Source organism: Thermobia domestica, chromosome 6, assembly GCF_964235325.1.
Source record: "Thermobia domestica chromosome 6, izTheDome1.hap1.1, whole genome shotgun sequence".
In the NCBI taxonomy this organism is placed as follows: Eukaryota; Metazoa; Arthropoda; class Insecta; order Zygentoma; family Lepismatidae; genus Thermobia; species Thermobia domestica.
The window spans coordinates 277,335,996-277,408,084 of NC_137459.1; positions in this window are offsets into that span (position 1 = coordinate 277,335,996).

Below are 72,089 nucleotides of genomic sequence, written 5' to 3' on the forward strand. Positions count from 1 at the left end.
TCATTGTGAAATTTGGGTATTCAATTTCCCCGCAGAAATTTCAGAAAACGTAAATGCGAGGGGCAATTTGAATAACGAGTGGGGTAATATGAATAACCAACAAAATAAGCAAGTCTTAAATAAGGAAAATATATATACCTAGAAACAACTATATATTTAATAGTTAGATTGCAAATTCTACGGTAATTGGAATATGTTAATTTTAAATAAAAAGAAGTACATAAATTGTAAATATGGTTCACCTATAGTTATCTTTTTGAATGCACACTAAAAATATTGTTAGGAACACTGTCTCAGACAAAGAGCTGTAATAGGTTAATTCATTTTCCATCGTTCGTATTTAACGACAACGACCACAAATAAACTGTTTTCGACCCTTCTGCACCTACACAGACCTCGTGGAACCATGTCTTACAACGCTGACAACGAATCCATTCTCCCAGTATAGGAGAACGTTCCGAATAGTAATTAAGAAGGCAAAAACCGCAATTCCATGTTTGGTCTTCATTGCCTGCAGCCATCTTTACACTTAGGTCTATTTCTTCGTCACTGGAAGAGGTGAATCAGTTTCTTTCGAGCTTTCGTTTGTTTTTTCTTGACAAGTTCCGTATTAGCACTCTTCTTCCTTAAAGTGTTCTTGGATTTTGTTGCATTCGATGCTTGCGTCTTTCCTTGGAGTTGTTTTACTCTCATTGCCTGAATATTTTCAGGAGAAGTCGAGTGGCATGATTTTCCTGTGACACGACGTCTCTTATGCACACAAAGTTTTTCAGGGCTAGGAAGCACTTGTTGTATGGGTTCAGCTTCAGGCTTCGTTGGGACGTTTTGAGACCAATGATCGGAAGAAGAAGGGGCGTTGTTAAGATCATCTTCCCGTGAAGACTGCTCCTCAGGATTTGTAACAAGGCCATACGTTTCCGAAGGGGCAAATCGAAACTCTTCAATAGCTTGTGGTCTAAAGGGGTATATACCGGTACAGGAAAACCCATTAACTACTAGTCCAACAGAAGCTGTCCGCTTCCAGGCTTCAGTGAACAAAATACAGAACTGAGATTTACTAATCCCTGAGTTCGGGTTTTGGTAAATCCAGGTAGTTGCCTCTCGGTGGTAATTGGCTTTAAGAGACTTAAAAACAGAGCGATCGAGTGGTTGTAATACATGTGTTGTGTGTGGAGGTAAGCAAAGCATTTCGATGTTATGACTTTGGCAGAATTCTAAGGACGAAAGTTGTGAGTGAGATTTATGCCCGTCCAAAATCAACAGAACCCGACCCGGAACTCTATGTTCGTTGAAGTGCTTGATAAACTTTAAAAAAATGTCTTCTTTAATGTATCCACTATCACTCATGCAGACAAGTGATCCATGCGGGAGATGGGTTTTAAAGTGCGGATTTTGGTGTACACCTTTGAATATTACTACAGGAGGTATAAAAGACCTTCCGGCATTGCAGTATACTATCACCTTTACATTTTCTCCGCGCTCTACAGATGTTAAACTGGTCACCTCTTTTTTACCCTTTTCTGCAAGAATTTTAGGGGTCTGTTATTTAGAGGAAGTCCACTTTCGTCCATATTGTAAATACGTCTAGGATGGTTATGGAGATCATACTCGTTCATTAATTCACCCAGTAATTCAAAATAAGAATTCACAGTTTCCTTGTTAACACCAGAAACTCTCGCTTTTAACAAACCTTCAGGTTTTCTCAAACTAAGATTATTTCTCTTACAAAACGTTTGACACCAGTCCTTCCCTGCCATTTTAGTTTCATTCCAGGATTGAGGAATGTCAAGTTCACATTTAGACGCATATAAATACGCCGCTCACGCACTTCTTTCGGAGTAACTCCAAACCCCCTGGATTCTAAATGTTTTACTCTATCCGCAAGTTTTTTTCTCTAGATCTCTGGAAAACACGCTTGGCCTTCCAATATCACCGAACGATATTTTAGACGTATTGCCTACAGCAGGATCATCAATTAATGCCCTCTCTTGATACTTAACTCTTCTGTATAAGCTTGTGAAAGTGACATTAAATAGCTCTGATGCTCCCAGTATCGACAGGTCACCATTAAGAACTGATTTGACTGCTTGTTCCATAGACTCTTTATTCCATTTTAATCGTTTATCTTTCTTCTTATAATTTCTGACCATCTGAAACGATAAAACATTACGAATGCTTCATCAGAACCGAGGCATAAACAAATATAAAATAGTAGGATTATATTTCTAATTGCACTGGTATTCAAATTGCCCCGTTATGAATTATCCAAATTGTCCCGCAGTCGACGAATATTCCATTCAGAACGTGGTATGAAAACTGCTCACTAGTTCGCGCAAGCGTACAGTATATCAACGCAACACATGATACTGATACGATTATCATCCAGAGTGATTTCATTTTATCCAGTTAATAATAAGGAAAGCTTAAGGAAACAACAGTGAAAATTATAACGACTTAAAAAAATAGGTATACTCCTACTTACCTTGCAGCAAGCAAAAAATCGTGTAGGCCTTCAGAACCGTAGGAATGGTTTGTATTTCTGAGAGCGACTTCTGCAAACAATCACCTACAAATCCACTGCAGGTTCACTAACATGGCGAGGCGCGTTTCCACTCCAGCTTGCAAAATGCTTAACATTATTCAAATTCCCCTCCTATTCGAATTACCCCGCTGTACCCTACTCACAATTTTACTTACAGCAAGACTTGAATCAGTGCTACCAACTGCTGATAGTGCCGAGAAAGGTTGCATGTAAGTTGGGTTGCATCTATCTAGGCGTTCTCATAACTTCAAATGACCTTTATTCCAAGTAAATGAATTAGAGCACTTAGGAGACAGATACGTTTGTGAGTGGCTGTACAAGCAATCTGGAGAGTGGTGAATTGGAGGTCAGAATGGTAAATTTGGGTGTGGAAGGTGCATTTGGGATGGAAATGATATAATAGAAAGATGATAAATTTGGGGGATATAAATGTAAATTTCATGTTGTTGTGTCCAATACCCTGGAGGAATTTGCGACTTGCAGAAAAGTGACACTAAACTTTGAAAACAAATAAATGAGATATTTGCCATGTCTTTATATAAATATCTATACGATGAATATTCAAATTTTAACCAGAATTTCGTCTTTTTTTCTGTTTCATAGATATACCAACAAACGAATCAGTTACTGTTCTTTTTCAAGTTATTCCTCATGTACATGCACACACTTGTTCCATCGATGTAGGTAGTATCCGTATCCCTGCGGAATATAATTCTTTAGGGCGATCTTTCAGCCATTTCAGCACACATGTTTTGACTTCGCCCTATCTGTGGAATGTTTGTCCTCCCAAATTTTATGTGAGTGTACCAATAGATGGAAGCCACAAAGCGACAGGTCAGGTCTATATGTGGAATGATCTAGGATTCCCAACCGTATTTATTGATAGTTTTTTTTTCACCGCTCTCGTGGCCGTATGAGGACGAGCTTTGTCATGCAGGTTGATGACTTTGGTCCGAAAGAGGCTACTGTAGTACGCCACATTGATTATGACCCTACGTATCAGCAAATCAGAGCATATCACCCCGTCTTTCTCCCAGAATTCCGTCAGTAACACATTGGCAGCTGACGCTTTTGTCTTGCATTGTTATCGGTGGCTGCGAGTCTGAATGCTTCCACTCCATACTGGAGCGCTTTGACTTCGGGGTGTAATAATGTACCTAGCTCTCATCGCAGGGGTTTATCTTTGCAAGGAAGCTCTCGCCTTCTCTCTGAAATCGCTGTAGATGCTAAGACGGGATGTTTTCCCAACACTGCTTCTGGTCGAACACTACCATTTTTGGGATCCAAAATAAGCTCCTCCACCCGACAAATATTAGTTTCATTGACTGCAATAGCTCGGTGTGGAGTACGAACCACATTGAGAACGGATTATCTCTCTGCCTTGGATTTTGTACACAACTCGTACACTTGCGACTGAGAGAGAATTTATTCACCATATTGCGCACTTACACAAAGAAAAATGTCACTGTTGTTCATTTCCAGATGGACTTGTTAAATGCATGGCGATAGCAACTGAACATATTTCGTTAAATGTATTTAGCTCGTTGCGTGTTACTTGCCACGGTGTTACTTGCCACTATTGGAATTTCGTGTTACTTGCCACGGTTACCTTATCGCATATTTATCTATCTATGACAGCGTGTCGGTTGCCACGCATCTGCATCTAGATTTGACCTTGAGGCGGTTTGGCTGGAAGGCTCATTCTAGTTTCTTATAACAGCGAAACACACTTCTTTCCACAATTTCTTCTTTATATATATATTTCTTTTTTAATGCTGGGCGTTTCTCTATTTCCTCAATTAATTTTTCATAGTCTTTATCACTAATTAAAGACATACTAGTCACTAATCAAAGAATGTATTAGTTTCCATTGCGAACACTTCTTTTCACGCGCTACATACGGAACGAACTGTTACGTGAAAAAAACTTGTAGAAAACATTTATTTTTTACCTTTCTACTTGGAGGTATCTCGGCAACTTTTCTGTTGCCGTCGCCTCAGTGAGCGGACTCCCATAAGATTCAATGCATTTTTAGATGTTGCGCAACTGTTCCGTAGCCGAGCTGTTGCCCTGCTGTTACCCTGCTTAGCAACACCTCGGAAACTTTTCTGTCGCCGTCGTCTCAGTGAGCGGACTCCCATAAGACTCAATGCATTTAGCCAGAGCAACAAGATAGTTGCCCGACAAAATGTTGCCAGTGAGCGGTAGGCCTAAGGCAACAACTTGGCGACGAAACAGTTGGGCGGCATCTAAAAATGCATTAAGTCTTATGGGAGTCCGCTCACTGCGGCGACGGCGACAGAAAGTTGCCGAGGTACATCCAAGCAGAGATAAAAAAAAATAGATGTTTTCTACAAGTTTTTTCACATAACAGCTTCCTCCGTGTGTAGAGTATGAAAAGAAGTGTTCGCAAAGGAAGCTAATACATGTATGTCTTTAATAAGTGGTAAAGACAATGAAAAATTGAGGAAATAGAGAAACACCCAGCGTTATATAAAAAGAAAAGTTTCCAAGAATATTCAGATATAAATTGAGAGAAGAAATTGTGGGAGAAAGTGTCTTTCGCTATTGTAAGAAACTGGAATGAGCTTCCCAGCCAAGAAAAAAAATAACACAGGTATTTACAGAGGAGTATATTACATTTTGAAATGAAAATGAAATGAAACCTTGGAGTTTTGTTCCACGGTTATGCCGGGTAGGCTAAAGGAGACGGCGATGATGAGAATGAATGAAATGGCAAGATGAAGAAAGTGGGAGGAAATGGGAAAACCCATCTACATGGTGTTTGTCCACCACAAACCCCACTTATAATCATTATGACGTGCGACGCGCAAGTGGCAAGGTTCCTATTGGAACCACCTAGGAGTATGGATCGAATGTGATGTAATATATAAATCATTGCGTTTGTTCCATGCTTTCTGGCGGCAAAATGAGTGTTCGAATTACTGAAGAACTTCAATTATTTGTGTAGATTTGCAAGAATACTCCTTTCATCAGAATCTTGTTTTGTTTCTTGTATTTCGTGCGAGTTTTGTGACACGCATAAATGTAACAAGGCAGGGGCGTCATTTGCCCCCCCCCCCTGAGTTTGAGATTTATATAGATTTTATCAACAGAATAGTAGCAAATCAGTGAAAAACGCGAAATTTTACTTATTTCAAGGAATCTAACCCCCCCAAGCAAAATTTGAAATGACGCTTCTGTAACAAGGTTCCTATTTCTTAAATCAGAAATTTGCTTTGTTTCTTGCGTTTCAGGTGATTGTCTTGCTTTGAAAATTGCTTGGGAAATTACTCCCACCCCCTCACGGTCAAATCTAGATGCAGGTGCGTGGCAACGGACACGCTGTTATAGACAGATAAATATGCGATAAGGTAACCGTGGCAAGTAACACGAAATTCCAATAGTGGCAAGTAACACCGTGGCAAGTAACACGCAAACATTTAGCTAAACTTATCCAGTGTCTGAGTGACTGATTAGTAAGCACATTCCTGCCATACTGTTGGACTACATGCGTCCAGTGACATAGGTAATACAACGCTTGATACATTGCTTATTGAACACTTCACGACAGGCATTTTACTAAATATGTTCAGTTGCCACAGCCATGGGTTTGGCAGGTTCACTGAAAAAAATCAACTTTTATACACACTAGGACACTGTACACATTACTGACACTCCTTGACTACTTCAAGGTGGCACATATTCACTCCTTGTAGATATTGTTTTGTCCAAGCATGTCCAAGATGTATGTACAAAATGTACAAAATGTATGTCATCACTTTGTTTTGGAATTGTTTGCCGAAGAAGTGTTTTAAATATGCCATACTGAATACTGTTTTCGGAAAATGAGTGCTTTTGAGCACGCGAAGAACATTTTATAAACACACACTTGATATGTTTTCCCTTCAACATTTGTATTAAACGTGTTTAATTGCTGTTTCAGTTTTTACAGTGTTCATTTGGAACTCAGCAGCAGTAACTTTTTTATCTGTATAATCTTCTGAAGATTTCAGCAGGTTTCACGATTTCATACATGAGGAACTTGATGGTCCAACGCTGCTCTACTGGAGTGCCCAGCTCCACACTACCAGATATATTGCTATCGTCAATCACCGCTCTCTGAGACTCTGTGTCCTCAACTGCCCTCGTTATGGCTGAAAAGTGACAGGACTACCCCATCGCAGGATGGGACACGGATGCCAAGATGCGCATAGCAACACATGGTAAAAAATAACTTCCAGTTATAAATTGAACGTTCTTTATACACACACACACACACACACACACAATATATATATATATATATATATATATATATATATATATATATATATATAGGGTGTGGAAAAAGTCCCGGAAGGGTCCAATATCTGGCGAAGTATAAAGATCAGCAAAACACGCATAACACGTGTTAAATAGTTTTGAAAAAGCTATCCAATGATACTAAACACAACCCCCTATCCACACCTCCTTCGGGGGTACGGGGGTAACTTTATCATTTTAAATAGAAACCCCATTTTTTTATGGCACATTTTGATTCCCCAGAAAAAGTGACAGTGATTTGACCCACAATTGAAAACAGTGCCTTCATGGATCCCACTTCAATCGACACACACACACACACACAAAAGGACCGCAAAACGTTATGAAAATGTGGTATCTCGGTATCGTACTCTGTGGCCATGCGGTTAGCGTACTGGACTATGGAATCAGAGATTCTGAGTTAGATTCCCGCGCTTTGGGGAATCCTTTGCGCTCGTCTTGTACACATCTAATCTTAGTATCTTTGGAGAGTCCATCTTGAGAGTCTGTGTGGGCCGCCTAACACCGCCCTTCTATCTATTGTCGTTTTGCCAGAATTAGCCTTCAAATTTCATTTTCCCACCCTTTTGGACGTCCGTAATTCGGTTAAGAGGTCGAAATGGACATTGTATTACACATATATTTTTACTTGTTTTCATCTGTAGAATCCTCTCCCAAGCGTTGTAAACAACCTTTCTCTACACCCAATATATATATATATATATATATATATATATATATATATATATATATATATATATATATATATATATATATATAGGCGTTATTCCTATGTTTAAAAGAATTTCTGATATCATTGCGAGGATAAACATAGGAGTATTTAAAATGAGCTAGCTCATGTGTGAAATAAAGAAAACATAATGCCACATCAGATGTAAGTGCAATTGAAAACTCATAGTAACCAATGATCAACTAAGAAGACAACGAAATAATGCAGGTACCACCTTTTCTCATATTTATGACAACTGTTTGGCAAAATAATTTTACACTACACAGTAAAACTAGTTAGTTTGTTTTATGGTAGAACGAATTTGAGCATAACATCGAAATGCATACCTTAGCTTCACACATATGCAATCATTCGCATGTAATGCATTCGCAAATTTGTCTAGTGAGAAATATTCAATTGCGTGCATAGGAAATGACTAAATAATAATAAAGATACTGACATAATTGGAATTTACGTTTCCTTGTGATTGGTTGATAGAAGTTTAATGGGAATGCCAACAACGAGGCTATTTATTCCCGTCACGACCATTTACTTGTGATATCAAACATTGTGAATGATCTGTACTCTTTTAGTATGTATCATACCCACTAAAAGACTAGCTTCTTTTCGTGCTCATGAAAATAAAACTAACAGTTTCAGTTGCATCTCTTTTCATTTATTTTAAAGGAACAGTGACATTTATTCAGCTTTTATTAAACAAACGATCGCAAACAACATCTTTTGAACATGTATCTGATATTAAAGAATACTTTGGGATGTCGAAACACACCCATTGTTTGCTGTGACGACCATACTATTCACGATAATATTTGAAAATGGAAGTACGTACCTGGTAAATCAATAATTCGCTGTAATTCACTAAACTGAATTGCTTGCTTGCAGGGATATGCTATATGATTTCATTAGTTCGGGAACGCTTCTGAAATTGCTCAACAGCTAGCGATAATTTTATTTGCACTTCGTGGTGACGGATTTGATCTTCAATCCACACAATATGAACTATTTATGTAATATTTACTATGGTATGACGTCTCGAACGTAAAGTAGGCTACTAACAATGCAATATAATATACTTACTTGCTTATAATAATTTGCTGAATATAATTTGAAATAACAACTTTTTTTTAATGCTGTTATATATTGTCTGCGTCTGTAGCGCCACTTTGATTTTTCTGCATTTGTAAAAATATTCTAAATTGTAAAGTTAAATGTTCAAATGTCAATTAGGCCAGTGCACCAGGAACAAGGAAAAAAATTTAAAATATAAACAATACGAAGGCATTATACTCTAAGAGAATCGAAATACAGACTCTTAAATGCTGTAACGCTGAATTGCTAGAAAACACTGACTTTGTAATTTCCTTTGTGTTTTCAAGGAACGCTTGGCAGAATCATGAGTTGTCAAAAATTGTTCTTACGTGCACATATTGAGCAAGCTATGATGTGGCAAATATCTGGTGTTAAAATAATAAAGAAAGAACCCAATTCAAGAAGAAGATGAACAATGAGAACAAGGAAGTGTGAGTTCATATAAAACATTATGATTAGGACAATTCGTGCTTCTTAAAATTATCTTCGCTAGGGGTCTTTTCGCCGATGGTCTTTCATCGTGGACATTCTGATTTGGTCTTTAGGTTGTTTGTCGCCAACCAGACAGTACAAGACTCACTTCTGTTACCTTGAAAGTTGATTCGCGGACAGAGACAAAATGTTAGTCGACGTTCACAATTGCATTTGGAGACCAACAGATCGGATCGATACACCATAGAGAGGAAGAGAGAGAGCACAACCTCCGTCTAGTTCATCGCCGCAGATCAACATGAATCACTAGGTCCATCTCTCCGGAGACAAGGGAGAAGGCGGAGGCGTTCCAGTACCAGTTGGAATTAAAAGATTATTCTTGTTCGGATATGTGATGTTACATTTCACGGCAAATCGAGTATTCTACTAACGAGGGAGCCTATCCAAGTGTAACTCTGACTTCGAGACGAGACTATGGCCGTTGGATACCTTGTACCGAAAGAACATAACGCGAAAAGGGATACATCCTCGATCTCAACCGTTGCGGAGATACAAGCGTGAAAAGTTAGAAACTGAGCTCCATACTATGCATTACAAAGTCAGATTCCGGGTCAGATTTTTTCGGAAACGGTCGGGTAAAAAAACTCAGTTAATACATATCAAATTAGTGTGGGGAGCGCAGCACCTTTTGAATTATTTTTTTTTGTCCCCGGGGCACCCGCAGGGTCCCAGGCGGGGTCCTACTCAAAATTCCATAGAATGGCCATTACCATAGAATGACCATGACCATTGAATTGCGTGTCCTAGAAGAGAAAGGAGACATTGTCAATCTCAACCGTCGTGGAGGATGAGAAGTTCAAAACGCAACGGGTCTGTTTTCTTTGAATTTTACGATATTTGTTTTTATTTTGTCTAGCGCAATACACGTTTTCTTTATTGAAGTAATATTCTGTAAATACACCAACACGTATATGCGAAGTTGTATATCAATTTTCTTTGGATATAGTTTTGTTTACTTATATTCATCCACATATTCTTCCAATAAATTGCATATTTCTGCAAATCAATATTGTATTGTCACAGGATGTTTTGTGTGCCAATATTTTATGAAATACTACCTTCTGGTACGTTCAGTATGTTTTGGCTTCTCTCCCAGCCCACTTTGTTATTGTTTTATTTCCCGAGTTTACAATTATCAAACTGGTTTCCAACTTTATATTTTAACGAAATATTACGCTTGACAATTCCCTATAGCCCTAGAAAAGCACCCTCTGATATATTTTATTTCTGCACCATTATTGAAGTTTTCTCCAACCCCACTCCTCTCCAAGTTGCCTCACAGTTTATTGGTGTCACTCCTTTTCGTCTTTACCATCATTTTTTTTTTTTTTTTTTTTTTTTTGTTCAGCAAATCCTCCAGTATAAATTTCACGGTGCAATCTGCGAATTTGAGGTCCCGATTCGCGAAGTATATACCGTTGCCTTTTGACTTTTTTACCCTCCACGACGGTTGCGATTGACAATGTATCCTTTTTCTTCTAGGACACAAAACCCAATGGTCATGGTCAATGTATGGTCCATTGGTCATTCGAAGTCACACTTATACTTGGATAAGGTATGTTGGGCGATTCTGTGAGATACTCTGCAGCAATTTGCTTTACTTCAATACCTTGTACTTTTAAACGTGTTTTTATGTTTAGTTATTGTCGCAACTTAACGGATTTAGAAGCGTGGCCATAGATTTTCTGATGTAGGTTGTATTGACATTTTGACCAGTTTCCCGTTTGCACAGGGTTATCGTAGAGAGTTGAGATTTGTTCTATCCTCTTTTATTGAATAATAGCACCTTCCTAAATAACTGAAATGACATCAAACTCATTCAACCAATTGCATTTATTTTTTTCATTTGTACACTAAACAGCAAATTAAATGGGATTAGTCTGGTTTGGAGTTACTACTCAATATAGAGTGTGAGTGGATATCGCTCACTCTCATTGATATTGGAAATAACCAGTTTTCTTGCCCCTAAACCATACCAAACAGGGGAGGAAGCGAAATGGTGGAGGCGTCCGGAATTTGATTCTAAGCAAAGTGGCATTAGGTTTAGAGTAATTGTAATACAATTTCGAAGTAACGAAATGATGAAAGCACCGAACCTCGAATTCGGTTAAAAGTAATGTCAATGTCAAAAACAAAACTATGTGCTTTTTATGATTATGTGTGGTTGTGGTTTTATCTGGGGTTGCATGACTAGATGGGATTGTATTTAAAATTGTATTTGTTGTCCTGTGTAAAAAAACAAAAATAAAGAAATCTTTATTTGGAAACATAGTTAAATATCTTTCTTTGTGAAAGTGCATACGTTTTTTCACGATTTGTGAATAAATAGTGGCAGACGAAGGAAGAAAACCACATCTACTAGAAGAGGACACGGAAAATCTCGAATGACTCCGATGACCACGCCACAGGCTCTCTCTCCAAAGGATGGATACAAAAACGCACGTCAATACCAATAAGTAGGGATTTGAAATTTTCGTTTTATTTTATCCGTAAAATCGGTGTTATTTTTGAGCAAAATCGGTGTTATTTTTCGCGATTTAATACAAGGAAATAGGTATTATTTTGTAATGGTTTTGAAAAACAAGTGTATTGTAAACATAGAAAAAGTGGTCTGTGAAAGCTAATTAAAGTAAAATATAATTTTAAAATTAAACGAATAGTTTTAAATTTGTACATCTGAAAATTTAAAGAATAAATTATACTTTTGGATTTACCATCTGAGAAAACATGGGCCGATATCCCTCTCAAACTTTGATTTATTTAATGTATAATTTAAGTACATATATCGACTAAAAAACACTCTACAATGTTTCTTAATATTTTCTTCACTTCAAAAATCTCAATTCGCAATATACTTATTTAAAACGCAATTCATATCACTATCAACACACATTATCACTTAAGGGTTCATTTATAGTTTCTTCAATGTTTCTTATTTTTCAAAGGACAAAATTGTCAATATTTCGACATTTTCTTCTGTAAGGTTTTGCCTCCTCACCGTAACCACGGAGATGCATTGTGAAAAATATCTTTCAGAATCAACGTTGGAAAGTGGCAAAGATATTGCTTCAAGAGCACAGGCAGCAAAATCTCATTGGCAAACTTTCACTAACCATCTGGTCTTATTTTATTAGTAGTACCGACCAACATAGCGATTTCGCGAATACATATATCGCTTTATGCAGTGTATTTCGGTGTCATTTTTTTAAAAAAAATACCAAATTCGCGTTATTTCGCGATTTAGAAACACCAAAAGCAGTCCTCTATTATATATTTAGGTATATCTATATATTTTACTTTGCCTTCTTCAGGTTTTCGATGTTAACGTTAAAACGAAAACTTCACGTCCCTACCAATAAGTCATCAGTGGTTTGTACTGATCATAACCTACAGTAGCTACTCTCGAGACCGCTTTCGGCTAGATCACCCAGATGCAATATAATATACCGAGATGTTTTTTTTTTCATATTGAAAACATATTTTAAAATAATTACAAATTTAGAGAAAAAAATAATTGAAATTTTCTATAATAATTGTTTGCATTTGCAATAAATGATAGACTAAATACCGTGTACTCCATTAACTCTACCTACGAAACATTACATGGTGGAGGCGCCGGACATTCTTGTGCAAATATAGTTACACAAAAGCTAGCAAAATGATTAATCCAACTGATGTAATATCGAGTTTCGTTAAGTAAAACAATATTAACAACCGGCTTTCTAAAAGTCGTGTATTCTTAACCTACACATATATACAATTTGATAAGACACGCTATGTTTATTATTATTATTATTATTATTATTATTATTATTATTATTATTATTATTATTATTATTATTATTAGTAGTAGTAGTAGTAGTAGTAGTAGTAGTAGTAGTAGTAGTAGTAGTAGTAGTAGTAGTAGTAGTAGTATTATATCAGTTATCACAGTCTATATCATCTTAATAAGAATGAACTAGAGTTTTGGGTGGTAATACAGTCCATTCATGCATTGTTTCTCAATAAAATTTCCATGAACTTGTATATAACAGAAGCCACCTCAAAATATGTTTTTTTTTTAATAATAAATAATGATTAGTTGTTATGTTGTGCTTATTCTATAATATGGCAAACTTAATTACGCCTAGGGTGCGGAATCATACTAACCAAAATGGGGGAGGACATAAGTAATAAATAAATAAACCACTCTTCGCACTGGAATATTTCGACAGAGATAATTTGCATATTCGAACACCTCTAATCAGTAAATTGTGTTAAATTGGGGACACTGGAATCCCGAATCACTGTCTACTCATTAATTACTTTGAAAATACATGTTAACTGCGTATGAATTGCATTAAATAATTTGCAAAATTCTGATAATAGTGTAATGCATTTCGCCCTTCACCAAGTTATTAATGGTGGAAATTTTCTCCAAAATTCAAGAAGTTCGCATTATGATTATACCTCACTGTTGTAACTGAGCATGTCAACATTTTTGTCATAAAAATAGTACTATTTGAACGTTGCAGAGGTAAAGGTGTGGGCTTGAGTTGAAATGAATATTGTTAGTTTATATATATATATATATATATATTATAGGTATATATTTACAGGGGATGGAATGTACTATTTTTGGAGCACATGAATTCGGGCTGAGTTTTGTGAAAATGTCAATTCTAAACCATTCTTTAGACAGAAAGAATATTCGTATATGTAAGCTAGCTAGGTTTGTATCTTTTGCGATGGCGCCAGTCTAAAATGGAAAAGTGTTTCCGTTAGTGGGTGTAAGAAGACGACTCACAAAAGCTTTATTGATAATCGAAAATTCCCCAGGATATTGCTATGACTGATGGTTTCCTCTCTTCCAACCGCGAAGATGCACGGAAAGCACCAGATATCTTTCACAATTTCCCCTCTTTGCCATTTCTTGATCTCACATAAAGCATAGATGTGGCAAGTAACGTTGCTTCCAGCCATTCCTATAGCTGAAAAGTTAGAAGCCAGATAATAACATAGATATTTGAACGACTTCCATGCGACATAAGCTCAAGGAAAACTCTGGATTATAATTTTCTTGCTTTCTTAGGTCGTCGTCTTTATGAAGAAGCTGTTAGAAATACCAATAAAGATCATCAAGTTTTTAGTGTCAGGCTTTTCAGTAGTCAAAATGCAATACTTGAGTGCGTATATGTAGATACACAGTATCAACTTTTAAAATGCCAAGTGCTGAGTTACGCAAAATCGTATTCTCTTTCCACAATTGAAGTTCTTACTCTTGATATCTACATACTAGTAAAGTGCTATTTATTAAAAGCGTTAAAACAAGTCCCTAATTTTGTTAGAACGTACGGCATATTTTATTTTAATTTGTTTAAATGCTTTTAGTTACTATTCATATATAACCGGCTAACTTTAGATTCACAGAAAGAAGAAAGCCATCTAAAACATAATGTTAATATTCATCTCCAAAGTTCCTATTACCGTGTGAAAGATTATCCGAAAGGCAACATTTCATTTATTAAAAAAATAAAAAAAAAAAAAAAACATACGTCTTTAACATTTACATATCTTTGATGTTACGCCAGTTACCAATGTGCATTCTTTTTTAAAGATAATTCCACTGAAACGTGCATTATTATGAAATTGAATTATGCTATTTACTTTAAGGGAGAACTAACGTGAGTACCTGCAAGCAGCCCAAATGAAATTTCAACGTTGCATATCCCTCGTCACCGTATACAGCTGCAAAATTTTTAAACACTATTTTCCCAAACTTTTTTCCTATTATGATCCCGGTATACGATTATAGGTGACCGCATTGACGAAAGGGTGAGGCTGAATCTCTGTGTTGAGATTGTCTGTTATACACCATTTTAGGTTTCGTTTAAGGGTATGCATATGCATTTTCCTCTTTTGATTGTAAATAATGATTGTATTATTCCACTTCAATTGTTTAACCCTCTCGAGACGAGTGTTGCCTAAAAGCACATAAACTCTTAAGTTGTCCTCAAAAGGTTAAGGTTGTGTTCAGCATAGAACTTTCTTATGAAATAACATTCAGTGTTTGTTTCGAAAGAGTTATGAAGAAAATAGTTGGTTTATACATTTCGAAATTCGACCAGATGTTTCATGTTATTAATACTTTGCGTTCGACTTTACCTTCTCTCACTAGAGTAATGTTAGAACACATCATTTAATCCAGTTGAGAATGCTTAAAGGGTATTGCCAGAACGAACTTAAAAAAGAATGCAGAGATGGAGCGGGAAGGATAAATGTGATTATCCATACATGTAAAAGTAAATCTTTTTATCCACAGCTTCTTCTGTTTCTCGCAAAAATTAGAAAATATCATATCTCTATGACTTACAGTTCCCGAGATAAGGCTCCTCAAATCTCCCGCAATTTGAAATTTTTGGCCAATATCTGGGGAACGGTGTCCAGTTTGCAACTAGTCAGTTGTCCAGTGGCCACCGGTTACTATTTGGCATCAAAATGTTCACCATCCTCTTAGATACTGGTCAACACCAATATGATCTATCTATGACTTATGGTTGTAGACATATGGATCCTTAAATCCCGGAAATCGGACATTTTTTGGCCAATATCTCGGGAATGATAGGAGTGACGCGAACAATTCCATCACTTTCTCAGATAGGTTTTGGTGCTCTGTCGAATGGAGGGCTCAAAATTAAAAAAAAAATGCAAATATTAGACAGAAGGACAGACAGACAAACAGACATAGATAATTCAGAATCGAACTTTTTAAGTTCATTGAAAATAATTTATTTCCATTTAAACGCTGCTTAAAACATTACATTGCATATGGTAACATTGCATTGCATTTTATTTGTATATTCTATTTGTAAGTTCATATCTGAATTCTCTATGTCTGTTTGTCTGTCTGTTCGTCTGTCTGTTATGTTTTTTCCAAATGTTAAGCCCTCCATGCGACAGAGCATCAAAAACTATCTGAACAAGTGATGGGATTGTTCGCGTCACGCTTACCGTTTCCGAGATATTGACCAAAAAATGTCCGGTTTCCGGAGATTAGAGGATCCATATCTCTGGAACCATAAGTCATAAAGATATGATGTTGCTGTTGATCAATATATGAAAGGATAGTAAACATTTGGTATCAAATAGTAACCGGTGGCCAGTCCAAGTGGCCACTAGTTTGGCCAGTGGCCAGTTGGTCAGTGGCCATCAGTGAATATTGGTACCAAAATGTTTACCATGCTCTTACGTATTGATCAACACAATCATCTCTCTATGACTTACCGTTTCCGACATATTGGCCAAAAAATAGTTCCGATTTCGGGAGATTTAAAGATCCATACCTCGGGAACAGTAAGTCATACATAAATCATATTGGTGTTGGATATTACCTAAGAGAATGGTGAACATTTTGGTACCAAATAGTAACCGGGGGCCACTGGACAACTGACTAGTTGCAAACTGGGCACCGTTCCCCAGATATTGGTAAAAAAAAAAATCAATTGCGGGAGATTTGAGGAGCCTTATCTCGGGAACTGTAAGTCATAGAGAGATGATATTTTGCTAATTTTTGCGAGAAATAGAAGGAGCTGTGGATAAAAAAGATTTACTTTTACATGTAGGGATAATCACATTTATCCTTCCCGCTCCATCTCTCCATTCTTTTTAAGTTCGTTCTGGTAATGCCCTTGGAGCATTTTCAACTGGTTTAAATGATGTGTTCTAACATTACTCTAGTGAAAGAAGGTTGATTGATTGATTTTTGAGTTTTACGTCCCGTTCAGCAGCGAGGCTATATGAGACGTGGACCTACTGATTAACGTGGAATCCGAACAACATGAGCTCCCACCGGGAATCGAACCCGGGTCTCCCGCGCGAAAGGCGCGTATGCTAACCGCTTAGCCACGAAGGAGCTCCCTAGTGAGAGAAGGTATTTGGCCTATTCCTGAAGCTTTACCATGTTGCATTTTCTCCAAAGCGTTAACAAATTCACATTGTAAAATTGATGATCGTAATTCATTTTCGTCGACGTCTTCTTTCTTATCTCTCTCTCTCTCTCTCTTCTTCGTTCACTTTGTCTCCTTTGTAGAGTTCTTCAAATTGCTCTTTCCATCTTCTTGTTATCTGCTCCTCTCCTACTAGCGTTGTAGCGCCCTTGTCTATGGTAATATTTGTGCGTTTTTTTTTCCTTACCGAACTGTTTTCTAACATTTATATATGCAGTTTCTGTATTTCACTATATTTTCCTCAATTTCCTTGAACAAGTTGTTAGTTGTCTCTGGCCTTCTTTACTTCTCTGTTGATGTGATTTCGGCACCTTCAGTATTCCTCTTCTTTGTTATTTTGAACTGCATTCTTTCCTGCATCTTTTCCAATATATCTGCTGTTATCCAGGGTTTATACTGGGTTCTCGATTATCTTCCTATGTGCTTGTCGGTTGCTTTCATGATCCCTCCTTTTGTAGCTTCCTATTTCGAGTTGATGTCACTACCTACTGAAGCTACCTTAGACGTACCTTTGTCTCTCTCAGTTGGAATTTCCCTTTTCGTGTTTTCATCTCTTCTTTGCTTGATTCTGTTCCATCTTCTGTTTGGCGCTATTATTTTGTTTTCTTTACTCGGAGTTCGGTTTTCATCAAAAGAAAACAATGGTCTGAGTCAACTTCTGCACCTGGGTAACTCTTACTTTTCTTTACTTGAATTCTAAATGCTTGCCTGACCAGTATATAATCTATTTGGTACCTTTCTTCGTCTACTGGTTTTGTCCATGTGCATTTTCTTCTTAGTGGTTGTTCGAGGAGACTATTTATTACAGTAAAATTATGACTTTTGCAGAACTCAACTAGTCGTGCAGCTCTCGCATTCCTTTCTCATAGGCAGAAATTCCCTCTTATGTTCTCTTTTACCTTCGCCGACTACTGCCTTCCAGTCACCCATGATGATTAAATTGTCTTGGTCTTGTACTTTCATCAATACTTTTTTTTTCTATTTGTTCAAAGGTTTCTTTTACTTCCTCATCTGTGTAGCTTGATGTAGGCATATATGATAGGATTATCGTCATACTCCTCGGTTTGGTTTATATCATTAATATTACTATCCTTGGGTTGTTTCTCCAGCTGCCCATAACTTTCTAACCCTATATTTTTATTCCAGACAAACTTGCTCCTGTTGTACCGTTTACTGCTCCTGAATAAATCATTCTGAAGTCTCCGCTCCTCATGTCTCCTTCATACGACGACCTAACTTCACTGATTCGCAATATATATTTTTAAGCGTTCCATTTTTTTTTTTCGTCAGGCTTTCCAGTTTTCCACACTGTAACAGCGATCCCGTATTCAGGTTTCTATCCTGCAGGGGTGTCGTTTGATGACCTAGGAGACCCTGCTTTGTTCCCCTCCACTGGCGGAAACGACCGTCTGTGAAACAGTAGTGCCGTATTCCCTAATATTACATTTTTTTTTCTTTCCATGGTGTTTTCTAGGGACTGAAAAAGGTGGTGATGTCCGAAGTTCTTCCACCTCGCAGCGAAACAGCCATAGAAGACGTCCTGTCCGTGCCTGATTTTGTCCACATCTAAGCCTTGCCGATGTCAATCATCTTCAGCTTCAGTGTGGTAGTGGTAGAGCTGCTGCCCACTACCATAATATATATATCTTTGTCTGGCTCCTACCCCTAAAGACCTGTTATGCATAGGATGCTCTCTAATAGTGAAGATATCTCCGGCATAGCTCTTGGAATTTTTGGAGCACGCAAACCCCTACCGCGGCAAGGATGAGATATTATCAAGGGGGCTATGAGTCATGGTAAACCATCGATTTAATTTTGAGTTTAGCGTCATTTTCAGTAGCGAGGCTATATAAGACGTGGACCTACAGCTTAACCTGAGGTCCAAATCACATGAGCTTCCGCCGATAATCGAGCCCGGGCCTCTTATGTCAAAAGCGCGTACGCTAACCGCTAAACCACGAAGAAGCTTGGGGCTGCGGTGGCTCAGTGGTAGAGCGTTCGCCTCTGGTGCTCGGGGTCCCGGGTTCGATCCCAGCCCCGCCAAGTGAGCTTTGTGGTGGACAAACACCGTGTGCGTGGGTTTTCTTGGGTGTCTCCCGTTTCCTCCCACTTTCTTCATTCCACCATTTCATTCGTTATTCATCATCACGGTCTCCTTTAGCCTAACCGGCATAAGCGTGGGACGTAAAACTCAAAGATTTCATTTCATTTTCACGAAGAAGCTTCCCTGACCATGGAAAATATCCATTTTATGGTTTAGGAAACCTAGTGAAGCACTATGAAACTAACGGCAATGTTCTTAATTCTACTGACCCTATTAAGGATCGCGCTTCGTTTAGAAGTGTTGTTAACAATACGCAGTTCATATTCAGTTAGTGTCCCTTGCTGTGGATAACATTTCAAATTATGTACGAAAAAAAAAAAAAAAAGATCCGTGATTGGTATTCGGTCTTGCCACATGTGGACAGCAATCAACCAAAGCTAGCAATAAAGAGACTGTGGAGTATATTATGACGTTCATCGTGACTCAAGACTTTCCATTTGGAGATCTTGTTGTATTCATATATGATTTGAAGTAGTGTATTGCGTAAGTTTTGGTTCTTTCTTTTGAACACCAGGATTGTCTAGTTTATTTTTGTCATTTTATCCAAGTTTTTTAGTAATTAAATGATCAAAATACTACTGTTTTTTTATATGTAATTTACTCTGAAAGAGGATTGCTCGAAATACATATTCTGAAAATGTGGACACAAATAAGACTAGGGTTTTGCTGCAATAAATTTTCAAATGTACAACTGTTTCTATTGTAAAATCTTATATATATATATATATTGCGTTTTGATATAGATAATCGAAGAGTTCTCAAAAATATGCAGAACCATAACGCTTTTCCACCAGAACTTGTTCCACTTTTCTGTCTCTGCTATTGTTGTTTATATTAGCAAAAAAAAAAAAAAGTGCGATTGCATATCCATCAGGGGCTCAGTCTTTTTCTCTTTTCCCCTTGCAATGCCTACTTTTACCAAAATCTTTTGAGATTACTCATATATGACTGAAATGGCTTACATATATTAAGCCGAACAAAATCAGTGATGGCCACCTGATACTATTTGTTTTACCATTTGCATGATTTGAAATAGAAATAACGTGAATTCTATTTAACGTACTGTTGTGAAGATAGATGGATTCCAGAACTTTTTGAACAAGTTTGTACAATTCGAAAACTTAGTAGTACGAAGATTAGCTATGCTAAAACATGAAGGGATGTTCTGTGATTAACTTAGAATATCCTCCAATAAATTGTTTATTCTTGCTAGTTTGATGAGATTCATTTTCAGTACTGTTGTGCGCCTGTTGAGATAAGACAATGAATAAGGATTTTCCGTCTAGACTTGCAAATGTGGAAGTTTGGTCTCTTCGATTCTCAAAGTATTATTTGCAGTATGGTCTCAATTTTCAATGAGATTTTCTCTCATTGTTTTGCAAATTGACGCACTTGACATTTAGAAATAGACTTCGTAGAATGTTGAATTTAGTAATAGGAAAATGAAACACTCTAGAGGGACAACTGTTTAATAATTAGTAAGCATATCATCCAGGTTTCTTCATCAATATTGAAATACTCTGTAGGAAGAGTCAAGTGACGTACACAGGAATCTTCTAATCCTTCACCCTTTTGTTATACAGTATATAAAAAAGTCTTATATAATTGTTGTATAAAGTTGAAGATTCCAGGCGGAAAACGGAGGATGTCCATTTTTACTAATTTTTCAGGAAACGATTTTTAAAGTTCAAAACATTTTATTTCCTAAACTAATCGTGGGAAATGCTTCAAATTTGGTTTACAAGTTTGTTATTATATTAGAAACTAATTTGCAGAATATTATGCTCAACGTGAATTATTGAAAGCAGAATAATACAAAAAAAAAATACGGATATGAGGTTGGTTTGTACTGGAGAAGAGGAGTCTATTGGAGGCAAAATAATGGAAGAAGGAGGCAATTGTTTTTTTTTTTTTTAATTATAAACAATATTATTAAAAATAGATTGTTTTCTTCCTTTGTCGCTTTTGTGCTCCTTTACTCCGCTAATTACTTCTTTGGTAGTTCGAACATATAGAAAGTTTGAACATCTGGACTGCATAAGACCTTCAAAGCTTGCAGATCCTTCCATTTTTCTTCCGCAACTTACCTAAAAAAAAAAAAAAAAAAAAAAAAAAAAAAAAAAATCTTGCAAATCACAGCAAAAATTATCGTGTTGAGCATATAATCCTATCCAAGCTGTTTTCAACCGATTAAACCTAGCACTTTATTGTACATCTAAAATTTTGGAAATGTACTTTTATCCTCGAATCAGTATCATGTATGGGAGAGTGGGACAAGGAAAACAAGTGGGGGCACAAATGTTCATCGACTTTGTTGACCTGATAGTCAACGTTGTGTAAACGACTATCTGCCATTGCTTATAGAAAGTTGCAGTGGCTTAAGCAAGTTTGATGACATTAGAATGTTAAAAATCAATTTCTGGGGCAAGAGTGATATATTTTTTTTTTTAACGCATTTAGTATATAACGAGATATGTATCAGTAGCTTGCTTACAGTTGTTGAGGCAGGGTCAAGATCCGTTTAGAGGTATATACTGCACCCTCGTTGTGCAAAAACTGAACCAATATTTTGGAGCAGGGTTATGCAATCAAAGTTTGTGTGAAACTGCGTAAAAGCGAGGCGGAGAAGCTTAAAATGCTTCGGAAAGCCTACGGTGAATGGGCGATGAAAAAAGCAAAACTTTCATGTGACACTAGCAGTTTCGGGAAGGTCGGGAGTCCGTCAACGATGATGACAGCTGCTGACGCCCCCTCAAGATTACAACGAACGACTCGGTACAAAAAGTGCAAGTTTTGGACAATGACCGACTACTAAGTGTTCGGATGATTGCAGCGGAATGAGTGGGCGTCCTGAGTGGTCGTCGGTGTTGACGGCTTTAACTTCGAACCTTCGTTACTTCTTATCTAATATATTTATAATAGATTAATTGTTCATAATGAATGTATTCATATTATGATTAGTTATACAGGAAACAAAGTATGATTATAAAATTACAAGATCTACATTTAAACCATATTTCTATACCAGGATAGCAAAACGTACATCATTTTTACACCAAACCAATTTTCAATTTTGAAAGCCTTAATTATCTTATTATTAATTGACATTGAATTTTTCCTTTGTAATCTACGTAAGCAAGTCGTCATGAATAGTAGCTAATGAAATGAAACTACCTTCTCTTACAGTATGTACTTCTTCCGATCGCTACTACGGCCGCAACAGTCATTATATTCTTGGTGCTCTAGTGTATTCTGTATAGACGTATCAAGAAGTGACCCGCAATAAAACTTAAGCTTACCATTGAGATATCTGGATCTATTCCAATGAAATTATTTAGTTTAACTTCTCCAATTGACGTGCAAACTTTGTCACTGTATAATACAACCAATACTATCACTTATCTAGTGTATAAACAATAATTAGAAACACCAAAGCTTCTGCAGCCTCTACTCTGAATGAGGTGATGTACTGTATTATATTGATAGTGCTTAGAAAAGAGGGGAAAAACTATTGATCGCTTATATTCTCAACTTTATTTTCATATATTTCGGTGAAATTGTTATATCCAGTGTTGCATAATTGAATAGTGCTTTTTATTCATTAGTATAAATGATCAGTGTTCTAGCGCTTCCTTCCTAATGCACACTACAATCAATGTGCAAATTTCAAACAATAACAATCAATTGGCTTTGTTTTTATTTACGTGACGGAAGTGCAAGATTCTACAGGTGCTCCAAACGACACGTGCTGGCTGTAAGCGACCTCAGACGACAACCACGAATAACACATGTCAACCATTGTCAGCAATCGTCAAGTGGCAAAGATGAATGAGGTCAGCAATATTTATGGATAAAAGAAGCAACAACACCGCAGAAGGGATAAATCTTCGCCGATTGATCATCACCTCTACTCTCTAGGACGCCTGGTATCTGAGTTTTATCCTCCTATCAAGGATCTAGGCGCCTCAGACATATTTCTTGGCCACAAAAGCCTTGGATCCTGTTATCCTAGGACGCTCGACTTTAGGTTCCTATATCACTAACAAACCACCATTATCTAAGAACTTGATATTTGAAACTGTAACTATATATATATATATATATATATATATATATATATATATATATATATATATATATATATATTTGGTCTAGGAATTAATTCGTGCGGGTGGACAAGAGATGGCGCAACGAACGGAGCGTCCCACAGTTCCGTGTATCCACACATGTGTTGCAAACCCCTGTCATCGCGTATCGTTCGTAGTATAGGGCAGTGGATTAAAGCGTCAACAACACCAGTTTGTAGTTAAGTGAACATGGCGCAATTTGTGCCTGATAAAGTGTTTTTGCGGGGTGTCCTGCTGCATTACTTTAACATGCAGAAAAGTGCGACTGAAAGTCATCGTATTTTGGTGGAAGTGTATGGTGACCATGCTCTAGCTGAGCGAACGTGTCAGAAGTGGTTTGCACGGTTTAGAAGTGGTGATTTCGGCTTGGCAGACCAAGAGCGAGCTGGACAGCCAACAAAATTTCAAGACGAAGAATTGACAGCATTGCTCGAGCAGGATTCGTGTCAAACGCAGGAACAACTTGCAGCAGCATTAGGCGTTAATCAAACAACAGTCTCCAAACGCTTGAAAGCCATGGGAATGATTCAAAAGATGTCACATTGGGTTCCACATGAATTGAAAGACAGAGACGTTGAAAGACGAAAAACCATTTGCGAATTGCTGCTTCAACGACAGAGCAGAAAGGGGTTTCTGCATCGAATTATTACGGGTGATGAGAAGTGGATCCATTACGAGAACCCTAAACGAAAAAAGGCCTGGGTGAAACCAGGTGAACCAGGTCCATCACAACCAAAACGAGATATTCACTGTGCAAAGGTTATGCTGTGCATATGGTGGGATATGAAAGGTGTGGTGTACTATGAGCTGCTGCAACCGGGTGAAACTATGAATGGAGAACGTTATCGACGACAGTTAATGCGCTTGAAGCAAGCTCTGGCCAGAACACGACCAGAATGGGAGAACAGACATGATAAACTTATTGTTCAACATGATAACGCTCGCCCACATGTCGCAAAACCGGTCAAAACCTATTTAGAAAATGTCGGATGGGAAGTTTTACCCCACCCGCCGTATTCACCAGACTTTGCTCCTTCGGACTACTACTTGTTCGATTGCATGAACAACGATTTGATTGGACAGCGGTTTACTTCTTCAGAAGATATCGAAACATGGGTCTCTGACTGGATCGCTTCCAAGGATGAGGACTTCTTTCGCCACGGAATCCGTACATTGCCTGACAGATGGGCGAAAGTGGTGGCTAGCGATGGACAATATTTTTCTTAAGGTATTTATGTATTTTGTGTTTGTACTACAGCTTCAATGTGTGCGTACCAACCGCACGAATCAATTCCTAGACCATATATATATATATATATATATATATATGTGTGTGTGTGTGTGTGTGTGTGTGTGTGTGTGTGTAAAATTATTTTTAGGGTAGAGCATAAAAAAGATGATGCATGGTAATTTTGAACTTTTCCAAACACTTTTTATTATAAAAATAATCTTATATGCAGCAACAATAGTTACAGTTTCAAATATTTAAGTTCTTATATATATCAAGGTGAGTAGCTACGGGAGCAAAAACTGAGAAAATGACCAGGTGACATACCATGTTTACCATGAACTCAAACACCCTTGTCTTTTAAAGTTGTCCTTTTGGAGGGAGAACCCGCAGATCGCAGACCGCAGAAACAACTTGTAATTGTAGATTGATTTAGTTTTGGATTACTAACCAAAATAATAAATGTATTTAGTTATTATAAGATGCATTATTTTCATGGATAATGTCTCCCTGGTTAGATTAAATGTTTGTCGCATCTAGATAAATATTTAGGATTTAGGATTTAGATTTCTGGGCTTTCGGCATCTAAGGCCATTTAGCCCGTCACGTTTAGAGGGATGACGTCCCTCGGCGAGCACACTATCCGGGAAAAGGGAAGGAAGAAAGGATTGGGGAAGGAAGGAAGCGTCCCAGGAACTATAAGTTAGGTACCACCACGACATTTGCCTGGTGTGAATGAGGAAAACCCAGAAAAGAAAAACCTCTTTCAGGGTGACTGGCCTGAAAAAGCGTTTTACACTTTTTCGACCGAGTGGCCCCTAGATTAATATTGTACATGATATAATACACATCAGGTCAGTTAGTGTTGAAGTGAACCAGAAACATTGGATATATATTTCTGAAAAGTGTTTTCCGAAACTATGCCGTAATGAAGACAATTCACTAAAGCACATATGAAAAGAGTAACATTATTTACACTTAGTTTATCCATTTATGCAGCGCCGTAACTTACGTTAGATTTTTTTTCCGGGGGACAAACATTAACATTTGTGCCCCCTAGGAGAAGTTGGCATTAATACTTGGGCCCCCTAAGTCTCTCCCTTAAAATTCGAAAATAGGTCCCTTCTTTCCATCTTTATGTTACTCTTCCTTGTGTCTCTCGCAAGGCAAAGTCTGTGTATTATTTCTAGGGTCCCCAAGAGTACTTTTTTTTACTGATATGGCATGCGTCCACGACTCTTTTTCGTTTTGTTTACATTTTGTGTGATGTTTTGTTTATGCAATGTAGTGAACCTGTTTGGTGCTTCATTTATAATTTCATATGCGTATCGTGTAAGAGTAAAAAAAAAAATGGCTTAAACTAGGCTCCCCTCGAACGGCGGGGAGCTTTCCTGGGTCAGTTGACCCCACAAGTTACGGCCCTGTATTCATACATACTACACGCTATTTAAAAAAAAAATCACAAGCATGTTTGTAACTAGCATTATCCAACATCTCTGATATGTGTTTAGATCATCTTCGCAGTGAATAATCTCGTCTTGTCTTGAGAGATCTCTACTTTCCAACAATTCCGTCTGTTTCCTTGTGCGTAGATGCGAACACCATGGTTAAAGCCTTTTTCTAGTAAGGCTAAGCAAGCAATTGGAGAAACATCGGAAATGGATGGAAAAACACTGAAAATAAATTACGGATGCCTTCTTTAAATATGGAAGTGCCTTGTTCTCAAAATCGTTCGGCTAGTTGCTTTATATGTTCATGTTATTCCTTTCATCGAATTCGTAACTCAATTTTAAGCGTTTACAACATTTTTTTTTTTTTTATGTACGATAGGTTGCCATAGAATTGATGATGATAGAAATAAAACGAGAGTTTAGAAATTACGTTATATCATATCAAATGTATCAAAAAAAAACTATGCGTGTGAAATAAAGCTGAACTATTAAATATTGCACCGTTTATCCAACTATTTAAATATTATATGCTTGCAGTCTTGTAACATATGTTTCTAGATTAGAAAAATAGTGTACGAAGAATGCAAGCCCTACGGGTCTGGATCTTCTCCACACAGATAAGGAAACGCTAAATTTCATGCATAGGGATGCGCACGAGACAAGATTTGAGACTGTCTCGTCTCGAAAATGTGCTGTAAAAGTGATGTCTCGACTCGAAAAATATATATTTTTCTATTGGAAGAGCTGTGTCTCGACTCGAATTTTGTCTGGAAAATTCTGTCTTGATTCGACTCGAGCGCATCCCTATTCATGCAAATAAACTAACAAAAAATGCATTATTGAATTTCGTACAATCATCTTTAATGATAGTGCACAATGCCATGGTGGCTTGTACTTTGTGCCGCAGAGACGAACCGTACCATATTAATTAAAATGTTTATATTTAAAAAAATAAACACAGAAACCACTTCATTGTTATTATAATAAAATTTGTAAAAGTAAATTCTTGTCAGCTCGCATAGGAAGTGACCTACTTTTTCTGCACACAATCACAGACTGCACTAATACATTGTCACTATAAAACTAATCAAGTTTGCTGTTTCAATTTATAATTTTGGTAGGAAAAATATTTCATTTGATTTTCTCCATGATGTCACGACTCAATTTGCAGCGTTACTCTCATTACTCATAAAATAAAATAGCAGTAATTTTGCGTGACACGCAAAGGATAATGCACCTCTTCGTTGGTTGGTTGGTTTTGAATTTAACGTTCCTTTCAACACCCATACTGTAAGGGACGTGGACCTACAGTTTAAGGTGGAATCCTAATCACTGTAATGCGTTCAAACTGTAAAGTTCCCTCACCGGGAATCTAATCCGGGACTACCTGCACGAAAGGGATGATCTTCTTCGTAACCTAGTAGTTACAGGGTATACTTTCAGAAGTCCAATCCTAGTTAGATACTAGCTAGGATACTAATCCGACTAGTGGCTTGGATTTAGAAGTGGAGTGAGTCAGTGGGTCGTGGGTCAACAGGATGTAACCCGCTGTGACCCACCACCCACTTTGACTAACTCTGACCCACTGACCCACCACACATTTTGGCCCACTCTGACCCACCATACATCTTGACCCACTCTGATCCATCGACCAATTCTGACCCACACTGACCCACCAATCCACTCTGACTCGCCGTCCCATTACGACCCACCGACTTATACTGCTCACTGCATTGTGTACAGCATCTTCTGAACACTGGCGAATTTGTCTACGTTTTACTTTCAAGGCCTCCCTTTTCTCTTTATTTCTTTTCTTTTCATTTGATTCTATTGAAAAAAAAAAGAACTTCAGGCACTTTTGGATATTGATGTTTGCAATTGTAATAATAGCAATATGACTTGCTACTTGGCTTTTCAGACAGCCTGTAATTTTTTTTTTTTTTTTTTTGTTTTGAGGAGCTAGCTACTCAAAAAAAATAATAAATAGTTTTGAATCACCTGATTTTAAAGCGTGCTCATACACCACACTTTGGTCAGTTCAAAATATACTCTAAACACGTTGTAAATGTTGTTGACGGTAATTTAAGAATATATATATATAGAATATATATATATATATATATATAAACTGAAAACGTGGAAAGGTGATAATAGTAAATACGATTAATAAAAACATTAAATTGTATCCGTTGAATTAAAAAAAAAAAATCCCCAGAGTAACTCTGTATGACACATTTTTGGCTTTCTGGGTCGCCACTGTAATCATGTTGTACATAAGATGACTAGCACATTTTGAAATAATATATTTTTTTTTCTATTGCCACGAACGTGGCCGTAATACGCTCGCAAACGTTGAGCGAAATGTTACTTTATATGGGAGCTTACTTCAATTTCCGTCGGTTTGCTCGGTTTCACTTTGTGTGATACAGCGTTATTCTGGAGAATGCTTCAAGTGATTCAAGCAAATTATTTTAGAACTGATCGAAAATGATACACGTTTGAGGAACAGACCAACGCGAAATGTGTTATGTTAATGCGACATCATAATATGTTTTCTTAAACCAAACTATATCGAAAGGATAATCGTCTGGTACACTGAAGAAAAAGAAAAGAAAGAAAAAAAATAAAAAGAAAAGGCACATTTCTTGCATTTTTTCATTCCAGTAAACAAATGAATGAACAATAGGGCCTATAATAAAATACGGATATAATGTTAAAGAAAAAGACAACATTGAAAAAGTAGTAATTAATTAATAACATGTATTGCACCAACTGTTTTCATCAATCTCATAATGATATGGGAGGATCCTACTGATGGTGAAAGAAAACGAAGCAAATTTTGATGTTCCAATGACATTTTTTTTAAAGTAGAGAATAAATGGTTTCCTCATAATAAGCCCATCTGAACGACGAAACCAAACTGGCCTTGACTTTCTTCCTATACGATACTGCAATACTTACACTTCAGTGCGCATACAAATTTGAATTAGAATATACGAAGGCCCATCTCTGTTGTTTCACTCTCCCCAACCGCCACATACGTATATCCAGGCTTATAAAACAACTTTGTAAGTCTGTTTGCACTCACCAACCAGCCTAATGAAGATCAACAACCATTCTCCATGCCTGTGAGCTAGGGAGGAGCTTTAGTAATGGCTCTGCGACGGAATATGTCATCCTAACAACGTCGACCACACAAGTATGACGTTATATCGCTTTGTTAAATATCCAGTGGTTATTCAGCATTTTTTCCTCTTTCTTTTATGTTTCAAAGAATATATCCATTTACTGTTGTTTATACCCATCCATTATTCTAAATTCAGTTTTTCTTGTGAGTGAAATTAAACTTTAAAAAAGTGCATTTTATAATAGGAAGTGTTACCTTATAATTTTATCTCACTTATTTATTGATTTATATAACAAACTTTCAGATACAATCAAATGCTCTAAATATACTAAAACAACAATGTAAAATGAAGTGAAAGAATGTCTGTCCGTCAATAATAAAATAATACTGTAATATATATATATATATATATATATATATATTATGTTGCCATTACTATACTATTCTATTTCCATCTGCGTATATGATACATTTGTTATAACAGAAACCTGGTTGTCCATCATTTATAAAGACTACAAGTATATTCCATATATCTGTTTAGAGCTGACATATTATATAATGAGGAGTCGTGCCAACGAGGTGTTGGACTTCTGATAGCAATAAGAAACTTCATGGTTAATTGCAGGCCTGACCTTGAACTTGTAAGTAAATATGTGTGGATTGAAGTAACATGCGATTATGTGAAGAATATTTAAGCCAACTTTTCCTTTTTCATCCAACTTTTTTTTCCTGAGAGCTTTGAAAATTATCTGAATCGCATTTCCAGCAGGTTGAGTCCTCTTGAGAATGATATAGTGATACTTTAATATATCCAAAATTAATTGGTTAAATAAAGAACAACTTCCGGGAATACATTATAACTCAAAACTAAAATTTCAGTTATATATATACAGTATGACTCTAAATTCGTTGTACAAAAGCAGATGAATGATTCCTGAGAGTAAAACAAACAAAAAAAAATCCAATAAACATAGGGCTAAAATCTCATCGTTTACGTGTTATAGGCTGCCGAAATCATGAAAAAATGAATATTAAAGGTTAATAGCTCCAAAACTATGGGACCTACCTTGGTCGGGTCAAGACTTCACTTAGGAACTTGTATGTGCCCTATCCAAAAATGAGTTTCAGAATCCTGAGGTGCTTCCATAATTTTTATAGAGGGAGTTTGACTACGGGCCTATGGTATAAAGTACTCTCCAACTACCTCTATAAAAATTGTTACGTGAGTACCTTAGGATTCTAAAACATGTAATTTTGGATAGAGCACATACTAGTTCCTGAGTGAAGTCTTGACTCAACTACAGTAGATCCCATAGTTTTGGAGCTATGGACTTTTAGCATTAATTTTTTTCATGTTTTCGGCAGCCTATAACACGTAAACGATGGGGTTTTCACCCTATGTTTATTGGATTTTTTTGTTTGTTTAATTCTCATGAATCACTCCTCTGCTTTTGTACAAAGTCATTTTTAATGTCAAACCTTAATGACGGATAAATCAAAAGAGAGAGAGAGAGAGAAGCGAAACTTTGCACGAAACAACTATACAAAGGAGCACATTGGTAGACGTATTATTTGACATCACCGGATGATCAGTGTTACCAACCCAATATAAAGTTATGATTTTTTAAATGGAACGACCTCAATTGTATTTCATAATTGAATTCAACACTAAAAAGGAATACGAAAGATATGCCTAAAAAAAAACTGACAGCGTTACCAACTTCTACAGCGCAAAATTCTCAGTTTTTTTTCAAAATTCCGAATATCTCGGTAAGTACTTGACTTATCTAATTCAAATAAACGTGAGAATGCTTCTTATGACATACCAAATTGTCCTATAAATTTTAAACTTTAATGCACTTATGGCCTTTTTCGAGTTATTGCACCATATCCAAACTCGACTTTTGTCTTTTCTGTTATGTCAACACTGTTTAACGGACCCATCTAAACTTGGTGTCAATTTCAACCGTTCTGGCCAATATTTAAATTATTGTGCAAAACTAGTGTGCACCTCACTCCCTGTATGTGCAAAAGGCGTTTAAATGTGACACATATTTAACGTTATTTCTCGAGAAGTTTGCAATACTGACCTGCGGGTGGCATATCTTTCGTCTTCCTTTTTAGTGTTGAATTCAATTATGAAATACAATTTAGGTCGTCCCATTAAAAAAATCATAACTTTGTATTGCGTTGGTAACACTGTTCATCCGGTGATGTCAAATAATACGTCTACCAATGTGCTCCTTTGTATAGTTGTTTCGTGCAAAGTTTTGCTTCTTTCTCTTTGACATTATAAATGACGCACCCGATATATATATAATCTGATAATTCCAATCTGTGTGTTGATCTTACTGTCTTACTCTTGATCTTATTATCACCAACGCTAACTCAGTGCCAAGAAAGACTATATACAGTATATACAGTATACTGTATATGTAGTACAGCATACAGGGTGGCCCAAAAGTATATATACAGTCCCATACTGATCAACTCATTGCTTTTTATATCATTTCTTATTGTTATCAATCTGGTAGACTTAGTTTCTTTATTATTTGTTTTTAACATGTTTTTACTTACATCTTAAGCTCGGAAGAGCCGAATCAAATAAACCTATAAGCTACAATGTTATGCTTGATCAATGCAGGAGTGTATACCTACTTTTGGGCCACCATGCATAATCCTAATTCCTTTCATCATGATTTAAATTATTGCATTTTTGCGTAAGGGTTGTAAAACGAATACGGTCCCTGAAAGTTTGTAATTTGCTAAAGGTGATCATTGTATATTATATCAACAACTAGCTAATGGCGTTTGATGAAGTATTTTTGAATACACAGGGTGTTAATGAACTATACCGACAAACATTAAGAGGTGATTGCTTACATAAAAATAAGATAAAAGGTTCATATGGATCTATGGCGAAAAGTGCATTGTTTAGAGCTAAGGCTGTCCAAAATCGCGAAAAAGCCAAATTTGAATAAGCCCTATTTCGAATTAGAAAGACTGTGGATGGTGGTCCTTTTTAGCGTAAAGGAAGTTACGCATAGTCTACACAATCCAAAAATGCATATTTCATTAATGCTCAATGTGTGTACAGAGTATTCCATACAGGGTGAAATTCCCAGAAATACCATCAACCGAATTATGAGATGTGCTCTGACTTTCTCATTGTCCAAAGTAGGAAAACGATAAACCTTAAAGCAGTGAACACGTAATATGTTTTCGCGATGTCGGAATTGTTAAGGATCGTCAGCAGCACCGTCTCTCATACTCGGGAAAACGCATGCTGTGATGTTTTCTTTCGCGCTTGTAAGCGAAGAAACCGTGAAATATATTGAGACGAAATACATATCATCAAACGTTATTCCGAACACAAAGAAACATGGAGATGCCGGTTCCTAACACTTCCACTTTCCCTCCGAAGCTTTGGATGTCCATTGTTGTCAAGGTTTACATCCTGCCTACGTTGGACCCTTTTTGAAGTTAGGGTATATCTGAAAACTATATTGAAAACATATCTTAGAATTACGCCCTGTAGGGAATACCCTCTACACATATTGACAATTGATGAAATATGCACTTTTGGATTGTGTACGCGTGGCTTCTTTTACGCTGATGAGAACGACCATCCACAGTTTCTGGAATTCGAAATAGAGTAATTGAAATTTAGCTTTTTTTCGCGATTTTGGACAGGCCTAGCTCTGAAGCTATGCACTTTTTGCCATATGTCCATATGAACTTTTTTAACTATATATTAAGAAATACTCATTAAAAACTAAGAATTTAGCTCACAGAAGGTACAAAATTGCTTCCAATTATGACTATTATTTGTTATATGCCAATTGCTGAGAAGTCTATAAGAATAAGTTTCACCTGAAATTATTTAAAAAAAAAAATAATGCCTTGATTACTGATTATGGGTTGGTGGCAAACTTATTTGCTGAGTAATTTCATCAGCTTATCATACATTTCCAACTACTGGTTATGCAAATAATTATTTTGCATTACCGGAAACCTTCTGTGAGAGAAAACCATCTTGATTACAACTAGGAGTGTGAGAAATGATACTAAATCCTTAAATATCAAATCAATATCTAGTAGAGATGGAATACCTGCGTTCGTTATAAAATGAATGGCCGAAGTAATTTCAGCAGTATTAGCATTACTATTTAATTGGAGCTTAAATTAAAACATTTATCCTGAAGCTTAGAAGGTAATAGCAATAACACTCATACATAAGACTAAAGGTGATGTCATCAATCATTATAGGAATATTTCTCTAATGAATGCTACTCCTACTTTTTTTAATATCCTATTATTTGCATAGCACTAATTGTAAAGTCTGTGGTCATTTTGATACTTATAATCATGGGCATATAAATGGTAAATCAGTTATTGCAAATTTGTCAAATTTTAAGCAAAATCTACTTATCGTTATTCGATCTGGTGCTATCGATCAAATGTGATGCTATTTACTTCGATTTTGCAAAATCATTTGACAAATTGTATCTTCATTTAAGAAGTAAGCTGTACAAGTTCAAATTGTCAAATCACATAATGAAATGGCTAGATTTATATTGACATGAAATTTAGAGATGGTTACAATTGCTATACTTCATCTAATCTGGAGTACCTCCGGGTTCTAAAATGGGTCCCTTGTTGTTTTTACTTTATATAAATGATTTATGAGATAAATTAATCTGTAAACATTTGAGGTATGCTGATAACATTAAACATTTAATGGAATTGATAAACTTACCAAGATCAAGTTAAGTTGCACCAAAACATTGATAAATGATCAGATATAATATCCTACATTTGATTATTATTAAAACATAATGTGCATTTTTTCTAGGAAAACTGATATATTGCCTTATAAATATGTAATGGATAATCAGAAAATTGAATTTGAGACTCAAAATCTGGGAATAATATTTGATAGCAAATCATCGTTTTTCAAAATGTATTTAGTCACATTTAAGGCCACAAAAAGGTATCAATGTCAAAATGGGTTAGCCGTAGCTTCTTTCTTTTTTTTAATATCAATACTGACAAAATTATCTACAAGAGTAATGTGTATTATTGTTGGAAATATGTCACGGTGATTCGTAATAATTTTCTAGCCTGGTTACGATTATAGTTCAAATATTAATATATATATATATATATATATATATATATATATATATATATATATATATATATATATATATATATATATATATATATATATATATATAGTTCATGGAGGTTTACTTATTAATGGTTTTGTTTCCATAAGGATTCCTTACCGTAACACTAGAAATTTTGTCTCTAAAACTGCTACTGCAAAATTATCTATTTGCAATACAATTAATACTGCAAATAAATTTGTTGTACTTTAAGTATTTCCTAAACGAAATTTGTTAAAGTTCGTTCAGAAAATATTCAGTTATTAAATAACTTTTAGTGTTATCTATTTAATTTAACTAGAGCCATTTGAGAAGATTTTTGTTTTTGTAAGAGTTGTTAGTTTTGGATTATAACATCTTTCTTATTTCTTTCTTTCGGGTTTTCTTTATCTTCTTGGTTTAAGATTTTTTTTAGTGACATGATCATATACTAGACATATTTTATGTTGATCATAATATAAACTTTTTTTTAATATGAGTTTCTTTTTTGGTCATCCTACTTCTTTTTATTTATATTTTATTCCGGTATAAAATCATTTTAAAATTGATTGTATGCTTAAATTTTATGATTTCAATTGCATATGCGGTTTATGTATTGCATGTATAATTTGTATATTACCAGATATATTCTATGATATGTGAGTTAGGTTGCATAGACTGAATGCGTACTACGTATATTTTATACCTACTATCCAGGAGCAGCTGTGGCTGTAAACGCTGCTTGGCGCCTCATAAATAAACGATATTACTTAATGTATTCGCTGTATTAGATATATTGCTTATTACTAAAAAATGTCAAAGTTTACATAAAGATACAATTTTGAACAACTATCCTTGCCAAATAAACCCACGTCATATCAACCAAGGATGGTTGGCGTTCCATTTTCTTCCTAAACTCTGTATTCAAACCGGAAGTGGTTGAAATTAGTTATTTCCGGTTTCAACCTTTTTCGCCATTGAACACAAAGGGTAAGGTATAGTGAGTAATAAATTTATGATATGGATTCAGCGTTGGTGGAACATGTTCTATTTCTGATCTTATTCCTCTCTTGCAACCTTAGTTATAGATGTACTACTTGAAATTCGAGTATTCAATTATCATAGTGTCGAAGTCTATTATAGTTTTACACTGTGTAAGTAAACTTACTTCTTAATAATAATAAAATATCGTGTGTCTGTGCCCAGCTTTGTTGTCGGGTTTTCTCATAGAAAGGATCAACTTAAAACCATCACATTTGGTTCGCTGGTTGATCTTAGCCAGATTGCTTCATGTTAATAGTCATTTCGTTTTTTTTTTTTTCCACTTTCCGCTCATAGGAGTCGCGGGAGGAGAAACTTTATACACGTTTGTTTCCCGGCTATTTGTTATTTTCCTTATATGTATGAAATATTCATTTGTCCGTGTTATGCAGGTTAAATAACATCATAGGATAAATACCCAGTAAATGAAATGGTTATTTAGAAACTCTTTACGGATATTCTTATTGCACTGTTTTTATTTAGATTCTGAATTAAGACTCAGCATCGGAACCTATAACATGCGCTTGAAGAACTTTACACGGAAAATAATTTTCACTATATTTAACCCGTTTAGTCCCAAATTATTTTTGTTTCAGAATTTCTTAATTCGTTCTAAAGTTATTGATTCTGACCTCATTTAATATATTTTGAGGATTTTAGTGTTGTTGATTTTAGCTTATCGTCCGTTTCAGCAGCGAGGTTATATGAGTCGTGGTCCTACCAATTAACGTGGAATCCGAGCCATATGAGCTTCCGCCAAGAATGGAACCCGGGTCTTCCACGCCAAAGGCCCATGCGCTAACCGTTTAGCCACAAAGGAGCTCAAGATGATTTTAGTAGTAGGATATGGACTGGTAGCAGGTCCTTATTGTAAAACAAAACGAAATAAATCCACAACAAATAATCCACAGACAAAAATTGATAAAAATAAATTGTTCCCATTTGGGAACAGTGGGATTAAAAGGGTTAAATATCATTGTTTTACCATTATCCGTTACCTGCGAAACGAACTGATAAATAACGTTGGGGTACTAGGATGCATTTTAAAATACTGCTTGAGCGTTCGATATACGCACATACAATGGTGGTCCTTATTTCTCGATTATCTTTTTTTAAAGTCTCAACCCTCTTAAAATGGTTCCATATCAGACCTTATTGACCCATGATAAAAAAAAAAAAGCTTAATTGAATAATTTTAATTATGCCCCAAGCAATTTCAAGTTTTCATTGCATTTGCACTATGCAATATGAAACAAAGGTAAATTGTAAGTTTAGAATTGTTTAAAGGAGTGACACCATAACTTAAATAGGGTTAACATAAGTAGAACTACATCTGTTACATCTGTACGGTCATCTTGATGTCCGTCATCTTCGGATTTAATTTAACCTTTTCAGGACGGGCAGGGATTTCAAGAAAATCGTAGACCTTTACTTTGGCGGCCCTAGCACCCCTCCTAATTCTTCCATGGGTATGAATTATACCTTGTTGGAAAGCTTATGAAACAAAGATTCGAGTAAGATAATTTTTGAGGCTACCATACCTAACCCGTAGAAGAAGAAGAAGAAAGAAAGAAAGAGAAAAAGTGAAAAAATATTTTTTTCGAAATTTGTGAGAGTCTGGTAACACTGTTTCTAGTCGTACGCTAGAAAAAATATTCTGACCTGTAGGCCAGACATTGATAATAATTATACCAAAAAATGAAGGGCAAAGGTACAATAGCTAGGTAAAAAAAAATCGGAAGATAGAATCTAGGTGAATCATCCTGTTCCTATTTTCCCGAGAAATTTTCGTCTACCCTTACGTTGGCAGGCTTGGCGACGCCCCTAAATGTCACACATAAACAAACCATACCTCGTTGGAAACCTTATAGAACAGACATTTCAGCAAAGTAACTTTCGTGTCTCTCGGACCAAATTAGTAAAAGAAGAAGAAGACGAAAATCATTTTTTTTCTTCAAAAATACAATTCTTCAGATTTTGTCAGACTGTGGCAACGCTGATATATACCGTACGCAAGCAAAAACAATCTCAGATTTACGCCATACACTGGAAACAATGATATCAAAAAATGAAGGGTTTAGATTCAATAGGAATGGAGGGAAAAATTCTGAACACCGAGTCTACGTGAATCATCCTGTATTTTTTCGATAGATTGTGGTTTACGCTAACATTGGCAAGTCTGCTGATGCTCCTAATTGTCACAAGCATATCATCTATACCTCGTTGCAAACTTTATGAGACACCCATTTCAACAGGGTAACTTTCGTGTCTCTCGGACCAAACTAGTAAAAGAAGAAAAGACGAAAGTCAAAATTTTTGCGAAAAAATCTATTTTTTCCAAATTTGTCCGACTATGGCAACACTGGTATCTGTCGTACGCAAGGAAAAAAAATTCTTACATTTACGCCAGACATTGGGAACAATGATATTAAAAAATGAAGGGTATAGATACAATAGGAATGGAGGAAAAAATTCGGAACCCCGAACCTACGTGAATCATCCTGTATTTTGTTCGAGAGATTGTGGTATACGCTAACATTGGCAGGCTTGGCCACGCTCCTAATTGTCACAAACATATCAGCTATACCTCGTTGGAATCCGTATAACACACACATTCCAACAAGGCAAGTTTCGTGTCTCTTGGGCTAAATTAGTAAAAGAAGAAGAAGACGAAAATCAAAATTTTGGTTGGAAAATCCATTTTTTTTTAAATTTGTCGTACTATGGCAACGCTGTTATTTCTCGTACGCAAGAAAAAAATCTCACATTTACGCCAGACATTGGGGACAATGATATAAAAAAATGAATGGTATAGGTGTAATAAAAATGGAGGAAAAAATTCGGAGCACCGAATCTGCGTGGATCATCCTATATTTTTTTTCGATAGATTGTGGTATACGCTAATATCGGCAGGCTTGGCCACGCTCCTAATTGTCACAAACATATCAGCTGTACCTCGTTGGAAAGCTTATGGAACAAACATTCCAACAAGATAACTTTCGTGTCTGTCGGGCCAAACTAGTAAAGGAAAAAGAAGACAAAAATGAAAATTTTGGGTGGAAAATCAAGTTTTACGAAATTTGTCGGACTATGGCAACACTGTTTTTGTCGTATGCAAGAAAAATAATTCTCACATTTACTCCCGTTATTGTGAACAATTGTGCAAAAAATAAACCGTGTAAGTGCAGTAGGAATGCACTATTACTAACGGCAGAGAATAAACTCGCATTGGTTCACCTAATATTCTTCGTCGCAAGATCATTGCTTTTCTTTCCTTTTGCTTCGTCAGGAAGATTTTTTTCGAAAACTAAATAACTTGTCAAAGGAGGGAGTTGAAAGAAATGCATATTTACGACCCTTAGATTCAACTGATAGCTACAGCTGACTCTGACCAGGCTAAAAATAGAACGGTGCGTTCTGAGGTGATAACTGTTTTCCTTTCGCTCTCTCTCTCTCTCGCTCTCTCTCTCTCTCTCTCTGTGTGTGTGTGTGTGTGTATGTTTGTTCAATAAGTTATCTTGTTGGAATGTCTGTTCTATAAGCTTTCCAACGAGGTATAGCTGATATGTTTTTGACAATCAGGAGCGTGGCCAAGTCTGCCAATGTTAGCTTATACCACAATCTCTCGAAAACATACAGGATGATTCACGTAGGGTCGGCGTTCCGATTTTTTTTCTTCACGCCTATTCCACCTAAACCCTTCATTTTTCTACATCGATGTTTCCAATGTCTGGCGCAAATGTGAGAATTATTTTCCTTGCGTACGACAAGTAACAGCGTTACCAAAGTCTGACAAATTTCGAAAAATTTGATTTTCCACCCAAAATTTTGACTTTCGTCTTCTTCTTCTTTTACTGGTTTGGCCCGAGACACACAAAAGTTACATTGTTGGAATGGCTAATCTATAAGGTTTTCAACGAGGTATGGTTTGTGTGTCTGTGATAATTACGAATGTCGCTAGGGCTGTCAACGTCAGAGTACATTACAGTGGATATTGAATAATATACAGGATGTGTCACGTAGGTGTGGGGTTCTGAATTTCTTTTTCCATTTGTATTGAACCGATGGGTTTGACTTTTGTGTATCATTGTCCCAAACATCTGTCGTAAATGTGAGATTTTTTTTCTTGCGTACGATGAATAACAATGTTGCCAGAGTTCCTCAAATTTGAAATATATTTTTTTGTCTTTATAAGAAAATATACAATAAGAAAATATACAATAAGAAAAAAGGTAAATTCAATACCCCTCCTATTCACCCCTCTCAAGCCCAAAAGTCATGGACTGGGTATGGCTAGTTAGTATGTTCATTTGTCTCTATGGATGTCATTTTTTATCCTTGTAGCTCCATCAGAAGGGTACCTCCCCCCAAATTCTGAAGGGAGAGAGGGAACACTATAAACACCCAACTTTGCCCCCCTCCCCCTTCACGGAGGGACCCATTATATGAATGATATACACAGGATTAGAAAGTTCCATCCTTTCTGAAGAGATACATATCAAAATCATATCTCTAGGTTAATTAGATGCTTTTGTCCCATGTGTTACACTGTAAGTGCATTGGAAACTTGAGGTGGCTTGGCGCATGATTTAATATATATTATTCAATTGAACTATTTTTTGTCATGGATTACCTTGGTCTAATATGGAACCTTTTAGAGGGTTTGAGATATATATACTGCTCATTCAATGTCTTAAAATGAGCCAAGGTGTCTTCAGGTTCATCTCATTATTATCCAGTAAAGCACAGTTGCTCAGTGGGGTAAGCATATACATCTGTGTGAGGGCAATGATTGCGAGACCATATCAAGTTGTTCCTACGTTAGACTTGTAATGTAACGTTGTGGCTTAAGGATATTCAATAAATAGGTTCATATATTCAGACCCTAGCTGAAGAAACTACTTTTCTGTCTCTGCCATTTTTGATCTTTCGTTGATATTTCAGTATTACTGTGGGAAGACGTGTGAAACGTTACACTTATCATTCTACAAATTCCAATCAAATGTACCCAACTTTCACGATCTATAAAGAGGCACGAGAGTCCACATTCACAATCGGGTAAACTGTGTGATGTTTTGAACCTATAAGTATTGCTAAGGATTGGCTAAACTTCAACCTAATGTTGTCAATAGGTGTAAATGATTTCAAGGTATTCAGTCGGTAACACACAGAGTTTATGAAGTATGCTGAAAATAGTGAGGAGGACTTAGTTCAATTAACAACGCAAGTACGTGCACGTAACAGAATTCTACGTTAAAGTTCAGCTCTATATATCATATACCATCTACATGTTGTATGAGGACGGTAAACTTCTAACAACTAATGAACAAAACAATCCGTTTACCCTAAAATTTCTAGCACGAAGTCTTTTGAGAACGACTGACTTCACCTTCGCATTATTTCCACACGAGTAAAAAATAAAAATAAACTTTATTGCCTACATATATATTTTTTTTTAATTTGTTATGCGTACACGAAAATATTATTTTGTGCAGGATGCTCTGTACGTTATTGCGTTAAATAATAACGTTATTGTGAATGCAATATTATGATGATCAATTTCAACTGCTAAAATTTTAATTGTGGTTCATCCTATGCACCGTCTCAAAGGAAGATATGATAAAAAGATATATATTTAAAATTGTAAACAACAACAGGAAAAAAGCAATGCTAACCTGCGGGCTACTTTGCGGAATAATTCACACTATCACCCCATGCCTTGTTTTCATGTATGCCATATATATATATATATATATATATATATATATATATATATATATATATATATATATATATATATATACTAGTGTACACTGTGTTTATCTTCTCTCCGAAAGCAAAAAAAATGAAAAGAACGAATAAAACAATAACAGTTTGGAATAAAGCCTGGTAGCAGTATTGGTGCTTTTCCAATTACAGCTCTTCGTTAAAAAAAAAAATGTACACAACCGGAGTTTCAAACTGCCATTATATTTCATATGGTCACATATTTCATCGCGAACGTCACTGAGCTTCATTTATGGAATGCGATCCGAAAACGTTATCAATACCCGTGTGGTTTAAACCAACTCAATAACAGAGGGTGGTATAGGATGCGAGAGAGGCTCGCAAGAGAATTGTGATACAGCAACAAATTATGAATAGCGTAGTTGAATCACTGCATGAGGTTGTGTAAGTAAAAAAAAAAGTTATACGGCACTAAAATGACATGGTGATGTTTGATCATTAGCTGCAGTAATATCTATATGAGTCGAATGATACATTCATCACACAGAAATATCTCAATTTGCTGTTATTTTATCATGTTGTGTTTTCTGTATACAAAGTTTTATAAGTAATTGAAATATGAATCTCACGTCATTCGGGAATCATCACCACCAACTTGTGTGCCTTATATATATATATATATATATATATATATATATATATATATATATATATATATATATATATATACATATATATGCAAAGAGAGATTGAATTATCATTGCGTTCTCAAAATTAGTTTTGATTACACTTGGAATCATTATTTTAAGTTCCAGATACGAATGCATTGTCCATATCTTTTGTGCCACGAGCATGCATAAAGTAGATGATTTGAAGCGATTTCCTGTATTCAAATTGCAACTACTGGGCTCCGTTATCAAATTAGACTTCCATTCCAATCAAACTGAATTAGATATCGGGAGAAAAATGTGAAACTTGCATTCAATTAATTCTGGATGTAACCCTAATTGGTGTAAATCTTAGATTCGCGCATACCAAACATTAACACAGGTTCCCTAGTTAACAATACTTGAGTCTGAGTATAATAATTAGGTGTTTGGAGTAGTATTTCCAATTGGCAATGATAACCATAGTTTGGGTAGGAAACTTCGAGGATCAAGATCTCACCGTAACGACTTACTAAGCGAACGAAGTTCAACAAACAAACAAACACACACACACACACACACACACACACACACGCACACGCATATATATATATATATATATATATATATATAGAGAGAGAGAGAGAGAGAGGTGTATGCATTAAAATAACATAAAATTATATTAAAATAATGTCAGGAGATAATTTCCTACAAGCTTGGAAGATAATAATTATTATAAACATTTCTAGGTTGTTTTCATTAATTTGACAGGAAATATATACAGGATTAGCATAAATAATTTATTCGTTTTGAAAAGGCTATATTTTCAAAAGTATTACACTACACATTTGAAGGATGTATGAAAAGAACAACAATCTCACCGAGTTCATACTTTGTGGCAGTACGAGTCCATTATATTTCTGCTTGGGTGTGGCAGTGTGGTAGTACGAGGTTAGTACCTGTCGAAAATTGAGGGAAAGCAAGAATATATTATTTGTATGCTTGAACATGTCATGTAGGGGTTCGCGGTGGTAGTGGTAGAGCGTTCACCTCCGGTGCTTGGGGTCCCTGGTTCGATCCCAGCTCGCGCCGTGTGGACTTTGTGGTGGACAAACACTGTGCTCGTGGGTTTTCTCGGGGTTCTCCCGTTTCCTCCCACTTCCTTCATTCCACCATTTCACTCATTTCTCATTATCACCGTCTCCTTTAGCCTAACCGGCACAACCATGGGACGTTAAACTTAAAGATTTGAACATGCCATGTGTTCATCTGTTAAAGCAGAGCAACTCTTTCCGAAGAAATTATGTAAAAGAAACGCTACACAAACAAATCGTTTTGCGGTGGTATCGGCAATTCAAGGGCACTGGTTGTTTGTGTAAAGGGAAAATCACCTGGCCTCCCAGATCTCCTGATTTAAAGCGTCGCAACTTCTTCCTGTGGAGGTACGTTGAGGACCTTGTTTACGTAACTCCACTAACGAAATCCTTAGTAGAGCTCAAAAAACCCATCAGTGCTGCAGTGCAGACCATTAACAGAACCACTACAAAATATTACGGAATTAGCTCGAGTATTGTCTGGGCGTGTGTTGTGTCACCAAAGGAACATATACTGAACATTTGTAGAGGGTGTATAACTTGTGGTTCTTTTAATATAACTTTCATGTGTGTAGCTGTAATATTTTTGAAGATATAGCCTTTTCAAAATGAATAAATCAGTTATGCTAGCTTTCTATATATTTTATGTCAAATTACTGAAGGCGATCTGAAAATACTTATATTGGCAGACTTCTTCCCGTTCCAACACTTTCTGTGCACTTCAATCAGCTCCTATACTGTACAGCAGAATACGCTATTCGGATCCAATTTTATACAGTGTAGACACTATAATTTCTCGATCATGTTTGATACCAAAAGTTCCATCAAACTAAATATTGAACATGTACGATTCTCAGTGAGTTTTGTGTAATTTTGAGGTCATACGCAATATTTGACGTAATGTTTTATTTGCATAGATGATACGGTCATTATAGATAGAATCGAAGAAGGACTGCAGAAAATGATTGACAAAGTAGTTGACACTGGGAAACTATATGGAAAAAAAATCAACATCGAAAAATCGAAAGCCATGATAATATCACGTGGAAATTCGTCCTTACGGGTCAGAGTAGAACAAAGAATACTTGTAGAGGTCGACCATTTCAAGTATTTTGACGAAAGATACGTATTGCACCAGAGAGATCAGGTCGAGAATTACCATAGCAAAGAAGCATTCTACAAGAAAAGGTCACTCTTAACCAGCAGTCTTAATATTGGATTAAGGAATACATTCTTCAAGTGCTATATATGGAACATTGGATTTTTGGTTCAGAGACTTGGACATTACGGAAGTTAGGGAGAAAAGTATTTAGAGTTTCGAAATATGATGTTGGAGGAAGATGGAGAAGATAAAATGGACAGATAGACTAACAAACGAAGACGTTTTAAAATGAGTAGGAGAGAAGAGGACGCTTCTAGCCACCATCCTTCGTACAAAGGCCAATTGGGTTGGACACATCTTGCGAAGAAATTGTCTCCTTCATACCGCCATAGAAGGAATGGTGGAAGGAAAACGAGGAGTAGAGAGAACACAACTGGTCGATGATTTGAAAATTAGTAGAAAATATTGGGAGCTGAAAGAGGACGCTGCAAATCGAGGAAGGTTAAAAGAAGGCATGTCCATGACCAAACTGAAAATTACGAAGAAGAAGAAGAAAAATACTCATTAGTCCCAGGACCTGCCAACAGGCAGAATACTTAATAATAATGATAATTGATCCGTAAAAAAAGAAGCCAAGTACTGTGCGGGAGTACTGTGGGGTAAAGTTCATAAGTCCTAAACGACGTAAGTCGTAACATATGAACACAAATTCTAAATTTTATGTTATATGCAGTTTTGGAATTCTTCTATTTGATGATTTGTGCCGTTTAAAACTTCTGTCGCTTAAGACCTGTGATCAGAGACGCCCGCAGGATTATTTTCCAAACGCGGCATTTACACTCATTTGATCTTCTAAATACGTGATTGTTACATGTCTGGAAATTTTTCAGTTTAGCGTATGAGGATTAAGCTTTTGAGGCTAACGGAGACGGGTGATACATACAAGTAGATGAATACGAAGTTGTCCAGTACAAGCTTACTTGGCTGGTAATGGCATCAGGGACCCCAAGCATCAGATATAAGCGCTCTACCATTAAGCCACGGGTGCGCTCCCCCACCTCCAACATATTCGATATAAGCGAAGAAACAAGGAATCGTTTACGAGGCAGCGTATTGGAACCAATAACTTGGTATCGGCTAACTTTGAAACGCTCAAAAAGTGAAATCATTTAGTTTCTGGTTCATATGAATCGATTCAAGTTTCGTCCTCTGTAATGATGCAATGCACCAAATGTAACTCAACTCGTTTTTTTTTTTTTTTAAAAATATTGCTTTGCACCAATTGACATGAGTCTGTTTTTTTTTTTTTTTTTTTTTTGAGTTTTTGTGGGATCCAACGGCTTGAAACTTTCCGAACGCTCAGGTGATTAAAATTGTATGTATTACTTTCACATCAATGTTCACGGATGCCTAAATCTAATGGTATGTCACATGTCAATTTGTCTCAATCATTCTCAATCATTAGTGGCAACAACAGACGTGGATGGACCACCTTCCCCAAATTCATCACTGAAAAATGTTCGATCATGCTGGAATTCGGATAACCAATTAAATGCAATCCCATTGGATGGTGCTTCATCCTCTAAGGCCAAGTGAAGTTGTTCAGTACATTGCGTTGGTATATTTATTTGAAATAATAATAATAATAATAATAATAATAATAATAATAATAATAATAATAATAATAATAATAATAATAATAATAATAATAATAATTATTATTATTATTATTATTATTATTATTATTATTATTATTATTATTATTATTATTATTTCTTGATAGTTTTCACGATCAATTTTCATTTCTCACACAAATCTATGTCTTCAAACTGCTATGAAGAATAAACGAATAGGCTTTAGCAAACAATTAAATATAATTTTAACATAGAAACGTATTTTTTTCTGAACTCTACAGGGTACCAAAATGCTCAAAATGCTCAAAACGCTTATATGTCATAATGACTATTCCAAGAAAGGTTCCCTTAAACATATTTCCCCAGTCTTGTGGCTTGGCCAAATCGATTTCCCTTATGTATTGTGCATAGTTTGCAAAAATAATTTCAATAGCTTCTTCTCCATCTTGTGAGTCATATTTCATAAAATCTTGTCTTATCCTCCGCCTAAGGTCTAATGAGAACATTTCAACAAAATTTCAAGCATGCATGTCAAACGGTCCGGGAAATTTGTTCAGCGAAGCTTAACTTACAAGCAGCTATTTCCTCCATACTTTTTGCATTTTATGAAACACCGTTTTGTCTACAGCTTTGGTTTGAAGAGATGTGTAAAAATTCGATGCTCCTAGCTTAGGAGTCAAGGGATCTACAACCTAGGAATAGACATCCAGCCAGAATTACTATGTTCAAGGCAACTTAATTGCAAAATCACTGTTTTGTGATGTTTTCCTGACATTACGGCACATATTTAAATCGACGAAAACTTCAATGGTCTTCTTGTCTGACATACCTTAAACTACTTGTGCTATGTTTCCGGTGTGCTAGATGAACGTACCTTCTAAAACTAGATTCATACATTCTGTGGGGAAAAAAATCGAATTGCACGATGCAAACGGGTGGTTTCTTAAGTTTATTCACTAATTTCACAACAATGTTATTTTGATTTTAGTGGATAAATCAAAGAGAATGAATACTGTCAAAAACGTATAAAGTATTTCTGCTTGTGTCTACAAAACATAACAAATAAAGTATTTTAAACGTTTCTTTAGTAACCAGGAATTCGGGTGTTCATTTTCTGACGTCACTGTTGTTGGATACCAAAATATCTACACTTCAAGAAAATGTCTTTAAAATAATTATTATTCTATATAATAATATTTTGTAAATACTACCTGACTTGCTCTTTACATTTTGGATATTTTTCATTCTTTTAAACTTATAACTAAAATTTGAAACAATGTGCGAGATCTTAGCGAAAAGCCTTAAATGCATTTATGTTAGAGTATTTGAGCCAAACATCTACTCCATATCGAGAATGAAAATATCTATCGAAAACGTTTTTTTTTTTGAATTCACAGTCGTATTGTTTATTTACCTACCTGTTTATTGTTTATTACCTACTGTCTATTACGTATTTTTAATTTATCTGTAAGTGACGTCTATTCCTTGATCTAATGGTGATTCCAATCAAAATAGGTGGTTAAAATAAAAAAAATGAAAATAGTAGGGCCATCACACTAAGCTTTCTAGCTCCAAGTATTTATTTATAACATATAAATAAAATCGACTGTCTCTCTTTTTTGAGAATTACGTCCGAAAAAAAAAATCACACCAAGAGTAAATTATTCCTTGTATATTTTTCTTTTGAGGACAAATGAGTTAGGCAATGTTCTAAGGATATTAATGCAACGTGTATTTATGAAATATGAACAAAATTGCCTCAGTCGCTTTTCAGAAATTTTTTTCGAAACAAATTCAAGCCACTGTAGATTGTTTTCAGGACAAATGCGTTATGCAATATTGCTAGGTTATGAATTATATATTTATTTAGAAAAATATGAAGAAAATCGCGAGAGTTATTTCCGAGAAAATCGTTCAAGAAAAACACACCTCCAAGAGTAAACTATCACTTCCAGATTTTCTTTTCCAGGGAAGTTACTTTTTAGCCACAGTATAACATTGTTAATGAAATATTGATGTATGAAATACAAAGTTAATTTTTATAGTCATTCCCGAAAAAAAATCACAAATGTTCATGTTCGCCTTCAGTAAACTTCCTTATTTCTGAAGATACGAGGAAAATTCGACCCCCGCTAGATAATTTTATAAAAGTCTTACGTTTACAGTTTGGTGTAGTTATTTTAAACTGTATGGTCTCTAGGTGGCTGAAGGAAGATATTTATATCTGAGCGAACGAGTGGACGGATATACATTCAAAATTTCCTTTTTCGGCATGTAGAAGCCATTAAATTGTAAATCCAATGAAATATAGAATTAGATTATGCTTTTCGCGACTACTATCTTTCTTGCTTCGAAGTTGAAAACTTTGAAATTTTTATATTCGTCTGTAATGGGATGTCACCAAAACACCGCTTTCTGCTGGAAGTCGTGAACGGATTCGTTCAATATGTAATAGTATGGAGCAGTGTAATTAAAAGAAATGTTGACTTGGCAACATTGTTAATATAGTGGCATTGCCGAGTATTTTAAACGATTTCGCCATGTCTATATTTGCATAGTATAAAATTTCATCTTTTATCTTTTAGTATAAACTTTCAAGAGCGTTTCAATGTAAATAGCCCAGCGAGTGAGTATACATAAATGTAAGGAGTTTATAAGTACGATCACACCAGCTGACTTTCCCATTCTTCTCACATTGAAATATATTTCATTATGCTATGTGGTCGACATGGAAAACGGTTGGGTTGCCTATCTCGTGTAAGCTATGGCTTCACTATAGTTTTTGCTCATAATTATTTTGAACCAACCTTCCCTCAATCTTCTCAAGTCGAAAATAACTTTAAAAATGGCCGCACATCCAAACAGATATGGTGAAGATTTCTCTGGTGCAAAATTTATTGGCGATAATTGACTCCTTTCAATGCAAAAATTTTATGAGAGACAGAACGTACAGATACACACACACATACACTATATGTATACATACATACATACATACATACACACACACACACACACACACATATATATATATATATATATATATATTGAAATCCTAATCAACATCGCTATTTAACAACCCACATATTTTACCCAACACTATATTTCAGTGACTAAATATATTAAAATGCGCAAATTATATTAACAAATACAACAATTTGTTTACTAAAGAGTACCACATTTAAGCGGAATTTTCATCAATGAGATAGTTGTGTGAGTAGTAATTAATGCAAGAAAATGTCAGGATGCTAAAAGTTTCCGGATATAGGGTATAGTATAGCGCATGATAACACATGGTGATTTACATGGATTTATTTATTTATTTCCTGTACTATTTTCTTATTATATTATATCACTGATGGCAAGGATCCAGATTAGTTTTAAACACGTGGATGCATATATACAAATGCGTATATTGAAGGATCATAAATACATTCGCATATTTCTACATATGTTGGAAATTCCCGGTCCTGTTAATACTCTTAACATCTTAAATTGATAGTTTTGTGCCCATTGTATATATAATAACAATAATAAAAAAATCTCTTACCTCCTGGGTAATGGCAGTACTATTTTCTACCGTCAACTCCGAGAAAACCCACGCACACAGTGTTTATCCACCACAAAGTTTACTTGGCGGAGGCTGGGATTGAACCTAGTACCCCAAGCACCAGAGATGAACGCTCTACCACTGAGCCACCGCGGCTCCGAACTCAAAACAAATATCGAGTCAATCACACAGCAACAAATCGTTACCATATGATTGTTCCAATCTTTCAATCATTGCAATGGTTGTACAAATATTGACAGTTTACGCCAGTTAAGGTTAACAGGACATTTTCTATCCATCAACTTAATTCAGGCAGCATTATTCGAAGTTTGGCACCAGGAAATTTTGAAAAAAAATTCTTGAAGTGTGCTGTGGAAGTAAATTGTGTACACTGTAAGCAAGCAAATCTTACATGAATAAGTTACGCATTAAGTGCATACTAACGCATTTACAATGTACATTTATAACTTGTAAGTGCTTATTTGCATTAATGTTGCAATTTGTTTTATTTGTTCATAAAATTCAAATTGTATTAATAACGCTCACACACACACACAAATATATATATATATATATATATATATATATATATATATATATATATATATATATATATATATATAAGTGTATGTCCTTGTGAAATACTTTCGAATAGTAGAATGTAGTGATAGACAGCATAAGAAGCTAAATATAATTGTGTTTCCTTCCGTCCTTGTTTGTTTGCTGAATAGCATAGGTCTTAGAAGTTAGATGTTGAGGCGACTATTCTTCTATATTGCTAGTTGTCTCTCAATGGCGGATGAGTAGAGAGAGAAATGCTGCGAAGTCGAGAAGTATTAATCTGACTAATTACGATTTGTCATTCGAGGCATCTATTCAGCATTAAAATTCATCGAGTTGAGCGCTCCTCTCCTGGTCGCGAAGTTTAATCACGTGTACGTGTTTAGAGTAGGGATATTTCCTGTTCATGTAGGGGGTTGTCAAACCAACGTTGCAGGTCGTTGCTTTCTGAAAGAATCCCGGTAAGTTTTCACACAAAGTTCGTGTCTGTTAATTGCTCAATAAGTTAATTAGTTGCGACTCTCTTTTATGTTCTGTTTGCTTCATTTTATAGGCAACAAACTGCTAAGGCAATAACTTTGTTTCTCTGTTTATTGGTGATATAACTTGGCTGTAAGTCGTATTTTGCTTATAATATGGCTTGTTGGGTTTATAATTAGAGAAAAAAAAAAAGATCATGCCTCGCACAAGTTGGTGTTCAAATAGTGTTCCAATGTTCGATTGGTGGCATAACTAGAAAAATCATATATTTCTACTTCTGGTAGTTAAGATAATAATGAAACCACGTAACCGTATATATATATATATATATATATATATATATATATATATATATATATATATATATATATATATATGTGTGTGTGTGTGTGTGTGTGTGTGTATTTTTCTTTCTTTTCTTTTATTTTCTTCTTTTATTTATTTCTTTTTCTTGTCTTTTTTTCCTTTCTTTTTTCTTGTCATTTAATATACGAAAAAAAAATATGTCAATGACGGGGCTTCTTGGCACTGTCAGAATGTCTACATCATATAGATATTAATTGGCGTGTTAAGAAGACATAATTACTCACTTTTTGATTATCTTCTCAATATATTCATTAAACTGTAGAGTATAATTTGGGCGGGACAGAGTCATCCTTTGAGTAGGATTCTCAGATAAAGACACGTGGATAATAAATACTGTATTGTGACTTTTTCGGATTTGTATGTTATAGGAATAACAATAATAATAATAATAATAATAATAATAATAATAATAATAATAATAATAATAATAATAATAATAATAATAATAATAATAATAATAATAATAATAATCTTTATTTCAGTGCCGCGAACAGCTTTTTGGCAAAAGTGCAACACGTGGTATCAGAGCATTGCATTTTGATGAAATAATAATACTCATGGTAATAATAGTGATAATAATAATTAAGAAAACAGTAAAAAGAGGAGTAGTACTATAAAACAGAATGTAGATAAAAGTCAGCTAAGCAAAAGTTATGCCTGTCAACGCTGCAAAAGTATTCAAGCTCACTAGCTATCTAAAACAACAAAAAAAACTAAGAACAGCAGTCCGAAAATTACATTTTACCTTAATGTTTCTAAACGTAATTTCTTAAAATAATAATTAAAAAAAACTACCAGTTAAATCTTATAAAATTTTTACTTGCTTAATACAGTAAATCTGAAATGTGCTTAAATAATGTGTCATTTTTTTTTTTTTAATTTCGCATTTCTAATTCAAACGAACTAAAATTGTGCTATTTCTTATGCTGTGATTGGGTATTTTAAAACATGTTTTGTACACGTTATGCATTGATATAAATCTCATCTAGTATATTTTTGCATACACACTCTGCGATTTTTTTCTTCTATTCATAAGACTCCCCAACCACAGTATTTATAGCTATGTGAATAGTAGCTCATTTTCCTCTTAAAACATAACAGTCCAATAAAATATTTTTTGTGCAGATTTTATCTTGTTTGTCAAAGTTTTAGATATGGTGTTCCAAATTACCAACCCAAATTCTAGTTTTGGTCTTACAGGTAATTTATATAAGTGTGCTTATTTTTTTATCTCTTTGAAATACAAACCACTCCTTAAAATTGAAACCTATTATCCTTCTGGCACCTTGCACAATAAATATAATAATAACCAACTTTGCAACTAATTTATCAAACGTTTGTTTTTATACTCGAATACGAATAGAAAAATAAAAAAAAAGATAAACGAAAACAATTGAAGGGTCCAGGGGAAGAAACTGATAAGTCCAAAAATCGGTATTTTTTGTTTTTGATGCAGTGTTGTTCTATGAAAACGGACGTTTCTGTTGATTTAATGACGAGGGGAACACTATGATAAGTCCGAAAATATTTACGAGTAAAGAAAACCCATCCTGGGGAAGAATATGTTAAGTCCACGACCTTCTGGGGAAAATGCTGTTAAGTCCAGGTTATTGTTGTGTTGTATATACAACTATCAGCATTGATATCGGCCATTTAAGAAATTACTTGTTCACAGTATCCGTTCAGAAACGTGCTCTAGTTACGTGAAGTTTACAATAAACGTGGGTTTCTTTAGTTGTTGTGGCCATTGGTAATGATCAACAGAACATGGATGATTCCCTGAGTGAAGAAGAATCTGCTCCACCTTCAACACCTAAGGAAAAACTTTCATATGGAAGAATTCGAGATGTAATGCAAAACTCAGACGACAGAGCCATGAGACCGGCCCAGAGTGCACCTGCAAACGACGTTTTGAGAAGGTTAATGATGTAGGAAAACAAGAAATCATTAGACGAATGAACGAAATGGTGTCAAATGATGAAATTAACATATACCTGTCAGGCCTAATTGTAATAGTACCTGTGCAGAGACATAGGCCTAGGAAAAACGAGAGTGAAGCGTCTTATTGTGATGCATCATATTCATACCGACTGCGGGTGGTACAAGAAGGATAGACAGAGGAGGTCACTGTTTGTAAAGCTGCATTCGCTTCACCTCATGTCATTGATCGCGGAAAAGTTGATGATCTTACGAAACATTTGAAAAATACTGGTAATCCTCGGCCTATGATGGTAAGTTTTAACGTATTACACGTTACAAAATAACTAACATAACCTACCCTAACGTAAACTAGCCTACAAATGTTTAACTTAGCTTATAAACAGTGCTCTCAATCGGGTCGATTCCGACTCGAGCCGGGCCACTGGTTGGGGCAGCTCGAGTCATGAGTAGATTCAGCTAGGGTTGTGTTACGGGTTGGTCGAGTCAGCTCGGGTCAGGTTAGGTCAAACATTTTTGTTTTGGTTCGGTTCAAGTTGACCCAAAATCCGACCGGAACCTTACCCGAAACAAAAATGTTCGAACCAACCTTACACGTGACCCGATCCGCGCTGACTCGACTGACCCGTAACACGACCCTAGCTGACTATCCATTACCCGAGCTGACCAACCAGTGACTTGAAAAGAGCTGGGGACCGCGGTGGCTCAATGGCGTTCCCCTCTGGTGCTTGGGACCTGGTTCGATTCCGGCCTGCGCCAAGTGAACTTTGTGGTGGACAAACACCGTGTGCGTGGATTTTCTCGGGGTTCTCCCGTTTCCTCCCACTTTCTTCATTCCACCATTTCATTTATCACTCATCATCACCGTCTCCTTTAGCCTAACCGGCATAAGCGTGGGATGTAAAACTAAAAGATTTCATTTTTCATTTTTGAAAGCTGACCCGATTCGGGTCAGAATCGACCCGATTGACAGTACTACTTCTATATGCTGTCTCTAATCTATCTTGTTTTCACCTCAACTAACTTTAAAAGCATAACTCATCTAGGCCTATCATTTTTAGGGTTCCTGGAGATATCTCAAGAAAAATATGCAGATTTGCAGTCACTGAAAAACTGTTGCTCTTTAAAGGCAGTGGAGTACTACACAAACCTTCCAAAAGCACAGTAAATCAAGAAAGCACCATTGAAAAGACTTCATAATATGTACAAGTGTTACAACGATGTGTTTTTATTAGATTTCTTACAGCAATTTTGTATATAAAATTATCATCAATTTCAAGACAGTAGTGATTGTTTGGGGAAAACTCTGATAAGTCCGGTAAACAGAGCACAGTACTTTTTTATTGTTAAAAAAGTATTACTACTATATTATTTTTCATACTTTATAATATCCAATCACAATAAGATATAACTAAAATGAATGTTAACAACTATAAGCATTACATTGTAATGACATTTTGAAAAATATATAACTTCAAACTTTAAATTTGTTGTACTGTAAAATTTGCAAAATGTGACTTATCATATTATTCCCCTGGACCCTTCAATTATATTCAAAATTCAACTTTAGTGAATACGTTTTAAACACACACGCATCCGCATGTTTATACAATATTTTATTTACTTTTTCACGATGTTTCTATACAATATGATATTACCGCATTTACCTGATGCAACGTTGAATCTTTAAGTGCAAATATTAAGTTTCATATTTATATTTTAGAAGTTGGCACAACCATAGTCCGCAGTAGTAGCAAATGAAGCAAAATACATATACCATGAAAAAGTTAATTTAAATTTTGAAGCAAGAGGAGGGCACGGCGGCTCAGCGTTACTCTGTGGGGTTCCTGGTTCGATCTCCGGCTAAGTAAGTTTTTTCCTCGGGGTACTATCGTTTCTTCCCACCTTTCCATTCCACCAATTCATCCATCATCATTCACTTGTCTTAATCATCCCTCTCCGTTTGCCTAACGGGTATCATTGTGGGGCATATTAAATTGAAATGTATCAAGGTTTTCAATTCTGAATATATATATATATATATATATATATATATATATATATATATATATATATATATATATATTATTATTAAAACTTAACACTGGCGTACCTACAAGGGTTGAGGAGACTCAAGGACCTGCCAAGGTTATAAATGAAACAAAAGAAAATAGCAGTTTGGAATATTACCGTTATTAAAACAACAACAACAACTAATACTACTACTACTGCTACTTATTAGACTTCCAAACAAAGCAAAGCAAAAGTTTACGAAGTCTTACAGTCCGGTTATACCTGTTCATCCGTCCATCTGTCTGGCTGACAAGAGGTATGAGCGAGAACAGTACACACACACACACACACACACACATATATATATATATATATATATATATATATATATATATATATATATATATATATATATATATATATATTCAGAGCATTTTCTTTTTTTCTCAGCAATCGATTTAGTGTCCCAAGAATACGTTCCATTTCCTCTGTAACCATTTGCTCACAAGATACATTCGGGATTGGTGCAAAATTGCTTCAAATGCAAACTTCTCCGCGGCACAATGTGTATTGTAGTAATTTTAGCGGCCCATACGGGTATTTTGCATATTTATGGGCCTTCATGTATCTGGAATTCAATCATACACTACTATAACCCTCGGACACAAATTGCTTTTTGTTTCCTTAGATGTAAGTGGACATGAATTTGGGCATGTGCAAAACAAGTTAGATAAAGTACTGCTTCTTTGACACATGTTACTCACCACGGCCGCAATCTTGGATCCGCCATATTGGATTCAACTTTCGTTTTTTTTTTTTTTTCAAATAGCAATAGGTGCAAATGATACAAGTCCTTGTACTATTTTCTCGGAAATTCGCTGATGTAGTGAATTTTACCGTACTCTGTACCGTTTAGAAGGTATGACATGATAAATCTCTCCAGGCAATAGATATTGCAGGGTAACGTCAGTTACGCTTGCGTGTTTGATGTTGATAAATCAAAACAGTTCCTAACTGGAAAAATATTGTAGGTATAAACAAACTCTCTATAACATAGGTGTCATATTACATTTATGTGAGTGACTGTGATTACTTCCATGTTACAGGGCCCATACGCGGTCCACGGTTTGCGCAAACAAGGCTGTATATGCAAACAGTTTGGCCGTGTATAGTGCTGTATGAACTGTTTGCGCAAACGTTGGTGAAAACCTTTTCCACATCGAACTCGTTCGAAATTTTTTTACACGAACATGATGTTTGCCCAAGCACGTGGACCGTGTATGGGCATGTTTGTGCAAACACGAGGTTTATTTCGGAGTAGGAGGCCTAGTGTACAGACGCTTTCTTGCACTGTGACGTCAATGAATAAGAATCAAGATTTCTGGAGAGAATTTATTGAATTTTATCGAAATTTACCTGGACTGTGGGAGGTAAAGGGTGAAGATTATAAAAACAGGAATCTGAAAAATGTGGCACATGAGAAATTGGTGGATAAAATTAAGAAAACAGATTAGAAGGCAGATTGAGAGTCATTGATTAATTTAATCAATTTTCTAGTATTTCACCAAATGTAGTCGAATCCATTCGTTAATTTTTTTTTTTATAGTCCACAGTCGAACTTATCTTAAGCTCGGTTATTAAAATTTGATGATTAAACTTAGACAGTTTCTTCAACCACTCTTTCATCCACACCCATTTTGGTTTCGCAGGTCTTTCTTCTTCCAAAGCACAAACAATTACTATCGCTAAAGAGACTGCTTCAGTGGACACGTTTAGGCGATCAAGCTCAAAATTGAACTGAAGTTTGTGAAAACAGTTGAACCGTGTATGGCCGAATGTTCGCGCAAACACAGTTTTCGCACAAACATGATGATTGCACAAACTATGGATCGTGTATGGATCCCTTTATACTATAACAATGAAGTATTGTATTAAAGTCAACATGCCTAATGCAAATCCAGATACGACCAGATTTGTGTGCAGACCCACCCTTTCCGTATTGGCGCATGCGTGTCTGTATGCATCTACCTTCAGAGAATATTACGTGAACGATAAATTGCGTAAAAGATTACATATTCGCACGTGGCCCTGCACAATTTTCTATTTGGTTCAATATTCGTGAAGTGTCCGATATTTAACATGCATTAACTTGCAAACGATGCAATCTACAGTAAAACTCACTACACCAATAAATTTCCGAGAAAATTTTATATGAATTTGGTGTATCACATGCAATTATTCCTATTAAAAAAAAAAACGAAATTTAATCCAATATGGCAGATCCAAGATGGCGGCCGGGGTGGGCAGCATGCGTCAGAGAAGCGGTACTTGATCCAATATTTTTTTGCATATGCCCACATTCATGTCCATTTACATCTAAAGAAACTAAAAGAAAATATGTCCTAGCGCTATAGTAGTGTATGATTCAATTTCGGGTATATTCAGACTCATAAAGATGCAAATTACCCATATGGGCAGCTAAAATTACTACAATACATATGTTTAGGAGTGTGGAAATTTCGCGTACAAACTTCTGACACAAGTGACGCCCAATCACCTGACCACGTTCGAAGTCCGTGAGTTCCCCGGAGCGCTCCATTCTGCTTTCTCACGATGTCTAATGACTACTGAGGTCGCTGATAATGAGTACCTAGCAGTAGGTGGCAGCACAATTCACCTAATATGAAAAACGTATGTTTTGGGGGGTGTCCGGATATTTTTGATCCCATAGTGATCATATATAATGACAACCATCTTTGTCTATGTATCTAGTACCACAAGAATATAATTACTCCCTGGGTTTATTCCTCTATTACAATCGTAAGTGATACACGCTTTCGTTCTAGAAATTTCAACATCTATCACGGTGCTCATAGAGGACGACAAACTACAATAAACGTGGATTACACAGGGTGTCTCAAAAGTCCCCTGACATAGGATAACTGTTATTATCAGAGTTACAACATGCAAGAGGAAAACCCGTCTCTAAATGTAATGTTTTCAGTCTAAAGTGAAAGAGCTTTTTAAATCGGACGAGCTGTTTGGGCTGTACACTCTTTATGCGCCTTATGCTGAATGAAAATACAACATTGCCGTTTACCTGAAAGCACAACGTAAGTTAATGAAGTTACTGTTTGAAACAGGGGCTGTCTATTGACATATTAGCGTAAAAGACAGTAACTTCATTCACTTATGATGTGCGTCCAGGTAATTTTAACAGCGTTGCTTTGCCATTTAACATTGGGCGCATAAAGAGTGTACAACCTAAACGGCTCATCCGATTTTTCTTTTAAAAAATCTCCGCTTTAGATTGAAAACATCTTATTTGGAGGCGTTTCTTCCTCTTACGTTTTGTTGTAACTCTGACAATAAAAGATTTACCTTTGCCGCCAGGGGATTTTTGAGATACCCTGTATATGGCGAAACTGGAGCGAGACCAGCATGTAAGCAATCATGACATCGCCGATGGCCAGAACATCCTCATAAAACACTGTTAACTATTCCAGGACATCTGGCTACAAAAAGTACCTCGAAGTCTTGATGCTATATGCTCTGACTAAAAGAAAGATTTTTTTTTTTTTTTTTACCTGTAAATCTCTACTGACTAACACCACGTAATGAACTTGAGCCATTTCTGAAGCAGTTGATTACGAGTTAGTAAAAATATTTTTCAATGTCAACGTTTATCTCCACAGAGTCGCAAGAGAACATATCATCACAACGCACAACACTCTACAAAATCCGAAAATGGTTCAAATTTGTTACTGCGTCGTATTTCAATATTCGTTTACATAGAACAATAGCAGTAAGAGGTATCGATTTTTTTTTTGTTTGTTTTTGTTTTCAGTTGATTCAGCTTCTCAAGAGTACATCGGTCCCATTACTTCTGCTAGCTCTCTATTCAAACCGGAAATGGCTGGAATTAACTTTCTAATGTTTCAACATTTAAGACCCGTTAAAGGTAACGAGGGGTTTCTTCAATCGATTCAGCTCTTCACGAGTATATATTATCAAAACCGACAGTACTCCACTGCGGGATAGATTTAAATTTTGTATGTTACTACTTCTAATGTCAATACCGATATACATAGAATACAACTTTAATGGATATGATTATTATTATTATTATTATTATTATTATTATTATTATTATTATTATTATTATTATTATTATTATTATTATTATTATTATTGCAATCGATTCAGCTTCCCGAACAATTTGTTCTTCCCTCCCGTTAATCCTCTATGTGGAACAGAAGTTGTTGAAATTAACATTTATCCCCATATAACATAAACAGTAATATATATCGACTAATGATTTTCTGCAACTGATACAATGTATCAAAAGTATACTTCATCGCCACCCGCAACACTCTACCGAAACCGAAAGCGGTTGAAATGTATTAGTACTTCCGGTTTCAAATCCGATTTCCAAAGATTAAAAGAAAAAAAATGCAGGAGATATGGAGAAGCTATTCTTTTTCATTGATCCGGCATTCCAAGAATAGGTTTTATCTCTTTCCTTAAATTTCTATTCAAGCCAGAAGTGGTTCAAGTTAACGAATTTTGGTTTCAATATTTATAGTCATAGAACAAAACCAGTAAGAATTAGCGAGTGGGATTAATGACTTTTTGATATGGATTCAGTGTTTGAGGAGCAAGTTATATGTTTGATCTTATTACGTCAAGTTGGAGTATCAACACGTTCCAATTCAGATTTTTTTTATTATTGCGATGTTCTGAATGCTTTCCGTAAAACAAGCAATCGTTTCAAATGTGAACTTTTTTTGACACTTCTTGTTGAAATAAAGAAAAAAAAAGAAGATCGTACATACTTTGGCAGAAAATAGTCTGATTTGATTGCCGTGAGGGTGCAAGCTATTCAGGGATGCGCACGAGACGAGTCGAGACAGGATTTTTGTGGCAAAATTCTAGTCGAGACACGGCTCTTCCAATAGAGAAATATGCATTTTTCGAGTCGAGACACCACTTTTACAGCACATTTTCGAGACGAGACAGCCACAAATCTTGTCTCGTGTTCATCCCTAAAGCTATTGAATATCCATCATTGAGCTATATATATATCTAACTAACTGACTAATTAACTCTATGCCCTATGGAACCCGGAGGTTCAATGCCGTGTTCACAAAAGCTTTCCACTGACTTCTATCCTTAGCTAATTGGATCCAGTTCCTAAAAGACTTTGAAAGCGTTTCTACTTTCTTTCATTCTAGCTACATGACCCGCCCACCTAAGCCTCCTAGACTTAACGACCCTAACAATGTTGGGTAAACCATATAAATTATGTAGTTCCTCGTTATGAAGTTTCCGCCATTCCCCATTCCCGTTCCTCTTGGGTCCGAATATTCGTCTCAGGATCTTGTTCTCAAATACTTTCAGTCTATGTTCTTCCCTCAGAGTAAGTGATCATGTTTCGCAGCCATACAGAACAACAGGCATAATTATCGTTTTGTATATTTTAAGCTTCAAATTCCTCGACAGAATTCGCGACAACAAGAGATTTTGAACGGAATAGTAACACGAATTCTCTGCTTTTAGTCGACATTTAATTTCTTCGTGAATATGATTTTTCTCTGTTAATATTGATCCTAGATATTTGAAAGTATCCACTTTATCAAAAGTATTATTTAATATTTATTTCGTGTAGTCTTATACTTAATAAGGACATAGGCCATATCACTTGTAATAAATATGAGTTCCTGTTATTTCTTGAACTTTAGTTATTCCTAGTTGTGTTCAACTGAGATAAATCTAAGTAAATAAAAAATAAATGTAAAATCTCAAATACTGATATGTTTTATAAGAAGCATAGATGTGAAATTTGGAATGATCGACAACAATCCCTAAGTTTCTAGTGCTATTAATTCAAGTTGTGGGGGGAAAATGCCTTGTGGAATCAATTGAAAAAGGTACTTAGAAAAAAAATAAAGAAGTTCATTTTATCTTCTTGTTTAGATGATTGTTCAACGAAATGCGATCACAGACACAAATGGTTCTATTATTAACAAATATAAAACTTGTTTCCTGCTTTTGGAGTTCTAATGTATATACTCAAATTTGACCGAATATTTGCTATGGAAACCTGTTGGCATTAAAACATATTATACAGAATAGATAAAAAGTATATATATAAACTTTTTTTTATTATTTCGTGTTTTCTTCGGGAGAGCTTCAGATTGCATTTGCCCTTTTTCAACCTAAAATAGACAAGAGTGAAAAATGTGTTCTGGGGAAACAATCCTATAAGAAGATTAAGAGATTCTTTCATGAATAAATATAGAACATTTTCAAGCCCCTTCAGACTACATAAAAGAGTCAACATTTACAAGAAAATATTTCTCTTTTTGATGTATTCTGGATTCAGAAAAAAAAAACTTTATTTTTCTTGGTTATATGTATTGCTGTTGTTGTTCTATCACAAAGAAGTATACCTAGGTATAGTCACATTGGTAATAGAAAAAATACAAGAAATAAATCTGTACCATTTTCAGAAATAAATCTTATTGCTTTAAAAAAAAATCTTAAATGCTTCCTCGACAAACATTACCATAGCGAATGCACTTATGTTGGGTGGGGAGGATTTGCGTTGTACAGTGACATTTAGTGTTATGTCGGTAGTAGTTCACTACCCAAAGGGTCATCACGCCTACAGAGTTGTTCTGAATAGAGTAGCCAGACGAAGAGTGTTGTGGGAGAAGGCACTAGTTCTCCAGTAGCCACGTTGGCGGAAATCATGGTGATTGGTACTGTTTGGTCATAGTACCATCCTTCATCAGAGTGATATGCTTATTTGGCGTAATCTTCATAAAATAAATGTTTAGCTCCTAGAAGTTACTAACCGAAATTTTTGTTTACGCATGAATTGTGGAGAATTCTGTTCCAAGATACTATTCCATTTTTAAAACAATTATTGAAAAAAAACTATTTTTGTTTTTTTTTTTACTGAAAGGATTTTGTTGTTGGTCATTACACTAATAGCCCTGCGAACAATTCATTCGCACTGGGAAATCCATTGCATTCGGTGATTTGAAATTGGGGAAATAAATGTGGAACGTACAGTTATACCTTAAATTGAAATATATAAAAAAAAACAGTTCAATGTTCTTCCTCCCTCCCCCTAAAAAACAACGATGCAGAAACTTTATTATTATTATTATTATTATTATTATTATTATTATTATTATTATTATTATTATTATTATTATTATTAATAATAATAATAATAATAATAATAATAATAATAATAATAATAATAATAATAAGTACATATGACAAATTTTCAAGCCTTTACATCTGTAATGTTGAATCATGTGTGGACCAAAACTATAATTAAACTTACAATTCAATAACATTGTTTTTTTTTTATATAATTCAATACCATATATATACAGGGTGGCCCAATAGTAGGTATACACCCCTGCGTTGATCAAGTAAATATTCTTGCTTATAGGTTAATTACCTTCGGCTGTCCTGGGCTGAAGATATAATTAAAAAGATACTAAGAACAAACAATAAAGAAACTAAGTCTGCTAAGTATGATGGACAACAATATACGAACTGATATAAAAAGTACTGAGTTGATCAGTATGGGACTGTATACCTACTTTTGGCTTTTGGGCCACCCTGCATATATATATATATATATATATATATATATATATATATATATATATATATATATATAATCATTTTGCTAACTTAATACAATGTATATTATACATGTCAGAACTTTTACTGTTGAAATTTCAGTGATCATAATGCGGGATGTAATGTCTTCACTGTGTCTACTGCAGATACATAATTACCCCACTGTTTCGATACATTCGTACGAAAGGAGGCGCCAGTCTATGCTAGGTGATCAGTACAAAGTACTATGCATTACAATTCCATAATAAATCACTTTTCTAACGCTGTTTCAAATTACCCAGATGACTTGTGTGTCCTTTGTTTTCGTACATAACTTATGTTGCATCTTATAACAAATGTCAAATGGTGCAAAACATTGACATGCCTCCCAATTCTATTGTAATATAGATAGCGCAGTTTCTGTATCATTCTAGTTTACAATGTTTTTCTCTTTTAATACCAAAACAAAAAACACACGTCCTTATTTATATTATCAATTACATCTTTTTCATCTGTCTCAGTTGATTGTACCCCACCTAGTGCAATCTACGGTCTATTGTGAAAATAGTAGACACACACTGTATCATAACTATAGCTACTCACCTAGTTACTTGCAAGAAGAGACACGATCTCATTTAGAATTGCTGGCATAATCGTGGAACGTAAAACTTAAAACTCAAGAGACACAATATTCCTCAGCTCAAAGAAAATAACTGCAATATCTCATACCAAGGTTGGAAAAAATACAATTATTTTTATATTAAAAAAAGAATAAAACATGTGTTTAAACATGAAAAAGGTGTTCAAAATTCTTTAAACATGTTTTAAATCACATATGAAAAAAAAACAAGTTTTAAACATTTTGAACAGTTTAAAACATGATTTTAAACGTACTTCAAAATAGTGTAATAACGTATTTATTAAGACTTTTTTGCTCTTACAATCGATGTTTTCGTTTATTTTATTCCCGTTGAGACTTCACTGTGTTGGGTACGGAATACTTCAGTATAGATTAGTAATCATCAACTTATTTCATATCACGACCCCCTTTTATTACACCCTCTTGCTAGTGACTCTCGTAACTACTTTCTTTGTTGTAATAAGTTTTTTTTTTTCTAGTAGATTTTAAAGTCTACCTACTATAGAGATTTCACACAATCTATCAACATACATGGCAAAACAAATGTCCTCACCGTCCTTGTGTATTGGGAAAGGGTTAGGGGAGAATGATGAACCTCTGAAGTGGTCTGACACATCAGGTGCTGTTATCAAGCATCATCGCGGACATTTTTGATTGATATTCGAAATTTCAAATGCAAAGGGAGTCGTGTTACATGTTTTAAGGTTAGAAGTTTACCAGAAATACGGTTGTGCGGTTATTTTAGTCCTAAAGGAAGTTATTTCGGAGTTACCGCTTCATAAAGTTTTCTAGTTATGCCTTTGGGGCTAAGCTTGCATTTCGTGGATGCGAGTGAGATTTTTGTTGCAAAATTTGATTACTATTTCAAAATACTGATGTTAATAAAATTATATAAAAAAAATATTTTAAAACAATAAATTTTCGAAAAGTAATGTTTGAATCACATTTCATGTTGTGCTCACTTTAGAATATTTTCTTCAAGCCCATGCAACTGGTTGTTTTTTGAGTCAACAATTTATTAAATGCAGGTAATATTTGGAGCGTTCAGAGCACAATTGATCCAAATCCATTTTCAATAAAGTTCAATTTAGCTCAGCAAATGAATTATATTTCAAAACGTAATATCTTAGCAGTCAAGAGTCCAAAACAAATGCAACTAAAACCATGTAAAAGGGCGTGAGATAGTTTCATATTGCAGCCGCTAGACAGGGGCGTCAGTGGGACAGGAGGATTTTAAAAATATTTTCATAAGCAAAGTCCAAAAGAACAAGTTTGAAGTCCTTATACCGAATAAATACGGATAATATACAGATGATTAAAACTGAAAAGTTGCTTATTTCCAATTTACATAATTTTAAGCAGGCCTGAAACTCGAAACTAGAGCCACCTTTGGAATCATTGGGCGAACAAATACACAAGAGAGCAATATAGGCTTATAGCTCCTTACGGCCAATGGAAATGGATTGTAACTGCCCAAAATCCGTATTTATTCGGTGTAAGGACTTTATTATTTTTATGTTGTACTTTGCTCAGCAAAAGGTTTCTACATCTGCACTACTGCCCCCAAAATCTGAAATTCAGGGTAAGTTGCGGATGACTTCTAAACGAACGCCCCTAGCTAGCGGCAAATATATAAAATTCTAGACTGCATCTCGTTGTGTAGTTTTTCTTTCTTTCATCTCGGATTCGTGGTTGTGAAAATATAACTATTTCCATCGGAGTGTTGTTTTGGGCACACCCTGCATTTATTGAACATGTTAGTCATTCCCACGCTGCAGTGTACGGTTAATATCTTAAATTTATGAGCAAGGAGAGGGAAATTAGCCCTCCTCCCCATTCTATCAACGTCCTTGTCTAGCGATTGTACTATGAAACTCTAGTCCACAGAGTCCACACACTTTCACATGTTTCTTTTCTTTTCTTTTTTTGTTTGTTTGTTTGTTTCATTTATTTTTTACCCTTGGCTACAAAGATACTACGTTTGCTGTGCAAAAGTTAACTTTTCTTAAGATGGACTTGGATCCCTTGTGCTCTGTACGCCTCATATCTAATATATATATATATATATATATATATATATATATATATATATATATATATATATATATATATATAGGTAGATAGATAGACAGATAGATATAGATATATAGATACATATATATATTATGAAAACTGAGTTGAAACCAAATTTATCATTCAACCCAAGTTTGTTCTAAACGTATAAAATTAGTTTGTTTAGTTTGACTGATTACAGTCTTGCATCAGTAGCAAGGCTATATGAGACAGGGCATTTTTAAAGTGGAACTCGAAGCACTAATTTTGAAATTTTACTTCAGATTGCAGTGAAAATCTATACAGCAAATTCTGACGTCTTGTGCCTCTACTCTCAAAATTTAATGTTAAAAGACCGAAAATTGGGCCCCGTAGCATGGTGCATACATAGGGGCAGACGAACAAATCGAGATCCGATTGTCCCAGGCACTGACGTTCGGCACTGATGTTACAAAAGTATCACGCTTTAATGGTTAATTACGCGGGCGACTGCCATACCTTGCGCTTTCTCGCCTGGTCCCTTCATGCAAGCTGTGCCAAGGTGAAAAAAAAGAAAATTTAGAACTGAGGTGGGGAAGAGGGACGAAATAAAATTTTCATAATATAATGAAAAAGATATTGTTGATAAAAAAAAAATCTTACCTGACGTTTCCAGTTGCACCTCAACCACACCACTGACTTTAGAATCATCAGAAGCAATTTTCGGATGGACATTGTTACCATTTGTTTGGGTTCCCAGTTTCTTCACAGCATTGCATTTTTCATAATGGTTCTTCATTCTTTGAACTAAACCAACCATTTCTTTCTTACACAATTTGCAACGAGCTCGTATGGTCGTTTTCTTATCTTATGGAGTTTCAGTAACTTTAATAAATTTGCCTCCAAATGATGTCATTTTTCTTCCCGTAAAACACATGTTAAACGATTCCAAGTTGTACGGAGACTGAGAACCAAAGTGTACTGTCTGATATATTTTAATGGACGAATGTCTGATATATTTTAATTTCAGAACCGCAATTTATCAAATAACCTTTTATTTGTTTTCTGAATACAACACAAAAATTTGTTTCCATGATAATTATTTCATTTATTTTCTAATATCAGTTCTACAAGTAGTCCAACCTTCGACTACGACACTTTCTTGCAAATTAACTAAAAAGCATTCAAACAATAAAATAAACGTTAAAAATAAGGGGAAGAAAGAGACAAAGTAAATTGTAAGTCACCACATTGACCTGCTATAGCAACGAGAAATCAAAACATTCACATGGGAAGAAAATAGTCTTCTGAATGGGGAACACTTTTGACAATGTCCTTTCTCTGGCAGCTTTTTTTTTCAAAAAATAAAATAAAATAAAACAATAAACATACGTTTAAAACCAGTCTTAAAAAAATTCACGTGTTTAAAACAAAATATTTAAAATGTATACAAAATTTGTTTTAAACAAAATCAATTGTTTAAAACAAGTTTTAATCATTTGTCTTAAACATTTTGTTTTAAACAAAACAACCCTGCCTCATACTGTTACTTGAATATACATACAAATTGAATATTTTCACCGACTCGCCTGTGCGTCTACTGCATATCACTTCTCCATAATACAGACAGGTCAAAATTAAAATGATGTAAATCACTTTGTGAAAAAAAGATAGAAAGAAAATCTTGATAAATCAATAGGTTAACAAAAAATGTGATATACGTTGGAGCATCATTCTGAAAGATGAGATACTTTGATAGATGACTGTGAAGGGTCGTAGTGATAAAGGGGACAGATGTGCTTAGTAGAAAAAGTGGTATTAGTCAGACAAGAACATATGAATTACACCACTTAAGCTTTCATCTGTTTGTATATTGGATGTAAGTTCGATTTAATACTAAAAGGAATATTGGATGTATAAACAAGTATTGTGTATAAGTATCGTGTTTCGCCATTCTGTCATAACACAAAATGTTTCATGATCATTCATTTATGGATTGAGAGCATAACTGCCACACGTTGAATTAATTTAATTTAATAATAATTCCAGGTCCAAAATTGGGACCGAATTTTTATGGCAAGTTCCTAGGAGCTAAACGATTAGCATACTCATGTTGGTTAATTGTGGTTTCGTGTTCCATTTCTAGCAAAGCATAGTCATCACGAACCATCAACAAACTATTTGCAAATAAGTGCAATAAAATTTAACAATCATAACCTAGATGAATCATTAAAACAGAGCCTGAATTGTATATTCTATTCTACTATATATTTATTTTTCTATGATATTAAACTGTACATTTTATAAATAAAATATTCAAAATTACTAAACCGTTGTACTAAAACGAAAATAAATAGTACATAACAATTTCTCATTAGAAACAAAGCGTGAAGATGGTATGGAAAAAGCTAATAAACCTAATTATTGCCGTTGCAGTTTATAAAATAATTGAAGCTCCAAAATCGCTCATGGGTTCATCAATACATAATCTGAAATCGAATGTTACTCTTTTTTCTTTCACAACACAGGATGAAGTGTTTATTGAAGCTATCACTTCGTGTTGGCACTTGCACTGTTTTTTTTTTTTTTTGTCTTCTTTATATTTTAAATAAAAAAAATGTACACTGAAAACTGTAACGTCAATATTGAATCAAATTGATGCGTGTTCAGAACAAACTGTGCTGTCGGTTGAGGCTGTGTAAACAGGAAAACTTAACTGAAATTGGATCATTTCTTTGCATATTGAATTTACCTTTCACCATATTATTTGATTGCAATATATATATATATATATATATATATATATATATATATATATATATATATATATATATATATATATATATATATATATATATATATAAAACATATAAATTAGTCTTAGTTGTATATTTGTGAACAATCGAAGGATATTCGCGTAACACTGAAATAAACTTTATTTGCATCATTATTTTTACATTATTTATATGGGTAACTGATACATTTATACACACATTTAAACAATATGTTGCAAAAAAAAAAAATAAAATAAAATAAAAAAAGTGTACCAAACAATTCCTCGAAAATCTGCTCAAGTAGTAAATTATTTACTTTAATACTATGGCATTTATTTTGAATTATTGTACTGCTCAGACTGTTCATGCTACTATTATGGTGTATTTCATTATTATTTTTCAGACTTGTGGTCTTTGCTCTCATTCAGAGATGCCCATCGATTCTATGGTGATATTGTTATTTTAAAATTAAATTGATTATTTAGTTTAACGTCCAACAATTATGATCTGAAGGATAAATAAGTAATATGATCAGTGCAAGTGGATTGTTATGAAACAATTGAGTTTCGTTTCGTAGTATTAAACTACAGTAGACTTCTACATCCTGGAAACTCAATACTTAAACTTGAAGTAGTACATCTATAACTACTCGTTGAAATAGAGGAATAAGGTCACAGATTGAATTTGCTGCTCGAGCGCTTATTCTACATCAGAAAACAATTACCTCCTATCCCTCATTACTTTTGTTCTATGACGATAAAGCTTGAAACCAAAAATATTTCATTCTGGTTTAAATAGAGAATTAAGGAAAAATATAAAACATATTCTCAGGACGCTGAACGCTGAATCGTATATATATATATATATATATATATGGCGTTTTTTAAACAACACCGACAACGTTTGGGAGGTGATTCCTGACACCAAGGTAAGAGAAAAAGTATAGACCAACCTGGGCGCACAAACGCTTCCTTTCGGAGTTATAGGCTGTCGAAAACATGAAAAAAAAAAAGGAATTTAAAGGTTCATAGCTCCAAAACTATGGGACCTACCGTAGTTGGGTCAAGACCTCACTAAGGAATTAATACGTGCGCTATACAAAAATATATGTTTCAAAATCCTGCGATACTCATGTAACAACTTTTATAGAGGGAGTTTGGCTACGGGCACATAATTTGAAGTATTCCCCAACTACCTCTATATAATCGTTGAGAAAGTACCGCAGGATTCCGAAACTTGGATATTTGGGTGCAGCACGTACTAGTTCCTAAGTGAAGTCTTGACCGGACTACGGTAGGTCAAATAGTTTTGGAGCTATGAACCTTTAAAGTTCATTTTTTTATGTTTTTGACATCCTATAACTCCGAAAGGAAGCATTTGTGCACCCAGGTTGGTCTATACTTTTTGTCTTATCTTGGTGTACGAAATCACCTTTCAAACGTTTTTGGTGTTGTTTTGAAACACTCTGTATGAAGTGCTTCATATATCTTATAGTTTTTGATCTATGACAGTAAGTACTCAAACCAAAAGTTACAGTGAATTCAACCACTTCCGTTTTCGATAGTGTGTTGCAGGTTGTAATGGTATATATACGGTATATTAGGGTGTCCCTTTTTTAGGGGAATTTCGTGTTACGATACGCACATCCGCTAAATGTATCCTATGGACCCTAAACACTCATTAGTGAAATAGCAGCTCGCTACAAGAACGTTAACGCGTGTCGATTTGACGACAGCCATGAAATGAAGTTTGTACATTATAATATAATTTAGAATGGCTAACCGTGATATTAGAAAAACTAAAAATGACAGAGAAATGAAACTTTGCATGAAGCAACTAGAGAAAGGATGCCATCTGCCCGTGTATTGATGAACATCACGGGATGAAAGTGTTGCCAACCCAAGAGAAGTTGTGTTTTTGTAAATCGAATGATCTAAATTGGATACCATCATTGGAAGCAATACTGAAAATGAAGACGAAAGAAATGGTAAATGCAGATCAGTGTTGTAAACGTTTCGAGAAATAACGTAAAACATGTGTTACATGGAAACGTCGTGCCTGTTACTGAACAATATTATCATTTTCAGGCCTAACTCTGCACTGGTTCCTTTTAGTGGATTCAATATGGAGGGCAAATTAGTTACGAAATTCTCCAAATGGCCATTTACACCCATTTTACCCACCGTATTGGTTTCAGCATATTGAGTTTTAAAATTGTGACATCCAAAACGTTATTAGAGACCTCACAAATATAACAAACTTAATTTTCAGCCCATTTGGGACATTTCGAACATTTTTTTTCCAAGTTGGATCTGCCGCTCTGAACTTTTAACTTTTGACGTCATCATCGCTATCAGCGACCTCGAAAACCCACGAGTGCAAAAACCCATGAAAATTGCACGCTGTTTTCATATTTTGACCAGTGTTAGGATTCCAACCCACTATACAGCGCTGCCATCTTTTACAAACCTTACTTCTCAGCTTTAACAAGATATCGAATATCTCCGTCAGTACGTGATTTATCCATCTCAATGCTCCTTATGCTCTGTCACCTTGCATTATAGGTTTAAAACCATACTACACTAATGTCTTTTTTCCAGTTATTGTAATTTTCCAAACTCAACTTTTCCCTTCTGTTGATGACAACATTGTTCAAGGGACGTTTATGGCCTCGGAGTCTGCGTAAACAGTTCTTATAAATACTTAGTTTAAAGTCCACAAAACGTTAGTACCTCATTCGCTGTGTGCGCCACGGCATTTGCAACACATGTTTCACGTTATTTCGTGAAAAGTTTGCAACAATGATCTGTGTTTACCATTTCCTTTGTCTTTATTTTAATTGTTGCTTCTAATAATGGTATTCAATTTAAGTCATTCGATTTACAAAAATAAAACTTTCTCTTGGATTGTCAACAGTGTTCATCCGGTGATGTTCGTCAACACACAGGCAGGTGTCGTCTTTTCTGTACTTGCTTCGTGCAAAGTTTCGTTTCTCTGTATCTTTTAGTTTCTCCGTTATCACGGTTAGGCATTCTAAATTATATTACAATGTGGAAACGTCATTTCATGACTTTGTCGTCAAGTCGGCACGGGTTAACGTTCCCGTGGGGAGCTGCTATTTCACTAATGCGTGTTTATTGTCACATAGAATACATTTAGCGGGAGTGCGTATCGGAACACGAAATTCCCCTAAATAAGGGACATCCTTATATATATATATATATATATATATATATATATATATATATATATATATATATATATATATATATATATATATATATATATATTAGGATGCATAGGATATATAGGATACTATAGCTTGTCAAAAGTTCCGGAACGACTAAATATCTTGGTTAGAATGCGTCTTTCTGAAAAATTTAAATATACAAAAGTTGCAGGATGTCAACAGACCTATCGAAAACTCGTGTCCGTCAAAGTGTGTGCGGCCCCGTGTGGGCCCCACAGGGCCAATCTGTGATTTTTCAAATGAGAGTCACCATTTTTTTATTCCAAATTCGATGTCTACGGAACAAACTAAATCAGAATATGTAGTGCTCAAAGCTTAAGGTGTAAATACCAGGACCTACAAGGCCTGAAAGACTATCACGGTGAGTAGTTTAAAAAGTTCCGGAAGAGGTAAATACTCCGATTAGATTGTGTTTTTCTGAAAACTTGAAACATACAAAAATTGCAGGACATCAACAGACCTGTCGGAATCCCGTGCCTGTTAAAATATGTGCGATCCTGTTTGGGCCCCAGGGGACCCAACTATTTTTTTTATGAGAGCTCCCATTTTTTTAAATTCAAAATTCGATATCTACAGAACAAACTAAATCAGAATATGTGCTGCTCAGAGCTGTAGGATGTGAGTACCAGGCCCTACATTGCCGGAAAGACTATAATGGTGAGTGGTGTGAAAAGTTTCGGAAGACCTAAATATCTTGGTTAATATGCGTTTTTCTGAAAACTTCTAAGTTGCAAAAGTTGCTTGAAAATTAACAGGATTGTTGGGGTGGTAGATAAATGAAAATGTTTAGACCCTATGGGCACCAGGGAACCGAAATGTTATTTTGCAAGTAGGTGCCCCTGTACCAACAAGGTGGAAGTGTGTCATAGGTCATAAATATGTTCTGCAAAATTGATATATTAAAACAAAATTAGTGTAATTGTGGTGTATGATTGATAAAGGAAATAGAGTGCAGACAGGCATAGATTAAGAATAAAGGTACAGAAGAATTCCAGTGTGTATTTACGTAATTATTGGTGTCTTCACCTCTGAAGAGTTTCTTCAATTGTATTCTATTGGGCACAAAGAATTTAGCCGAAAGAGAAATAGTTACTATTCTGATGATGAGACGTTATGGTGATAGAGCAAGGTCATACCATAGAATTGTGATAGAGTAAGGCCATAGAATGGCCAGCTAGGTCTCCTGATCTAACTCCGCTTGACGTTTTGTACTGGGGATATCTGAAAAGCAAATCGTATGAAC